The sequence below is a fragment of the Heterodontus francisci genome, chromosome 22 (genome assembly GCF_036365525.1).
Source record: "Heterodontus francisci isolate sHetFra1 chromosome 22, sHetFra1.hap1, whole genome shotgun sequence".
Taxonomy (NCBI): domain Eukaryota; kingdom Metazoa; phylum Chordata; class Chondrichthyes; order Heterodontiformes; family Heterodontidae; genus Heterodontus; species Heterodontus francisci.
Window position 1 is genome coordinate 55,504,986 of NC_090392.1, and position 72,089 is coordinate 55,577,074.

At 43.5% G+C, this 72,089-nt stretch overlaps 1 long non-coding RNA gene across 1 annotated transcript; it reads left to right on the forward strand.

Annotated features, from left to right (window-relative positions):
- The first annotated feature begins 10,746 nt into the window (after positions 1–10,746).
- On the forward strand, positions 10,747–33,526 carry LOC137381618 (uncharacterized). The gene is made up of 3 exons (XR_010977197.1): positions 10,747–10,827; positions 30,734–31,003; positions 33,161–33,526. It is a non-coding gene; the product is annotated as an uncharacterized lncRNA (long non-coding RNA).
- The last annotated feature ends 38,563 nt before the right edge of the window (positions 33,527–72,089 follow it).

A 72,089-nucleotide genomic window follows, 5' to 3' on the forward strand; every position in this document is an offset into this window, starting at 1 on the left:
CTGTCTGTCTGTCTGAAATATTGTGTACCCTGGAATATTTATTTTCAACCTCGATCTCCTTGTGACCATGTCTCGGTAATGGCAGTTAAATCAAGATCGTTTACCTCTATGTGTGCCACTAGTTGACCTATCTTATTACAGATGCAGAATTGGACAGTTATCTGAAGAGAGAAAATTCACAGGGCTATGGGGAAAAGGTGGGGGAATGGGATTAGGTAAGTTGCTCTTGCAGAGAGCTGGCATGGACAGGATGGGGTGAATGGCCTCCTTCTGTGCTGTAAGCATTCTATGATCCCAGATAGGTTTTAAAGAGTGCCTTAAAGGAGGAAAGTAAGATTAGAGAGGTGTAGAGTTGTAGGGAAGAATTCACAGAATCACAGGATTGTTAGAGCGCAGAAGGAGGCCATTGGGCCCATTGTGTCTGCACCGGCTCTCCGACTGAATATTTTGTCCAGTGTCACTCCCCTGCCTTCTCCCCGTAACCATGCACACTCTTCCTTTTCATATAACTGTCTAATTCCCTTTTGAGTGCCTTGATTGAACCTGCCTTCACCACACTCCCAGAGCTTAGGACCAAGGCAACTGAAGGCATGGCCACCAATAGTGGAGTGATTAAAATTGGGGATGCTCAAGAGGTCAGAATTAGATGACCGCAGATATCTCAGAGGGATGTGTGGCTGGTGGAGATTGCAGAGATAGGAAGGGGTGAGGCCATACAAGGATTTGAAAATAATAAATCCAGATGTTGCTTGACCAGGAGCCAAGATAGGTAAGTGAGCACAGGGATGTCAGGTGAATGGTACTTTTATGAGGCCTCTGGCATTGGGGAGGGTGGGGGGTTGCGGAAAATTCTTCTGGGAGAGGCCAGCCATGACCCCCAACTTCGGGAAAGCCCCGCCAGATTTTACTGGCGGTGGCGAGACCTCAGTGCGGCCACCCACCCCCACCCCTCCCCTCTCCGCTCAGCTGTAAGGCCCTTATTTTCATATGCAAATAATAGTAAAATTAAAGAATAATTACTTACCTGGTAGTGACTGAGTTCTGAGGCGTGACAGTGGTGGGAGATGGGAGGAGTGAAATTATCAGAGGGGGAGGGGGGAGCGGGGAAAATACTTTTCATTGGCTGTGGGGATGGTGGGAAGGGGTTGAAGGGCAAATGTTACAAGGTTGGGCAGGAAAGTTTGGGTTGGGAATAAAGTTCATTTTGGTGATACAGGCCCAAAAACAAACACTGCGTTGGGGGGTGAGGGGGGGGTGGGGTGGAGGGGTGGGAGTTGGTGGGAAAGGGCCTCCAGCTTTCATTTATTTTTTTAACAATTCACGATAATATTACTTTAAAAGTTCAGATTTATTCTAAGGGCTTGAAGCCCTTTAAAAATGGTGCCGGATGCCGTTGCCGGGGACGGAGCGACTGCCCCCTCTACGTCATCGGGGTCAGTGCTCCGCCCCCCCCTCTTCCATTCCAATGATCCCCCGCGCAAAATATCACGGGGACTCAACGACGGTGCATCTGCGCGGGAAGACCGCCAAGATCAGAGCGTGCCACTGCGATTTGCAGCGTGCTCATAAAAATTCAGCCCTTGGTGCGAGTTGAGACACGGGCAGCAGAGTTTAGGATTTACAGAGGGTAGAATGTGGGAGACCAGCCAGGAGTGCATTGGAATGATCAAATCTGGTGGTAACAAAGGCATGAATGAGGGTTTTAGCAGCAGATGAGCTGAGACAGGGGTCAAGATGGGTAATGTTACGGAGGTGGTGTAAATAGACGGTCTTAGTGAATACTAAAGAAAACATTGGCACATGTATTCCACATTAAAAATTCTGATACCCTTAAATGGAGTCGAAGTGCTTCCTTGGTATATCTTCAGGACAAGTGACAATAATGTGGCTGAGTTGATGCTTCAGTAAACTTTTGATCCTAAGTTAATTTAATTATTCTTTGAGGGACGGGGGGTATTTTATGCACTTACAAGCATGTGATTGAAACTTATTTTCCACCTGCTGCTCCATGTCTAAAAACAAACTGCTCATAAACTCTGTTAACAATATTTATGTAACTTCTTTTTCAAAAAGACTAATAAGAAGTTGTTTCTTTAAACAATTGCTGCTCTATATGTGAGGAGTTAATTCCCAGTAAGCTACCAGAAAAGACTGTATGTTCAGAAACCAACTGGAATAAACTAAGGATTTTGGACTGGTCTGATGATTTAAAATCACAATTTTTTTGTATAAGGGGTGGAAGCTCCACAAGGATTCTTTTGAACGGATGCGATCATGAAACCCTAAGAGAAATAACTTAAACACTCTTCTCTGGGGTTTCCACAGATCTTCTGCCAGAGCCTAGTAGAAATTAATGCTGTTATTTGTTTATTCTGCTCCTGTGCATCTGGCTTTGTCTCTGCATCTTTCTCTCTTTCCATTTTCTTTCCCATCACCCTCTCTGCTTCTGCATATTACTTTATCTGTAAATACATTTCTGTGATTCCGTGAAATTTGACCCCGTGGTTTCGCTTGTGCATGTTTGTCTGGCCTTGGGTGCCTTGAGAAAATTGTAGTCACTCCATTTACTCTTAATAGGGACCTTGCCATGGCTAGAAGTTAATGATTGATTACTTGGATCCTGCTATGTTAACTTGTACAAATCCTAAGGGACGCAGTCTGCTCATGGAAATTGTAGTCTTGCTGGAAGCATGGAATGAGGCAAAAGGACAAATGGGCTGGACTGGAATACAATGTGACATCGGCTGGAATTTTACTTGCTCAAATTGGGTGTCCTCCGATGAGGCCGAACCAAAAGTTGGCAGGCATTGATGTCGGGTTGGGTCCCCGACGTCATTATGCCCAATCCCAGTCTTATGCAGGGTGGGCGAGAGAGAGGTGCCGCTTGCCATTTGATTTACATCAATTAAGGGCCAATTGAAGTAGTTGAAAAGGCAATTGCCAGCCATTTTACATCGGTCATTAAATTTTACATTTGGAAAACGGGTCATGGGGCGGGGGCGGGGGTGGGGGGGGGGTGGGGTGGGGGTCGGGGGGGGTGTCGGGGGACGGGAACCCGGCAGCTTTAAAAGAGCAGCAACGAGTGTGACTGTGAAGGAGTTGGTGGTACTGGAGTTTTCATTTCTTTCCGTTTGATTTCTGAGTTGATTGCAAGGTCGGGACTGATATTGTTGGCTCTCCAGGGTTCACCTGAGTGAGTTAAACTCCTGGTAGGGGCCCAGCATCAGTGATTAATTCTGTGCAGGGGAAGGGGTTGCAGGTGCCTGTCCTTGCAGTAGGCAGCAAATAGCTGTTCTCTTTACATCTTTGGGACACTGCAGCCAGGGGCATTGTCCACTCTGGAGGCGGCTCCTCTAGCAAGTAAGCGAACGCCACAAGGAGGGACAGGAGGACAATTGGCCAGGGAAATCAGTGACCTGCTGGACAAATGCAGCCTGGTAATGCGGGAGGGGCAGAAGGTCACAGAGTGCATTGGGAGCAACCATCTGTGAGGAGACTAGTCTACCCAGTAGGCAGGGTGTACCGCCCGCGGTTGAGCTTTCTGCAGATGTCAGAGCGCCAGTGCCGAAGAAGACTGTGCCTGTCCTGAGAGACTGTCACATCTCTGTGAGATGATGGCAGTGGTGGTCGCTTCCAACTGCGTGGGTGGCCATTCAATGCCGGTCACACTAAAGCTCAGTCGCTCTGAGCTTCTACGCGTCAGGCTTCTAGGCTTCGGCAGGAGACGTGCAGAATTGCCCAGTCATCAGTGCAACACTGCATCAAGGTGGTAACTGATGCCATATTCAGGTGTGCCAACCAGTTCATCAAGTTCCAAACAGAGTCTGCCATTCAGGCTGAGAGAGCCAGAGGCTTTCGTGCCATCGCAGGGTTCCCTGTGGTCCACGGCGTGATTGACTGTACACAAGTGGTCATAGAGCACCTGCAGGTCTGTTAGGGGCCTTCATTAATCGAAAGGGGTTTCACTCAATGAATGTGCAACTTGTCTGTGACCACCGTAAGACTATATTGCAGGTGTATGCTCATTATCCAGGAAGCAGTCACGACACATGCATTCTCCAGAACTCCCAGATGCCAGCACTATTCAGCGCCCCCCGCCCGAGTGCCTGCAGGGATGGATACTTGGTAACAGGGGTTACCTGCTGAAGACATGGCTGATGACACCATTGAGGAACCCATGGAATGAGGCAGAGGAACGGTACAATGTGAGCCATGTGAACACCAGAGTCACCATTGAGCAGATCATAGGTCTTCTGAAGATGAGATTTAGGTGCCTGGATCGCTCAAGTGGTGCCCTTCAGTATTCGCCAGCTAGGGTATCTCGCATTGCTGTTGCCTGCTCTACCTTATATAACCTGGTGCTGCAGATGGGGGAGAACATTGTTCAGCCTGAGGCATCCTCAGACGAAGAGGGTGAAAGGGTTAAGGAGAAGGAGGAGGGGCACAGCCACCTGAAAGTCGGGGGGAAGGAGTTGGAGGTTTGCAGGAGTTGAGTGCGAGGGAGGCTCGGGAGGCTCTAATACTCAGGCATTTCTCCTGATTGGAGGCTCCTGACCCATGTAGTGTGCCAGTGACTGACGTGCCAATCTGAATTCAAGCATTCACATCAGCTTGAAGCACAAAAACACTCACCTGATGTTAATCTCAGCTGCAATCATCCACCTTTCCCTCAAACACAACATGGCCCAATGTGGCACCTCCCCCAAGTCTCCATCTCATGCAGAACAAAAAGACTGCCTAATACATCATTGAATTGAAACAGATGAAAAAAGCCAAATGAGAAATTTAATAAGTTTTGTCGAACAACAAATAAATAATTCAAAATGGCACCAGTGATCCGAAATACAGTTAATATGATTTCTTCAAAAGTTTGTGAGTGCTCACGTCTGTTGACAACCCCTTGCTGTCAGCCACAGCAGAGGCAGGTGGCTGTTCAGGATGCCCTGTGGCTTGGGATGACCTTGGCAAGCGTCCTCTGACTGCTCCAGGCCGTGAGGGCCCCGGCATGTTGTGACCCTGAGCAGTCTCAGGACCACCCTCTGTCACTCTGGGATTCTGAGGTGTTAATGTCACTGGCAAAGGGGGCAGGGAGCCACTGTACGCATCAGATGCATGCAGCTGTTGATCCTGTGCCCTCATGAGGTTCAATTGGGCCTCCCTGCTGACCTTAGAGGGTTGAGCAGCTGTTGGATGTTGTAGGAGCTTCGTCGACAGCTCATGCGGCACTGCTGCATGGAGCTCACTTTCTCCGTGAAGGTTTGCAGGGCCTGCAGGATTGGGCCCCCCACTGCAGCCACTAATCTTTCAATGGAGGAAGCCAGTTGCACAGATGACAGAGACTGTGCGGAACTCATGGAGATCTCCAAAGTCCAGAACACACATCGTCTCTGTAACTCTACCAGATCTCCACACACCTCACACTGAACCTGCAGCATCTCCCACCGAATGGATGCCCTCAGAGGCTCATCAACAGCAAGGGGCTCAGCACTGGCCTGGCCTCCCACAGTCCTCTGAGTGTCAGAGGCTTCAGCCGATACTGCCTCTGGCAGCTGGTCTTGCACTTGTGCGGTGCTGGCACCAGGTTGTGGCCACAAATCCGAAGATGCAACCAGCCTAACTGAGGTGACTGTTTCTGAGCTGGTGCTTGGTGCAGGGAAAGGACGTGATGCTGCACCCTCTGAGGTCCCATCCACCTCCTCAGAGGTGGACAGATGTGCCCCGGAGAAGTTGCCTAGCCACTTCTGTGTTTCACCTGAGGGGAAACCAGAATGATCAGGTGTGAGCGACACTCCGGACTGAAGGACATGTCAATGACTGCAGAGTGGCCGTATATGTATGACTTGGAACTTGCAAGCAACCTTCATTGCTTGAGCCAAACTGCACCCCCCTCCCCACCCCGCCGGCACTCTGGGGAGCTCAACCTCCTGGCCAGATACTCCAGCCTCACCATCTGCAACTGAGCGTCCTCCGTCCTGCCCAGCAAGCAGCAATGCCTCCTCCTCCACACTTGTGAGAATTGCAATATTGGCAACACTGCCACTGGTCTGTGCTCTCTCTCTGGCATTCTGGGCTGTCTTCTCCTGTGGAAACACATGGCAGTCAGTTCAGTTACTTGACTTGAAGGAGCACCCACTCATCCCTTCTGCTGCTGCTGCCTCTGGGACAATTGCCATTGAAGTGCACGGTTGGCTTACTTCTGGACCATTGTGCATCTCAGTTGTGCCCAGCATCTGGCTCATGACAGGGCTGCAGCCGTTTACTCCAAATGGATGGCTTTGACTTTGCAGTATCAACACCTGGTAACCCTCCCGTATAAGTACAAAGCAATGATGACTGAGACATGCCCCTTACCCTGGCAGAGCAGGGAAGGTTGTTGACCTGCTTGCGGCACTGGAGTCATGTCCTCCTCACAATCCCGCGGCTGCTGACCTCCACTGCAACCTCTAACCATGTCTTCTTGGTGACCAGGGGAGGCCTCCTCCTCCTGTCTGGTGGGAAGAGGACCTCCCACCTTCCCTCAGTCGCCTGGAAGAGGTCATGCAGGGAGTGTTCTGTGAACCTTGGGGCCATGCAGTTGGCTCTCTCTGACATTGCCGCAAGTGGGTTCTGGTAGATTTCTGGAAATTGACTGGGTCGCCCGTTTAATTGCAATGACCCTCCTTTCCCCTTCAGCCAGGTATATGCCTAGTGTTAAGCTCTTGCTCCTACAACTATCCTCCATGATGAAAGCAGGCCTCTGAGAGCCACTGATGGTCCAGAAGGCCCTTTTAAATGGCTTTCAGCACCTTCTTCAGACTCTAGCCCCGCCCTGTCGACGCTCCCCTTTCTGCCCGTGCGCACCTATTTCAAACAGTTATGTGCCGCAGAGACTCTAATTGGACAGTTAACACTCGATTGGGGTGGCAGCTAAGCGCGGGAGCAACTTCGGCACCCGCTTCCGCCTCCTGGACTGCAGACCTGCCAGAACAGGTAAAATTCCAGCCATAATTTCTAAATCATCAAATTTATCACAACAAAATAAGTGTTGATATTCTAGAAGAGTATAGATTTACTATTAGTGATCAGACTTTTTCATTCGACAGTATATTTGAGCTCGGAGGTAATTGAAGAAATACAGTGCTATTTGTTTCATTTCCCTTGTTAACCTGGGCAGAGCTTTGTGACCTTCACAATGCTTACCTACAATGGACTGTGCGAGAACTGGATCCCAGTAGTCAGTGAGAGCCACCCTTGGTACTGTGTAGTGCTCGTCCTTGGTGTTCCAGACAGCACCACTCAAATATTTGAAGAGATTATGCTGTGTTTATCCAGGGTTTCACACCATCCAAACCCTTATCTCAAGGTTACTTGCAGGCTTAGAGTTTAACTTGCACTTGCTAAAATTGCAGTATTGTACTTGTTGTAAGGACTCTGTGTAATTTCATTCTTGTCTAATTAAGGCACTTTATGCTTGATTAATTATTCCTACAGTTAATTTGATGGTGACTGCAGAATTTGAACAGCCATGTTTTCGGCTGTTGCAGGATAATGAAGCCTTTCCATGTGACCTTTAAGCAGGTTGTCGAACCTTAAGAAGTTTCACCAGCTTTGCTTTTGAAATAATTCAACTTTAATGGATCAGTGTTTGAAGATATCTATTGTACAAAAATTGCTGAAGCAAAGTGTTACTTTAAAATCGTGCTACAGAATTAAAACTTGTGGTGTGATGTATTCCTTAAAATTTGGATATTCTGCAGTCATAAATGACAATTGAAGTGCATGCACAAGCAAAGAGGCAGAAGAAATAGTTTAAAAACTTCGATGAAAAAGTGATTGTAGAAACCATTCCATTGTGGATTAATTTAGAAATTAGGGGTCGAACAGCTTTATGTAAAGGAGTTGGTCAACATATTCAACCTGTTTAACGGAAGTTGAGCAGTGGTGTGACTAGGAATTGCTGAGTGAGTCACTATCGTTGAAATTGTTTTGTGCTGCATTAAATATGTAATTGCTCGGTAAGTATTTTCACCATGGGTTTGAAACAGGATGCAAGGATCAGGATGAGAATTATCTGCAGCGGCATTGAAATTGCTGCATCTGTCTTCGTCTCACTCTTACAATTAGATAAAAGGAGGAATTTAAAATGGGATGAATAAAATAAGCTGAATTGTTGCAGTGTCAGGAACAGAGAGGTTGCTGTGACAATTGAGAAGATTTTTTGCTCTGCATTTTAACTTTGTTCCCCCAACAGATATTTGACAAAATGTTGGCTATAAAAAAAGATGCCCCGCCACTTGAAGCTAAAGTGGATTGGTACGAAGCTCGTTATTGGAGAAGTACATGCTATGTCAAAGACATGACTCCATATTTCATCATCCCAGAAGCTCATTATATTAGTTAGACATTTTGAAATTAAAAACTGAAGTATGTTGAAGTATTAAAGGATTTTTAAGATGGTGAACTGGATACCCATTGATCTGAACACTGTCTCAATAAGGCACTGATTAAAGTTAGAGAGTTTGAGCAGACAGGTGACCATTCATGTCAAAACACTTCCTTCAGTCAATGTTCTTATGTATGCATTAGATGTGAAGTCAGACCCAGTCTGCTCGCTCACACTTGCTATAATCTTGTTTCATATTATATTTTCATAAAAAATTATGTTTTCTTGGCCTTTTATCCACATACCTGATCTTCATGAGTGCGTGTGAGGTGGCTCACTTAAAGCTGACGAGCTAGCTGAATTCTATTTATCGACAACTCGTTTTGATTGTTTGTGAAGATATGGATCGATAGCAACATGAGCTCTTGTGGGGAAAAAGAATGGTTATGATAGGAATGCAGATTTTAAAGGAAAAAAAACCTGAAAAACCAAGGAATACGCTGGTTAATAAACAGATAATGCGCAACAGCAAAATACAGCATGAGTTAAAAGAAAAACAGCAAGACTTGTATTTATATAGCGCCATTCATGACCTTAGGACATCGCAAAGTGCTTTACAGCCAATGAAATGTATTTAAATTGTGGTCACTGTTATGTTGGAAATGTGGCAGCCAATGTGCGCACAGCAAGCTCCCACAAATTGCAAGATAATATGTCTTTTAGTGATGTAAATTGAGGGAAAAGTATTGGTCAGGACACTCATGAGTGCTTCCCTGCTCTTCTTGGAAATAATGCCATGGGATCTTTTACAGCCACCTGAGAGAGAGTTGGGGTATTGCTTTAACATTTCATTAAGAGGCAGCATTTCAAACATGCAGCACACTCTCAGTACTGCACAGAGTGTCAGTTTTGATTTTTGTGCTGAAGTCTCTGGAGAATGACTTGAACCCACAACCTTCGGACTCGGAGGTGACAGTGCTACCCACTGAACCATAATGGAGTTGGAGGAAGGAAGTGAGATGAAAGGTTAAGAACGGCAGTAGAGCAAAAACAGCAGAGTAAAACATAAATCATCATTGAACCAATAAAAGTGAATGAGAATTGATGTGGGATTCAGTGAACTACCAGTAGGAAGCAGAGCGAGGGATGCAATTATCTTTGACTTCCAATTTGTACGTGGCATTTCAATACCATTTTTGGCTTTGCTTTCAGGTTTTAATGCTGCTTAATTTGCATTTATACGACAGTGAGACCTGTCCAGAATGATTTTCTCCAAAAGCTGCCCTCAGGTTGGATTTAATGGAATAATAGTTCAATAAAACCCAAGTCTCAGCAAAATGTTAGATGACACTAAAAGACAGCATCCAGTCCATATATCATTAGTGTTTCTCTTGGGCTGTTATGATTCACATATACAACAAAAATATTATTTCACATGTGACGTACTAGAAATTAAAAGGTTTACCATACAAATCAAAAATGTATGTGCAGTTGCAGAGCTCATGTCCTGAGTGCAGAGCTGAAAGGTTGAAAGCAAGTGATGTGTAAAGGTATGGCAGCTGGAATGGGGGGCAAATATGGCTGCTGATTATTTTCCTCAAGCATGAAGAACTGCTGTCTTTCATAATATCACAGATCCAATCTCCAAAACATTGGAAGACCTGAGTTGAACTGCTAGCTCTGTATCCTGTGCCTTTGCGAGTCCTTCGCATACAGCTCACTTCTATTCAAACTGTGATTGCATGTTAATATTTGTAGTGATGTGGAAGTGGAGTGATGCTTGAACACATTGATGTGTTCTATGGACTAAAAAGTGAATATATTTATAGCTTCCAGTCATCAAAGACAGGTACAAGATCAACATCTCCACAGCCTTCTATTGGGAAGATGTCAAATATGGTACATTAATTTCACTTCTTGTGGAATCTGACCATACATCTAATGCAATGACTGTATATCTGGTCCATTAAAGATGCTTGCAGCCTGAAGCTGGTGTCATGTGCTGAATAGATGAGCTGAAACAGCTGCACAATGATGCTGAACTCACTAAGTGTGTGGGCAGGATAGGTCACATTATTTTTGAATATATTGGCCATTAGAAATTTTAGTTAATTTACCATCACAGCCACTTTTGAATTAGATATGTGGTGCAGCCAAATCTGCTTGGCTAATTAACTGTTTGCACTATAGTTCTTTTTATGTGGAGTGGAGGGCAGGGGAGAGAGGTTCTACAAATATTATTGTGAAAGTGGAAAGCTCCATCAGGGTCATGGTTCTTGATATGTTTCAACAACAAAACAGAAGTTGTTATTCAATAACTTTTTTGATAGTTATTTGCTTCCAACTTACTGGATAACGTCAGAGACAGAAATGAAAAGGAGCAGAAGTGCAGCGCACACTTCAGTAGAAATACTAGGATGTAATATTGGAGCACCTTTTTCCCCTGTAATTGTGGTTCCTTTAAGGTGAGAGCCTGTAATTGTCACCTTTCTCTTCTGATGGAGGAAAATGTTCCTATATGGGCTGAAATTTTACTGTGGGCAGACAGGAGCCAGCCTCCGACGTAAAGGTCAGTGGCGAACCCACTTCACCTCGCCTGGGGATCCGTTCCGGAATTCGCGGGTTCCCAGGCTTTAATTGTTTCAAGGCGGGACTTCCGCCCGCTTGAGGGAGGAAGTCCCACCTCATTGAGCTACCAGCCAATCACCGGGCCGGCAGCTCTTAGTCCCAGCAGCGCCACTGGGAGCGGTGGCCACTGCTGGGACTACAGCCCAGCATGAAGACAAGATGCCTGGGAGCCGGGAAATAAGGTACGTTTTGGTTGCCTCGCCGGGGGTAATCGGTCGGACCCCGGCAAAGCAAGGGTGGTTGTTTGCGGGGGGGAGGGGTCGTGTTGGGTCTTCGGGGTAGTTGGGATAGTGGGGGCAGCTCTCCATCGGGCATCATAAAATCCGTGTGGAGACGGGCGAAGGCCGTTAAGTGGTCACTTAAGGGCCTTGATTGGCCTGGGGCAGGCAGGCCGATTTTTGCTCCCCCGACGCCGCCCTACGTAAAGGTGGGGGGGTGGGGGGTGGAGGCGGGAGTGGGTCGGGACAGCCTCCCGCTCCATTTTACATCACACCCCCTGCCACCATCCGGCTCGGAGTGACGTAAAATTCCAGCCATGGAGTCATGATTGCACCTGTGGTGACACATTCCTGTATTGATAAACCAAGTAACAATATATTAAACAAAGAATAGTGCAATTCTAATACCCTTAACTAATTCAGAAACTTGGATGATTAAGTCATAAAATGCATCGCTCTTGGGAAGAAAAACTTGTTTTGTCTCAGGTTTCGGCTGATTACGCTCCCGTGAAGCACCTTGGGATATTCCACTAAGTGTAAGGTGCAATAAACATGCAAATTAATTGTTCTGCTGTATCCTCCTTCCATCCCTTGAGACCGGGTACAGAAGACAGACAAGTGAACTACCTGAAAACCTCTACTTAAGTTTAATAAGTGCACCTATGGAGATGCAAGACCAGTGTGTAAACCTGAATCAGTAGGTAGTGCTGTTCCTGCTGAGGCATTGTTGGCGTCAGCATCCTTCAAATAACACATGAAACCTTGGCCTCTGCCCACTGCTTGGGCAATTCAGGTGAAAATTAAACAATGTATTGCATTATTCAAAGAAAGTCAGGGTTACTTGGCCAACCTTCCTCTTCGAATCAACACCACTGGAAAAACCCTACCTGGTCATTCATTTCCATTGCTGGTGATGGATGTGATTAGCACAGGAAGCCTGTCACACAAGAAAGAAAGGGCATGCACTGATACAGTGCCTTTCCTGACCTCAGAACATCCCAGAACACATTACAGACAAAAAATTGCTTTTGAAGTGGAGTCACTGTTATATTGGAGGGAAATGTGACAGCCATTATGCATACCGTAAGATCCCACAAACAGCAATGACATAATGACCAGATAATCATTTTAATGCTGTTGGTTCAGGGATTATTGTCCAGGACTCCCCTGCTCTTTGAATGCTGCCATGGGATCTTTTACATCTACTTGAGAGGAGTTGTGTTTAATGTTTCATCCAAAAGTCGGCATTTCCAACTGTGCAGCACTCCCTCAATACTGCACTGGAATGCCAGCCTACATTATGTGCCGCAGTCACCGCAGTGGGATTTAAACCCAGGACATTCTACCTCAAAGGTGAGAGTGATAACACTGAGCTATGGCTAACATTTTTTGAGTACTGTATGCCATACTGTCCTGAAGAGTTGCGAGCAGACAAAATACCTCCAACCACCTATGCAGAGCCAATAGGTGATAAAGGGTTGAGAGTGACTGCATCAATAATGTATTAACATCATGTTTTGGTACCAATGTAGACTTTGTGGATCAGAACTGAGAGTCCTACCACTGTGACAACTTGTAAAGCTATTATTTGATATTTGTGCTTCAAAAGCAATTCATCATGTCTGAACATCTCAAAGTGCTTAACCATAAATAAGATACCATTGCATGTGTGTATCACTTTACACACCAGTGTTTTGTTTTTAAATTCAATATTCAATATTTTCCAGACTACTGAGCAGATTCAATATAAAAATATTTTTCACTGTGACCAGATCAATTTTCAAGCTGTACTGGTAACTGATTTTAAAATTCAAGGTGATCTGATGAAGGCCCATCTGTCATTACTTATTGCTTAAACGTGTTCAGACTTGGACTGAGCTGCTTAATATCTGTAGCTGATGTAGGGCCTCTCCTATTGCCACAGGGGTGGGGGAAAGTAAATGAATGAGTAAGCTCCACCTTCAAACACACCTTCATAGACAGGCAGAAGGAATGGGTGGCCATGTGGCAGATGAAATTTAATGCAGAGAAGTGTAAAATGGTACATTTTGGTAGGAAGAACAAGGAGAAACAATATAAAATGAAGGGTACAATTCTAAAGAGAGTGCAACAACAGAGAGCTGAGGGTATATGTGCACAAATCATTGAAGGTAGCAGGGCAGGTTGAGAAAGTGGTTAAAAAGGCATACGGGAGCAGGGATTGATATCTGATATCATGAATTGCTTAAAAACTTACAGCATTGACTGTATAAATAAAGGCAGTGCAAACAAAAGTGAGGAGGTTATGATGAACCTTTATAAAGCAATCGTTCAGTCTCAACTTGAATACTGTGCCAAATTCTGGGCACCGCACTTTAGATGGATGTGAAGGCATTAGAGATGGTGCAGAAAAGATTTACAAGAATTGTTCTGGGGATGAGGGACTTCAGTTATGTGCATAAATTGGAGAAGCTTGATTTGCTCCTTGGAGAAGAGAAGGTTCAGAAGAGATTTGACAGAAGTGTTCAAAATCATGAGGTGCCAAGACAGAGTAGATGGCAAGAAACTGTCCCCATTGGTGGACAGGTCAAGAACTAGAGGACATGATTTAAGGTGATTGGCAAAAGAACCAATGGTGAGATGAGGAAAAACTTTTTTTATGCAGCAAGTGGTTTAGATCTGGATCGCGGTAGCTGACAGTGTGTTGGAGGCGGATTCAATCAGGGCTTTCAAAAAGAAATTGGATAAGTCCCTAAAAAGAAAGCAAAATACAGGGCTATGGGGAAATGGCAGGTAGAGCATGGCTACCTGACCCGGACCCGACGACGTGTCGGATTCGGGTCGGCTCACTCTTCCAGGTCCGACATTCGGGCTCGGGTCAGGTCGGACACACTTTATCACCACCTCCGGTACGTAGCTCCAATGTTAATGTACTTTTTGGACTTGAAAGGTTGTTTAGTTACAGTTTTTGTAAGCTTGTGCAGATAAGCAACAAAGTGAAAAACGGAAGATAGGTTAACTGATGGTTGGGTCGCGCATGGGAAAAAGTGAAAGGACTCGGGCTGAGTCGTGCTCGGATCGGATGTGGTTCTGTCGGTCTCGGGTTGGGTTTCATTTGCAGACCCATTAAAGCTGATCTTTAATAGCAGGGGAGTAGAACTAGCTAGATTGCTCTTGCAGACAACTGGCAGGGACTCGATGGGCCGAATGGCCTGCATCTGTAAGTATTCTGATTGTGCACAGCAGCACTGCTTAGAGAGGTGGTGGGGAAGAGTCAGTGGCAGAGGATAATCCCAGCAAAGTGCATGGTGGAGGAAAATGGAGTGAGTGACAGAGAAACTGATGAAAAATATTTGAGACGGTGGTGAAAGATATTTGAGGGTAAGAGAAAATTTAATACAGGAAATAGAACCAAAGATAATTCCAACGTCTTTATATACATGACAATCAGGAATTGATTAAAACCTGACAGCATTGGTTGCATATGAGCTAATATTCATTCCTGTTGGATGTTACTTAGTTATGGAAAAATAACAAGTGGTCCAAATGGATTTGTATTCTATAGTACAAAAGCAAACTTGTGCAGATGTTGGAAATCAAATACAGTCAGAAAATGCTGGAAATACTTAGCAGATCAGACAGCATCTGTGGAGAGAGAAGCAGAGTTAACGTTTCAGGTTGATGACCTTTCATTAGAAAGTTTAGAAATGTTAATTCTGTTCACCCACAAATGCTGCTAGACCTGCTGAGTATTTCCAGCATTTTCTGCTTTTATTTTTATTTCATAGTGTTTAGTAGTGTCAGTTGCAGAATCTGCAGAATCTTGTCTCTGTGTTGGTTCACAGTTCAGCCGTAAATGAGTCTGACGTTGATGAAGAGGGAAACATCGAATAGAAGATTGTACAAAACACAAAGTTTATAGGTGCCTGACATTGAGGAAGATGAGTAAGGATGTACTGTGTGGATTTAATCCACGCTGTCATCTGGCATGTAAATTGGAGTTGTAAAGTCCAGCTGTTTAAGCGTTGAAATTGTACCATGGTATAATTTCCAGAATCATCTGATCATCAGGTTTTGCTGAACCTAGTTGTAATTTTTATTCCTTTTTACCATAACTTTGTTCGGCTGTTTTGAGATTTTTCATTAAATCACTGAATATAAAGCAACAGATAATGGAAATGGGCTGTCAGATTACATCTTTTGTAAAGGTGTTTTCTGTGTCAATTGGAAAACCAAACTTGGACCTGGTTACAGAAGGTGTTTCTTGAATAGGGGCAGACCATAACTGCAGCTGAGCCGTTGTACCTTTTCCACCATACTGCCAAGCCGATCTGGTATATACTCCTCGTCCCTCCCCGGTGACCTTGTCAATCCATCAGCAAGAAATAATGCATACTCAAAAATACACCTTGGAGAAAGGAAGAGCATGTACCTCTTGAAGGAATTGTTTCATCTCAACAGTTGCTGCCCATTTTTAAGGAACATCTTGCGCAAAAAGGAGGACAAATTGCCACTCAAGCATGAAAGACATTTTTTCCTTGTTCCATTTGGAGGACACAACCAGGCATCTGAATTCAAACTGAACTGACTTAATATTTTTCTCAATTGAAATCTGAAATTGACCTGAACTATGCTCTCCTTGGAGCTGGCTCTGATCTCAACATCCAAAAACAATGTCCATAAGAGTGAAGCGGAAGTAACGTAACTTGTGTTATGAAAATGTGTTGAAGTATATTAAGAGCTGAGGTACTGTAGTTAATAATTTTGCGTGTACTGGAAGCTACATATATTAGTACACAGGACCCTGTTCTTTGCAGACAGAAAGAACATGTACACACATTGTGCATGTTTCAGCTGAACAAAATAAGTGACAGCCATTCACTGGTTCATTTCTCAGGGCAATGCCTTGACCAATCAGAGTCAAGCTGCCTGGTTTAAATTTAAAACAAAGCTTGGCAGTTAACTGTCAGTTGCCATAAACTGGTACATTCTCCATGGCAATGCCTCTACCAATCAGAGTCCACTTGCCAACTGATCAGCACTCTCTTCTCATACAGTATAACTTTGTTGCTTTCCCTTGCATTGGTATTCTTGCGATTTGTCCTGATGAGTGCAAGACGAAAAGCTTTGACAAAATGTCTCTATTTTCAGCGATAGCCTATTGATACTTGTATGAAGAATGAATAATCTGGCCTTCTCATGAAGGTAACCATTGTCCTCCAGCACGAGTCAGCATTTTCAGAACATTGGGCATAATTCAAGAGCAAGGGAATAAACATAAATCATGTCCAACGTCCTCATCATTGTAAAATACTCTTCCATGTTACATTCTTTCATGTAGAAGGTGTGCACAACAGATCTTAATGATGGCAATAAGTAGCTGATGGTGCAAGTGGAGATGTAACCTCCAATGGAGGAGGCAAAGCACTGAAATAACCAAACTATCCTAAAGGCTGTAATCTTCCATGGTGGTTTGGCTCACTGATTAAATGTTGAAGCTTTATTCTTGCAATTGTTTGACGCTCTTATTTGTTCACAGCCATTGTTGCCAACTGTATATTAGTGGAAGGAGGATTAATTTTGGTCAGTGCTTTTCAAATTTTTAAATGATCTATTGGATAGAGCAGCTTTTATTGCTGGTTCTAGGATGAGGTTGATTCCCCAAATTCTGTTTGCTTCTCCATCCCAGTTTTCACTTGACTGCTTCCAGAGATCAAGGAGCTGTCTATCTTTTCAGAGCTACTGGGACGAAGAGCAGCATCACCAATGCTTGTGCCAGCCCTGCTGATAAGTTTGTAAATTTGTGTCGTGCTTTCTTACAGCCACCTGTTAATATACAGGATAATGGTGATGATGCGTGAGGTGAGTATAGCTTTGTTTTGTTTCACCCCCAGTTATTGCTCAATCTTCAGAAAATACTGATTCATACTGGGGTGCAATGGCAGCCTTCAGTATATACCACATCCTTCATACAAGTATCACTCGGCTACTTTACTACAGTGCGTCTGTTAGCTGGGTTCAAGTCCTTGTCCAGTGATTTGAGCAAAAGATCTCGGCTGACATTGCAATGCAGTACTGAGTAAGTGCTGCATTGACAGAGATGCCATCTTTCAGACATTGATCCGAGGCCGCATCTATAATCTCGGGTGGATGAGAAAGATCCCATTTCCAGGCCAATATTCATCCCTCAATGGAGCACCATTAAACCAGATTATCTGATCATTATTACAGGACTGTTCGTGGGATCTTGCTGTGCACAAGTTGACTGCTGCGTTGCAGAAATTACAACAGAGACGACACTTCTAAAGAACTTAATTGGCTGTACATTACTGAAGGAAATCCTGTGGTCATGAAATGTGCTGTATAAATACAACTTCTTTTGTTTCTTTATACCTGGAGTGAATCCTGGCATCACCAACTGCTCGTGTATAAACGTTTTCCAGCACAGATCACTGAATGCAATTGACAGATGGGAACCTTAATTTACATTGCTCCTCCTGTACCTCAAGTTTCAGGTTCATGTTATACTATCTCTACAGCCATGCTGGGTGAAGATAGGGGTTTTTAAATGGATGTGAACATTTTGTTTTATGGCATTGCACCTTTTGCACACCAGTGATATTTATTTTGGTCTCAAGTTGCGTGGGGATGCTCCATAGAGGTGAACACGGCATTTTGTTTGGATGCACATTCAGGATGGAGTGAGATAACTAGACCCAGGATCAGGAACACTGTCATTAGTGCAGATAATTCTGTATTAATTAGTCCACACAAGAAAAACCTTGTCTGGCTACAGGTCTGATTGCATTGGACTTGCCTACTGGACTTAGGCTTCCAAAAGATCTCATTCTAATCTGCAAAAGTGGTCAAGCATCACATTGGACCTTATTTTTAAAAAAAACAACTTGAATAAATTTTGAACAAGCACATCAACAGACGTTAGGCCGGACTTTTATGCACCCCCTTCCACCTGGGAACAGGCTAGAGGCAGGGAGTGGGTGGGCTTAAACTTGAGAGTGAGGGGGGTGCTGTTCCTGTCTCTTTCCTGCCCCCTTGCAATTTTACGAGCAGTGGTGGAGGTGACAAATGGCCTGTCTACCCCAGGCCAATTAAGGCCCTTCAGTGGCCAATTAATTACCACTTAAGAGCCTCCTCCCACTGCCGCTGGGATGTGACCAGAGGCAGACAGGCACTTGGCCAGCTGAGAAGGCCACCCAGTTAAACCCGGTGGCCTCCTTGCTCGCTGGGATGAGGGGCTTCCTGATCGAAGGCACCCCCACAGCACAAGCTGTCACCACTGGAGCACCTCACCTCCCGCCCCCCCAAAAAACCAACCACCCCACACCTCCAACAGCACTGCTAGGACTGAAGAGCTCCCAGCCCATTGAATGACTGGCAGCTATTGGAGGTGGGACCTCCTGCCTCAGAGGGCAGAAGTCCTGTCCGAGGCCAATTTAGCGGCCAGTGTAAGTAGGCTTACCTCTGACATTTTGCCAGTGGGCGGGGCTCCCACTTCGACATAAAATTTTGGCTATAATATAAACTAAATATTCACAGGAGACCCATCATTCCACTATCTCACCAAGTGGACAGAATAATAAGATTATAATTCCAAAAAATAAGCTAACGCTTCATAAATAGCTTGTAAATAATGAACGATGTTTCCTTGTGTTTCGAATTACTTCAGGGGCCAAGTTCATCTGACCATATTTCTTGGAAATTGCAATTAATTTTCTTAAGATATTCAAACCAGCTGACTGATAACAGTCAGACAGACTATCTGAGGAATAAGATCAAAATACTGCTGGAACTCTGAAATGAGAACAGAAAGTGCTGGAAATATTCAGGCATGACAGCTTCTGTGTGGAGAGAAACAGAGTTAACAGCCAGAATTTTACGGTCCGCAAATGAGTGGGCTGGTGGCTGGTGGGGGGGGGGCGGGGAGTGTAAAATTGAGTGGGAGGCGGGGAGGGGGACCGTTCACCATCCCCTCCCGCCCCCGCTAAAATGGTACGCATGGCGGCGGCAAGGAAATGGCCCACCCGCTCAATTAACTGGCACTTAAGGGCCTCCTCCTGCTGCCGAGGGTATTTTACCCTCGGCAGCAGGATGGCAGAAGCCTCAAGAACCCCATCTGGTAAAACCAGGTGGCCTTCTTGCAGGCTTGGTGGGGAGGGGGGGAGCCTCCTGACCGGTCGCCCTGCCCCCCCAACCGAGCGTCCTTGCATCACTGGGACCCAGCCGATTGTCCCCGGCGAGGCCTAAAAATTTACCTGTCTTCCGGGGCCGTCCTTCACCTTCCTTGCAATGGCTGGGGGTTGTTCCAGCAGTGGCTACCGCTCCCAGTGGTGCTGCTTGGACATTGAGCTGCCAGCCTGCTCATTGACCGGCAACTCCATTAGGTTCGGACCTCCTGTCTCAATGCGGTGTCGTTCACACCCAAGACCAATTCAGGGCCTGAGGAGTGAAAAGTCCCGGCATGGCTCTGAATGTTTCTGATGAAAGGTCACAGATCTAAAACATTAACACGATCAGAGGAGTTGTTTTGAAAGGAACCAAACACAGGTTTGCCAGGGACACCTAGGGTTTGTTATTCTCTTCGCATCCTTTTTTATATGGAATGATCTAGCACTTGGTTAATCTTTATGGGTGACTGTTACGACCAGGTAAGAAAGAGATCTAGTGTACCCTTTCAGCCTTCACTTGGTCTTACCATAACGGTTTAATTTTAAACACAGTTTTTTTTAGCTCACCCTTAGTGAATCCTTGTTCACTAACTTCCAATTATAAGGCAAACAAACTACCAAACAGCTTTTCTTAGATTTAAAGAAAAAAGGTTGAACTTTATTAAACTTAAACTCTAATTCGCTAAATCCCTACGGATACTTGGCTCGCCCACGCTAGCAGGCATAGGCGATACATGCAGATAGAGACAGAAAAGAGCAGAAATAAAGTGGAAAAGTTTGAGGCAATATCTGAAGATGGTTTTAGTTATTGTTCTTCGAGCTCGATGTAAAGTACTTGACTGGTGAGTAGGTCTTGATTTCCGTTGGGACCCAATATTCTTCTTAAACCTTGTTCCATGTAGGAGACTTTTCCCTCTTGGGGTTCATGTGTCCTCAGTGGGTCCAGAGGCTTGTGAGAAAGAGATGGGAGCAGACAGAAGAGGTCTTCTCACTCCAGGAGCAAAACAGTCTTCAGTTCAAACTGTTTGTACAATTCAGTAAAACCTAGGTTGCCAAGCAGGTTAGTCATGTGACTAACTGGTGTGACCATGTCTGTTTGTGGATTCTCTTGTCTTAGTCAACCCTGGAATGTCTTTTCTTACACACAATACCTGGTGCTCAATGTCCATTGTGGGTTAAATTGGAGCAGGGAATAGCCCCTTTGTCCCTCCAAGCACTGTCTGTTAGTATGCATATGTTTTTTCCAGTCACGGCTGATCTGTTTAACAAGTCATTTCCTTGCTCCAGCAACAGTTTGCAGATCAGCCACAATTTCATTGAATGCTGGAACAGGCTCAGAGCTAAATAGCCTATTCCTCTTCCTATGTTGCGATGATTTGGAGTGCATTAGGCTGAATGACGATGCTGTAGGATTGGGCGGTGTAGGCTACGCACAGTCTGAAGAAAGTTCATTGGCTGTCTTTGTGCTTCTTTCGACAGAGAACTTGCAAATGGCTCTGCCTGGCTAATTCCCTGGCATCAATATGATGAAAGTTTATATTCAAAACTTGCACTCTGTTAATGAGTATATCTGGTTTGGACAAACAATTGTGGGAAAAGAGTTACTGAGATGACTTGATTCTGAATATCCCACCAATCATATTTAAAAATATGTACTGCCAAGCACAGGCAAACGGAACCAAACATGCAGCTTGTTTAAATTTGAATGAGTTTTTTCTCCAGCCTAAAATCGAAAGCAGCAGCATTGTATTGATGTGGGTACAGGAGTCTAAATTGTAGTTGGTTTATAAATTGTTTATGTACTTGAGACAGTCAATAAATCAAAACTAGTGCTTCATTTTTGTCATGAGCTTACAACTTATTCTCATTTTAAACAGTGCATCATAAACTGTTCATGCTGCCATCTCGCCTGAAAATTATTTACTTTTTTCCCTTCTCACCAGTTTCTCTTCTCAAGAAAACATTGACTCATAGCACAGGTATGGATGTGTCTATGGATACTCGTCGCTCTCTGATATCTCACAGGAATAGCCATTCTTTATGCAGAAGCTTCAGCATTGTTAATTGACTTATTTTTGTTAACATGGAAGAATAGGTCAGAAAACCATCAGAACAGGAATATGCCACTTATCCTCTTGGACCTGTTCTGCCACTCAATGACCGACTACCAGAAAGGCAGAGGAAACGCTATAAGGATGTCCTTAAAGCTTCCCTGAAAAAATGTGACATCTCCACTGACTCGTGGGAATCTCTTGCCCGAGACTGCCCAAAATAGAGAAGAAGCATCCGCGAAGGTGCCAGCCAGTTCGAACAATGTCGACGTGCCCAGGCAGCGACCAAGTGCAAACAACGGAAGCAGCGTTCAGAAATTCGAGCATCCCATTTACTTGCCTCACCAAACACCATCTGCCCCACCTGTGGCAATGTGTGCGGATCTAGAATTGGACTATTGATTCACCTCAGGACCCACAACCTTGGATTGGAAGAAAGTCATCCTTGTTCCCAAAGGATTGTCTCAGAAGAGGAGCAAGTTGAGATCGATCCTGTTCTTATTAGGTATTCACAAAAAGTCCATTTGTATTTCTTTTTCTCTGCTCCTTCAGTTTAGGGAACTGAGGCAGCTTCAAACACTCCACCTGTCATCCAGGCTCAGATTGAGTAACACAGCACAGTCTGGAGAATCAATTGTGGAGATTTTTTGGCCTTTCTAATTCAGTTACCCTCAGAGTAAACTTCCTGAACTTTTTGAGCAACTGGGAAGTCTAATAGTTAATAGTCAAAATGATTAGATTTATTTTTTTTGTCTTTTTCGTGAGAGTTGGTTGGCTGAAAATCTCTCAAAGCACTGGCCCTTAGGTGGTACATATTCAGATTAACTCCCGCATGACCACCCTATCCTCAGGGCATCATTTCTCTGTTACTACTGTGTTAAATGTTCTGTACTAGATGTGATTAGAATGAGATAAAATGCAGCTGCCTCACATTTTAATGCACATTATTATTCTACCACAGCAATGTGCCTAGTTAAACATGAGTATTTGGTTTGTTAAATCTGCTGCGAAATTGAGTTACACAGTAGGTCTCCGGGATTTAGATTCAGGCTGATGAGGTGAGAACATTCTTCTACCCCATTTAGACAATACTTCTTTCCAGCAGTATGTGGCCTACTTATTCTTCCCACCAAGATGTACCACCTCACTATTTTATCTAATCATAAAGTTCATTTGGTGATTTACATGCCGTTCTGCATGTTCATTAATATCTTCCTATAGTTTTTCACAGTACTCCTTGTAATAAATATAATCCCCAATTTGATGCCATCTGCAAATTTTGAAATTGCACTTCCGATTCCCGAAACCAATTGTTTGTGGAAATGGTGATCAATGGTGGTCCAATCACTGATCGTTGCAGAACACCACTTCCCACCATTTGCCAATCTGAGTGACTACCTTTAATCTCTAGTCTCTGCTTTCTGTTTTATAGCCAGCTTGCTATCCATTCTGTTATGTGTTCCCCTGACTCCACATATTTTGACTTTAGTCATAAGTCTACCTTATCAAAGGCTTTTTGGAAATCCAAATATACTGTGTGTACTGCGTAATTCATAACTATTATTTCAGTTGCTTCAATGAATTCAATAAGGCTGGTCAAGGAAATGGTGGGTTAACACTTTGATCTGTCATTGTATGAAGTACATCTCCACTCTCAATGTTTCAGAGTCAAACTTATGAAGTATAGTAATGTTGGCAGCAGAGTGTCTTTGAATAATGTTCGAAACTTAATTTAACATGTTCTACTGATTTATTACTCAATGGGATGACAGTGACAGTATCACTGCAGCTGTAATTGACCAACATATTTGAGAACATCCTGTTTGTACATTTACCATACATTTGCATGATAATGAGCTAGCATCTGTCATTCAACTGACCATATAACTAAGTTACTTCCCTCAAAAGGGAAATAAATTCAAGTGGTGTAGTTATTCCTTTCATTTCATTACTGTTTGTTTTTCTTTTCCTCTTTCTCTGCCTGCTGTTACCCCCTTTTCTCTATTTCTAATTTATTTGTCATCTGAGTCCACTGGGCGATAACTGCTTCCACCATCCCAGTCCACCAAGTAATTGGTTGACACAGTGAAAGCTGAACTGAAGTAATTTTGTAGTTTTACCACATGATCATAGTATATTCTGCCGACTCATTGAAGTTCTTGGATTGCTGTGACTTACTATAAAGGGAGAATAATCTCAGACAAATCTGTTTTTGCCCCAACCTTTTACAGTAAGAATCTTTCTGCTGAGATTATTTCGCAAAATAAAATACAAAGAATTCAATTTTAACATTGTATTTTTGTGTGAATCTTAGTTAAGCATTGCTAAGCTGTGGTTTTCAAACTCTCATACATGGTGCTTCCCTTCAAGTACTGATGCACACTCAAGGATCCTCTCTTCTAACTTCCAAATATCTGTTATTTACCAAAAGGGAAAAGACACGATTGTTGGAAACCTGTTTTATGAGTGTGAACACTAACAGGAATAACAATCAAATGAGTCTAAAACTAGGGAAGCATTCTGAAATCTGATGACAGATGGGCAGAAATATGGTAGCTTTGTGATTCCTCGTTGGTTCAATCAACTCCATGGAACTTTGAGCAAATCAGCCCTTGCTGTGAGACTCAACCAACGCATGAAATAAATAGCATAAATATACGCACGTGACAATTGCCCCATGCTTAAAACAGAACGGAAACTGTGTCAAATTGGAATCTGCATATTCTCATTCATATTTTAATTTTTTCATGCATTTTTCATTTTGATGAAATTTCTTTTAAATTTAATGGAGAAGTTAAATGCAGACATAAATACATATTTCCCTTAAACAATGAACTTGAAAATGGGGAAAGGAAAAGCTTTAGTTCTCAGCTGTGGTTTATATATCAAATATTGCTATTGCTATGGACAGCTGGATTCATAAAATATCAGTGAGATCTATTATACCACTTACATTGATATTTTCTATCTACCCCTACTCCACCCTAACCCCAGCCCCAGGAATAACAATCAATTTGTTTGGCTGAGCAGTCATTATTTTTGGGTGTTCAGTGAATGTGTTATAAATTCTTACATGCAGTATATGAATGAATAGAATATTATTCTCCAAGCTTGCAGCCCATGAACTCACTGGTATTAACCTTCCTCTTAGATATGTATTTATATTTCAGCCAGGAAACTCAACCTCACTATGACTAATTAGAAAGCAAAACATTGTTTTTTTTTCCCCTCCTTTTTTTGGCCTTGTGGGTCTATCTCAGTGCTTAAGGTTCCTGCTTCTGACCACCTTGGGGCGCTATAGTAACTACAATGACTATTTAGCTAGTCCACCATTGGCTATTCAGCTAGTCCACCTACTGAACAACGTTGAATGAAGCCATTCCAACAGTAAAGTGGTCAAAACATTCTTAAGATGTACTCAATGACTCTCTGTTGTCTCTAACTGATATGGTACACGGGGATTCATAATTTGGAAGTGACCTATTTGTCTGGTATTTTAACTAATTATTTTGTCCCAAATATTCCACATAACCAGCAGGATTTTATTTGGCGGCGGGCGAAAAAATGGCGGCCCGCATTTGCGGGCCGTGTGCTGCCACCATCTTGAGCGCAGTAGCTCATTTAAATATGCGGGTTGGCCACGCCCCCCAATCATGTGGGGGGGGGGGGGCGGCCTTGGCGATGCCGTAAACAGCGTTAGCTGTCTCTGAGCAGGTGTTGGTGCATTTTTCAAGTGCTGCCAGCCTTGCTCAGAGAATGCAGAGTTGCCCCTGTTTCCACCCCCTGCTACGTTAAAAATAAATGTTTGGCCCATTTCCCCCTCCCCCACCAATAGACTGAAATTGTGGGGTTGACCCCCCCTCTCCCGCACCAACTGCTCAAAGTGCAGAGGTCACATTTCCCCCGGCAGACTAAAAATGCAGAGTTGACTCCATCCCCCTTCCCCCACTACACAAAATTGCTTTTATCCCCCCTTCCCCACTTTGGTGGTGCCAGCGTTCCCTGGACGAGAAAGTGAAGGCGCATGAGTACCGCCCGTCACATTGAAGATCTGGATCTGACGGTAAGATCGTGGGGAGTTGGATTTAGATGTATGCATAAAGTTAATTCAATATTTAAAGTCAGGTCCTGGCACTAAGCGACGGGTGGCCGCCACGGAGCCTTGGCGTCGCCAGGAAGATCGGGCCCAGCAATCCCGACGTCAGGATCCATGGTGGGCCGCTGCCGCAGCGATCTTCCATGTCCCCCCACCACGGAGCCCGACATCGGGAGCTGAACAAAATTCAGCCCAACGTGTGTATCTTGGTAAACTTGATTGAATTTATAGTAACCGCACAAGCTGAATTTAACTAAAAACCCTTTCATTCCAAATTGGTATAAGTCTCAAAATGCTACAGGTAAGTTGACTGTTTTCAGGATGCCAGAAAACTTAAACATAGCCTGGGACTGTTCCAGTTACACAGGACTGAGTTTTTGCTTCAGTCAAAATATAATTTCATGGTAGATTTTATAATACGGTTCAGCATATTTTTTTTCATTCATGGGATGTGAGCATCACTGGCGAGCCGAGAATTTATTGCCCATCCTGAATTGTCCTTCAGAAAGTGGTGAACTGCCTTCTTGAACAGCTGCAGTCCATGTGGTATAGGTACACCCACAGTACTGTTAGGGAGTGGAATATTATTTGTTCCTTTGGTATGTGAACTATTGTAAGACTCACAGGACTACAAGAAATAGTCATAAAGTCACAGAAGGAAGCTATTAGATTTTTAATTATAACTTAATTAGAACACACACACAAATATATAAAACACATACTGAAGGAGCTCACTACTACACATCTCACTCTTTTGGGCTACACCCGCAACTACCTGGTCATGTGTGTCGCGAGATTACTTCCTGTGGTGGTCTTCACTTACAGCTTCTTCAGGTGGTCCTCTTAAGATCAGCCCACAACAGGGAGGACATTGCAGAATTTTGACCTAGTGATAGTGAAGGAACATCGATATCGTTCCAGATCAGGATGATGTGTGACTTGGAGGGGAAAGTGTTCCTATGTACTTGCTGGTCTAGTTCTAGGTGGTAGAGGTGACAGGTTTTGAAGGTGCTGTCGAAGGAAGTGAGTAACTCACCACAGAATTCCCAGCCTCTGACCTGCTTTTATATCTACAGTATTTAGTTTCTACCTGGTTTTAATGAATTCCTATAAATAATAATTAGTCTGAAATGTTTTGATTTGACTTCAGTACAGCAGCATGGTATTACTGCTCACTTCTAATTAAGAGATGACCTAGCTGCAGTTTTTTACGCAATTGGAATTGTGCACTCTTCATAACGGACTGGAGCGTCATTCCATTATCTGTCGACGACTACCTTCATCTACTGACAGGAGCTCGTGCTGCATCATTCAAAACGGAGTCATGCTCCAAAATCAAGTCCTAGTCTTAGCTCTGCAACACAAATGCATTCCATATTTATCTAAACTGCATTCTAAGGGCAGTGAATAGGGGCAAATGACAGAGGACTGGAAATCTGCTCCTTCACAAATAACTCCTCAGACAATGAAGCAGTACGTGCTCGCATGCAGAAAGACCACGACAACATTCAGGCTTGGGCTGATGACTGATGAGTAACATTCATGCCACCATTTCCAACCAGGGAAAATCTAACCATCTCCCCTTGACATTCAATGGCATTACCGTTTCTAAATCCCTCACCATCAACATTCTGGAGTCACCTTTGAGGTGCCCCTATTCACTGCCCTTGGAATGCAGTTTAGATAAATATGGAATGCATTTGTTTTGCCTGTTAAACTCTCTTTATTTAGTGCAGAGCTAAAAATAGGACTTGATTTTGGAGCATGACTCCGTTTTGAATGATGCAGCACGAGCTCCTGTCAGTAGATGAAGGTAGTCGTCGACAGATAATGGAATGACGCTCCAGTCCGTTATGAAGAGTGCACAATTCCAATTGCGTAAAAAAACTACAGATAGGTCATCTCTTAATTAGAAGTGAGCAGTAATACCATGCTGCTGTACTGAAGTCAAATCAAAACATTTCAGACTAATTATTATTCATAGGAATTCATTAAAACCAGGTAGAAACTAAATGGGGACATCTGTAAAGAAGGAAGAAAGAACTTGCGTTTGTATTGCGCCTTTCACAACCTTGAGATATTCCGATCCACTTTGCAGCCAATTAAGTCCTTTTGAAGAGGAGTCACTGTTGCTATGTAGGAAACATGGTAGCCAGTTTGCACACAGCAAGGTTCTGCAAACAACCATGTAATAATGACCCAGTAATCTGTGTTTTTTTTAAGTAATGTTGGTTGCGGGATAGATATTGGTAAGGACACTGGACAAACCTCCTCTGCTCTTCTTCAAAATATTCCCCCGGGATCTTTTACACACACCTGAGAGGGCTGATGCGGCCTTAGTTTAATGCCTCAACCAAGAGACGGGACCTCCGACGGTGCAGCACTCCCTCACTGTCGTACTGGGGTTCAGCCTAAATTTTGTTCTCAAATCTCTGGAATGGAACTTGACAACAACCTTTTGACCAAGAAGGGAGAGTACGACCAACTCAGCTGCAGCTGCCACTGTATCATATGGGTGTCTTCACAAAGTGGGAGGGGAGAGTGCTGCCCGTATCTGCAGTCCCTTCAATGATCTGGATGCTGATAATTTTATTATACTGGTGAAATCGATGGATGAACAGATTGATGCAAAATTAACCTGTTGAGTGTTGAACACAGCAGTACTGCAGGCACAGATATTTCCCATGCTGGCTATAAATGGAAAGAAATGCTGACCTTTGCTGCATTTAATGATACTGGTGTAAATTGTTCCTGGATTTCTCTACGGTTGAATTTGAGAATTGCTCAGTTCGGGAAGATTGTCTTCTGTGGAATTGAACATAAGTAATGGAATGGGACCTTGTGCAATTGCTATTGTTCATTAAGTTTTCTATTTTTGTTGGGGAGTGAAAAGAGCAAGAGGGGATAAAAACATATAAGAAAAAAACTGCTGACATAAATTAATCATATGCTGACATATTGGAGAATTGAATTAGCTTGTGATTTATTACTTGAAATGGCTACTCCTTCATGCTCATCTTTCTTGCTCTGATTTATAGAGCGGTATTGTAGGCGTATTAATGTTTCAGTTTTCAGAACAAGGCTGTTGGGAATACATTACACCTATCAGATTTTAAAAGAAAATTGTTCAAAAAATAACCAAGGAAAAAACATCAAGTAATGTAATGTACAATCAGTTCGGGCAGTTATTCAATATACTTCCTTTCTTCGTAAGAAAATTTAAAAGCGAACCATTTTTATTCATCTCTACCTCTATAAGTTATGTCAATGACAGCTGGATCTTTTTATTAAAGAATGGAAATTTGCAGGTCACTTTTTATTTCCCCAAATATCCTGCATCAGCGTCTCTGTGCCATTGCATTCAGAAAGCAATTCCCTCAGCTGCAGCTGCTTCAAGTTGCAATTGGACAGAAAAGAGTTCTCCACCACTAGCTCAGTTAAGCTCCTGGTGAAACCTTCATCCATGCCTCTGTTACCTCCATACCATTCCAACGTTTTACCAGCCAGCCTCCCACCTTGCACCCTCCATAAACTTGAGCTCATCCAGAACTCTGATGTCCATATCCTAACTCACACCATGTTCCGTTCATCCATTGCTCCTATGCTTACTGACTTGGCAATGCTTCAGTTTTTAAAAATTTCATCCCTATTTTCATGTCCCTCCATGGCCTCACACCTCCCTATCTCTGTAACCTCCGGCAGCCTTACAACCCTTCAAGATCTTTACGCTCCTTCAATTCTGCCTTTTTGTGCATTTTCAAATTACATCACTGCACCATTGGCAGCTGTGCCTTCAGCTGCCTGGAACCTAAGCTCTGCTATACCCTCCCTAAACCTCACTGCTTCTCACTCTTCCTTTTAAGATGCTCCTTAAAACATATCTTTGTGATCAAGCTTTTGGTTACCTGTCTAATATCTCCTTATATGCCTTTGTTTCAAATTTTGTTTAATAATGCTCTTGTGAAGTGCCTTGGGACATGTCTCAACACTAAATGTGCTATATAAATACATGTTCTTGATGTTGAGGCAGCATTCACTTCATCTGAAAGTTACTGGTCAGTTCTAAGTGTTCTAATTTCAATCATTCTCAAGTTAGAAATGACAGGCTCCCCCAATACTTTAATGTGTTTATTCTGTGTGCAGCTTACCTAAATAGACCAAGGAGGTCTTGGGTTCAATCTCTGGTTTGTGAAACTCAGCTGAGGTCAATGTGATACAATTACGTTACTAGGAGTTGAAAATTGACTGGAGATTCTGGACCTGATCTTGTGCAGAGAACTCTGTTGGATGTCCGCATTTGTCAATGTTGGTTGATGATACAGTCAATCTCGGTGGCCTGTTGTCAACTAATTTATCATGTCTTAATGTTGAGGCTCGTGTTGGAATAATCACTTTCACAAGGCAGTATAGGATGACTGGCACCTTAGAACAGTATCACAGCTGTTACGACCAGGCTAGAAAGGTGTCTAGGGGTCTGTTACTGTCATCACCTGGTCTTATTGTAACAGGGTTTAATTTTAAACACATTGTGTTTTGAGCTCCCCTTTTGTGAATCCTTGTTCAGTTTTCCAATTATAAGGCAAAGACATGAGCACAAACAGGCTTTCTTTGACTTAAAGAAGAAAAGTGAAATTTATTAAACATACTCAAACTCTAATACGGTTCACGCCTACGGATATATGACATGTCCACGCTAGCATGTACACATGATATACACATGCAGATAGGGACAGAAAAGGGAAGAAGAAAAGATAAAGTAGAACAGTTTGAGGCAATATCTTGTTACTGTGCTTTGATCTCATTGTAGTCCTTGATCGAATATATGGTCTTGCGTTTCGTTGGGACCCAGTGTTCCTCTTAATCCTTGTTCGCGTAGGAGACTTTTTCTCTCTTTGAGGTTCACGTGCTTTCCCAAGATTCAGTTCTGTGGGAAAGAGATGGAGGAAGGCAGAACTGGAGAGGAGGTAATTCTTGCTTCAGTTCCAGGAGCACACGGCTTTGTATTCAAATTCTGATTTTCCAGCTTAAAACTCCCCTAGTTGGCCAGCAGGTGGACACGTGACCGACCGGTTTGACCAGGTCTCTTCTGTGTATTGGGGTGGGGACTGGTTCCTTTGTTTCAAAATTGTCTGGTAATATGCAAATATCCTTCCAGCCAGGGTCTTGCAATTTTAAGTTTTAATGTTCATGTGGTGAAATCATGTGTGCTTCAGTCTTGGCAGGTGGAGGGTTTGCCTGACACAGCAAACAGTCAATGTGAGCAATGTGAGAAAAAATGGCAAGGGAAAAAATAATGGATACACCCAGGCTCCTTATTCCTTAAGGCCATCCCGTTGACATCCGCCGTGGCCTCAGTTATCACCTGGAGCAACAGAACAATGAAAAATCAGATAGTCAGAAAAGAAGTGTATAATTTCACAACGTCATATCCCTGCATTTGAAAGAATGCCTAATCTGTGTACTGAGCTTTCAAAGAAACTTTTGTAAGTAACATTCAGAAATGCTTTTGCATAAAGTTGCTGGTTTAAAATATGTTCATGGTCCATTTTTTTCCCACAATCTTGAAACTGAAGTGGTAAAAAAAATATTGATACATAAAGGAAAATTGTTACTTTTCTGCAAAGCTTGGATGAATGTATTTATTAAATTAATGGGATTAAACTATTGATAAAGCAAAAAAATGCCATTGCTTTCTAGGTTCCTGATCGAAGCAATGGTAGAAATCGCAGAGACATTGGTCATAATCTTCTAATCCTCATTGCATACGTGAGTTGTGCCAGAGATGAGAGGGTTGCTAATGTTGTACCACTATTCCAGAAAGAAGAGAAGGATAAACCAATAAACTATAGGCCACTCAGCCTAAAATCGGTGGTGGGAAATCTATTGGAAACCATTCTCAGGGGCAAAATAAACTTCCATTTGGAATCAAGAAGAGATGGCATGGATTTATTTAAGGCAAATCGTGTCTGACTAAGTTGATTGAATACATTGACGTACAGAGAAGGTTGATCAATGGCGTGCAGTAGAAGTTGTAGATATGGTCTTTTGGAAGATGTTTAACAAAGTGCCACATGGGAGGCTTATTAAGAAGATGCCAGAGCATGCAATTATGGGCAAAGGGTGGTAGTGGAGTGATAATTTTCAGACTAGCTGGTGTTTGCAGTGGTGTTCCCCAAGGGTCAGTTTTATTTTTATTTTTTTTTATTATTTATTATTTAGAGATTCAGCACTGAAACAGGCCCTTCGGCCCACCGAGTCTGTGCCGACCAACAACCACCCATTTATACTAACCCTACAGTAATCCCATATTCCCTACCACCTACCTACACTAGGGGCAATTTACAATGGCCAATTTACCTATCACCTGCAGGTCTTTGGCTGTGGGAGGAAACCGGAGCACCCGGTGAAAACCCACGCGGTTACAGGGATAACTTGCAACCTCCGCACAGGCAGTTTTGAACCTGGGTCCTTGGAGCTGTGAGGCTGCAGTGCTAACCACTGCGCCACTGTGCCGCCCGTTTTAGATTAGATTAGAGATACAGCACTGAAACAGGCCCTTCGGCCCACGAGTCTGTGCCGACCATCAACCACCCATTTATACTAATCCTACACTAATCCCATATTCCTACCAAACATCCCCACCTGTCCCTATATTTCCCTACCACCTACCTATACTAGTGACAATTTATAATGGTCAATTTACCTACCAACCTGCAAGTCTTTTGGCTTGTGGGAGGAAACCGGAGCACCCGGAGAAAACCCACGCAGACACAGGGAGAACTTGCAAACTCCACACAGGCAGTACCCAGAATCGAACCCGGGTCCCTGGAGCTGTGAGGCTGCAGTGCTAACCACTGCGCCACTGTGCCGCCGTTATTCTTTTCAATTTTTATAAATGCCATAAGCTTGGGTGTAGGGAGCAGCATTATAAAGTTTGCGGAGAATACATAACTTGGCAATGCAGTAGATAGTGACAAGAATAATTATAGGCTTCAGGATGACCCACAGGATCTATCCATGCAATTACGTATGACGAGGACTGGGATTGTACTGCACATCAACAGCATTAAGAAGGGATAAGTGAACTGAAAAGTGCATTGGTGTGGGGGGAAATGAGGATAGTAATGGGATCGAGTGGAAAATAGGTGTCACATGATGTGTGGAATGTGAGCCCAGAGATGTAGGCCTTAGACAAAGTTGCACCCAAAAAGCTGTGGGATTCACAGTAATAAATTGACACAGGATAAGAAACAGAGAGGATTGTTTTGCCAAAGTGGGCCTGGGAGCAGTAGATCAACCACGGAGTGGGGTAACTCAAGTTCAATGCTGGAATCACTGGTGATTCTAATTTACAAAACTGATATAGATTCAGACGCAAGATACAGTAGTCAAATTTTCAGATGATGGCCAATTAGGAGGTGCAGTGGGAATCAAAAAGGGTCAGATCATGAATTGAGAAATGAGTTCAACAAGATAAGTGGGTTGAACAACGGCGGTTGAAATAAATGCAGCCAAGTGTAAAAAGTTGAGCAGAGGAAGGGGACATGGTGAATGGGTCATACTCCATGAGTGGTATTGAACTAATGATGGATAATGCTGAAAGAGATCTATTAATTTTTCATAAATTCATTGGTAAACAGGTCCAATCAAAGCACAGCAATAATCAACAAAACCAACGGAATGTGAACAACAAAGCCAAAACACGCAAATCTGAACTGGAGATGGTAATGAACACATTTCATCACATTCTGATCAGATAGGTCCTTGAGTGTTGCATCCAGTTCTGGTTGCCAAGAAACAAGAGAGACATGCAAGTGCTGGAGATATTGCAGTCTATTGCCACAAGATTGATCCCCATTGGCGGACGTCAGAGTTATGAAACTTGGGCTTTTCAGCCTGGAAAGGATTCTTTTGAGTGATGATCTCAGAAGTATACAAGATTGATTGTCAGACAATGTCCACTTGTGCTGGAAAAATTGAAGGCACAATTCGATCCTACAGCAGTAAATGAGGAGTGTTGTGGGGTGGGGCGGGGGCAGGTGTTGGTGGCAATAATTAACTAAGATAGGCTAAATTATCTTGAGTTTTGATGAATGGAAACACTTCAATATTATCAAAGTTCACTTAAAAGCTATTGGAGAATCCAATATTATGATTGGAATAATTAGTCCACAATAATTGAGATAATTTGTGAAATGTAACACAACCGATTCTTCAATTCATATCGTTCTCTAGTAAGGAGATATCTCCATTAAATTTTGTATGAGCTAATGAAAATGTTTAATAAAACTTGTAATGTCTTCCTTATTGCACCATATTGCTTTAAAATTGCATGTTGGGTCCATCTTCAGGGGAAAAAATAAGTTACTTAGCATCAATCGCACTTATTAATGTAAATATTCTGAAGGATGAGCAAAGGAACAAAACATTCCTTAATTGAATTTATGATGGCCTCTAGTTCAGGTTATCATCCCTGAAGGCATCAGTCTTTTATGTAAATTGTGAACCATGAACTCTCAACAAATTTCCCTGCTGAAGTCAACTTAATGAAGTTTAGCGAGAATTTAATTAAAGCTGCGCATCGGTTTGCGGACACGGGGATTTTTTTTGAGTAAGTTAATATTGAATAAATAATGGACTTGATTAAATCTGCCTTTCTTTACGATCTGCGCCATGCTGAGAATGTTCAAGGCTGCTGCATTTAAATGTTTTTTCTCCAGTAATAGAATCTTTCACTAAAGACAATGCTCAATGTAGATTGGGAATTTCAATGAATTAGTTGTTATTGTTTTGAAGAATATATATTAGCTTCCTTGATTTGGCTGCTTCTCCAAAAAGAAAAATCAAAACCTTTGGTGTTGTTAGTACGTATAACTTGAAAAGTGAGCTCTTGATCTTTGTTTTCCACGTGAGGATTAGCAACTTTGCAAATATAGGGGGCTAAGTTTGATAGCCCCTGAAAATGGGCACAGGGATTGTCTTGCATGATTGTGATGCCCATTGATTTTGCCTGCTCATGCTGCCTGCTCATTTCAGTGATTCAGAGATCCGGTCAGTGCTAACCATACTGTTCACTGGCTGAATAGCAATATCATGAATTTCTGGCACCACTTGAAGCTAGTCTGCACTGAGTAAAGTTAGCCTGCACCTTTGTAAAGGGGGACGTGCTGTCCACCATGCAGGAAATGACTCTATCCTGGAAAATGTTGAAGAATGGCACACTTGGTAAAGACGTGTACAAGATTATGACAGGTTTAGATAAGTTAGACAAAGAAAAGCTGTTCCCATTAACTAATGGTACAAGGACTAAGGGACACAGATTGCAAGTTTTGGGCAAAAGATGCAGGGGAAAGATGAGGAAGCCCTTTTTTTACGCAGTGAGTATAATGACTGGAACTCGCTGCCCTCGAGTGGTGGAAGCAGAGGCGATCAATGACTTCAAGAGGAAGTTGGATGGCCACTTGAGAGAAATAGTCTTGCAGGGCTATGGGATCGAGCCTTGGAGAGCTGACATGGATTCAATGGGCTGAATGGCCTCCTGTGCTGCAAGTGACTTTGACTCAATAAGAACAGGTTCCAAGGTTTTTGGATGCTGCTTTGGAGGCCTTGTTGGAGGAATGGCAAGGAGGAGAGATGCAGGGGGCAGAAGGCCCTCCAGGTACACATTCAGCGCTGAATTTTATGATTACACCACCAAGGGTGGCGGAGGTGTGCAAAATGGCAGCACTCCTGCTTGTCGTGAGATTGGCTACATCACCGCAATTATACAGCGGGTGGCCATTTTGCATAATGGATGTGGCTGTGTCTCCCCCCAGTCACCTGATGGGCGGAAATGGAGACGGCATTCATAGCGTGACCTGATGTAGGTCCAGGTGCTGGTGCAATCTTTAAAAGCCTGCCAGCCCTGCACTTTATAGAAGCTCGCTAAAGCAACACTTCTGTGCTGTTCTAAAAAAAAAAATCAGCAAGCCGCCTCACAGGGCATCCTTCTGATCATGTCAAAGGTCTGAGCAAGATTGACCCATGTTTCAGTGAGGCTTCCCTGCTTATTCTCGTCCAGGCTGCAAGGGAAAGACAGAAGGTCCTTTTCCCCAATGATGGCAGGAAGAGGTCCTCCTGCCTGACCAAGCAAGCCTGGATGGAGATCGCGGCGGGTGGGGGAAGGGGGAGGGGGTTAGTAGCCGTAGGGTAGTCCGATTAAATTGGCTCCAGGTTAGGAAATGGGTCAATGACCCCCTGTTTTCAGCAACGGTAAATGACACACTCCAAAATTGCTTGGTGTGATTTGGTTGTCGCTACATGGTATGCCACATGGGTGCCACTGCCATTTCAAAAACAGGGAGGTCATAGCAGATTGATGGCAGGTGACTGGTTGCATATGTGAATCAAGTCTCCCTCGATAGTACCTCAGACCCATGACAGGTTGAGTCAGCATGCCAGACAAAGCATCCCCAGGAGTTGATGAAGTGCGCATATTAGTAGAACTGTGATTTGACGTTTGGCAATATTCAATATCCTTGCTATTTAAGGAGAAGAGGGCCCATAACAGGAGGGAGACGGCTGGGACCAGTGGTGGAGTGCCCAACCTGTGTCCTTTCAGTCAAGCCAAAGAGAAGGCACTGGAATTAGCTGGGAGCCAGAGAGGATGCGCCATCTCAGACATGGAGCTCATGGTCCCAGCGCAAGAGAGTGCTTATTGCCGATCAGATAAAAATGCATGGTGAATTATCTCTGGCATGCTGTCCTTAATGGGATAAAAGTGTAGCCTAACCCACACATGTTGTTTTCATTGCAATTTTCAGTTCACAGCAGACCACAGACCCCGAGAGACTGACAATAGCCTCTGGGGATGAGGAGCACTCAGAGGATACATCATCCCAGGACTCTCCTGCACCTTCCAACAGCACAGGTACTTTCACCTCACTGGAAATCTGCTCGGCTTTACAATCAGGGTCACAATCTGATGTGAGCACAACACGCGCCCGAGCAGCTGGCTGAGACTGAGACAGCCAAGACCTCTGACAGTCAGAGGACTGTGGGTGGTCAGACCCAAGTTGAGCTCCAGGCTGATGACAAGCCTCTGGTTTCGGGAGCACAGGGCATGCTGGAGTTGCAGGGAGAGGTTAAACAGCGTCTGGCAGAGATGCCACAGCCCATGCGGAGCCTTGAGCGGATAGTAGGGGAGTCTATCCATGCCATGACTGCTGCTATGTCCCAGGCATATGACCACATGGCTTCATCCATCGAGAGGTTGGTAACCCTCTTGGAGAGCCACATTCTACAGCTGTGCAATGACCTGAAAACGCTCGCCTTGGTCATGAGTTCCACTCAGCAGTGGCAGGGCGAGAGAAGGACCAGGAGGCCGGAGAATGTTTCAGCTCCCAGTACTTCTCCGGTGAGTAGGGAAGCCCCAAGCAGCCTTGAGAGGGAGGGGGAGAGGATGTGCTCCATATCTCTGGTCTCCGCTCAGGGCGATTCAAGTATGTACACCAGTTCCTCATCCCCTCCACCAGTGAGCTAATCTCTGGCAGCCGCGACACCTGAACGCAATCCTGCAACAGTGCAGGAAGTCTTTAGGCAACCAGGGCCCTCCAGGCCTCAGGCATCCAGAGTCATTCGCTGAAGTCATTCCAACTGAGGGGCATCATGATCAGCAGCCTGCCTCCAGTTCAGCTGCTTTTGCAGGGGATGTACCATGCAGAAGCGCGCACAAACATATAAAAAAGACACCCTGACACACACGGGTATTCTTGGGTAAGATAGATAGCTCATGTTTAATGTAATTAAATGTTCATTGGTGCAAATCCTCAGCCTTCATTGGATAACCACATTCCAACATGGCATGAGTGTAACTACTGCAATCCTCTCCAACACCTTACGACATTGGCAAAGTGACCACTGAATCATTAACATGCCAATGAGGATGATTGTTTCATCACTCGAATGATGTCATATGGACACTGGCTGAATTGGATGATGCCATTCATGCTGGAGGGCAAGATAGGACGGAGGCAGACAACTTGACACGACGTGTGAGGGTGAGTTTTTTTTTTCAGAAGTATATTTATTGCAAGTCATGGATTTTGGAAACATGCCATTATAAGGCTCTGCCTTGCTTCCCATCTGCACTGCTCAAGATGTTGGCCCTCCATCACTCTGCTCGGATCTTCCATGACTGCTTGGCCTTGTGTGCCCTCTGTGTCCTCTTCGTCACAGGAAGTCTCATACTCCCACATGTCTTCCTCTGGCAATACCTCCCCCCTCTGTAGTGCTATGTTATGTAGAATGCAGCAGACCACAACGATGTGCCCAACTTTCTGTGGGGCATGCTGAAGGGCTCCACGAGATCTATCGAGGCAGCGGAACTGTACCTTCAGCATACCAATGGCCTGCTCAATGTTCGCTCTGGGGTAGACATTGTAACGCTCTTCTGCATCATTGCTGCCATTTCTTACAGGTGTCAGAAGCCATGTCCTCAATGGGTAGCCCTTATCCCCAAGAATCCACCCTTGAAGGCAAGTGGGGCGAGTAAAAAGATGTAACACCTGGGACTATGAGTATGACTGAGTCATGGCAGCTTCCTGGGAAACAGGCACACATTTGGAGGAAGCGCTTTCTGTGGCTGCATACAAGTTGCACATTAATGGAATGAAAACCCTTCCTATTGATGAAGGCAGCTGGTTGGTCCGTGGGATCACATCTTGCACCTGTGTTGAATCCCGCAATGGCCTCAATCCAATGGTTGTCTCTCATTGATTTTATTGACATTATTGATTTTGAATTTATTATTATTAATTATTATTAAACTCATTGATTCAACGGCTTGACTCTCAGGGTCTATCCTAAAGCAGTCCTAGTCAACAGCCCTCCTGAACATAGCATTGTCACCTCTTTGATGCAGCGGTGCGCTGTGGATTGAGAGACCCCACACCTGTCCCAGGTGGATTCCTGGAATGATCCAGAGGCATAAAACTTTAGATCCACAGTGATCTTCAGGGCCATAGGCATAGGGTGACCACCAAAACCCATTGGTCAAAAATCGTCATTTAGCAGTGCCAAGAGGTCTGTGACGGTCTCTCTGTACAGCTGCAGTCTTCTCCGGCAGTTTCACTCAGACATCTGCAGGTATGTCAGGTGAGTTCTGTGTACTCGCTGCTGTATCTGTGCTCTTCATTGCATTCTCGGCTGCTGCTGCTCATGTCTGGGAGACTCCTCTTGTGCCACAGCTGCCTCTCCACCTCCGGCAGATTTGCCTCAACACAGCACGGGGATCCAAGAAAACAGGGTGAATCAAACCCATCTCTACCCTCCTTGGACCTTCAGCTTCCTTCAAAGGTTAAGTTTACCTATCTGTACAAAAGAGATGTTGGAATTTTGGTTACGGGAAACCTACATTAGCTCTATGATATGGATTGATGTTGGACCTGCAACATTTCCAAAAGTGCGAGCCATCATGAGCAAACCAACAACATTTCAGTGCCCTGCACTGGCCTTCGAAAAGGAAACCTACTCTACACTTGCCAAGTTCTCCCAACCACCACCACCAGCCCCCCACAACATCAGAGATACACCACTTGCAGAGTTCTACCAACTACCCCCCCCCCCCCACCTTCACAGACACATCATTTGCAGAGTTGTCCCAACATCCCCTTTCCCAGACAATTCAGTTGCCGAGTTCTGCCAAACACCACCCCGCCCCCACCGCATCACAGACAATGCAGTTGCCAAGTTCTTCCAACCAACTACTTCCCATAGATAACAGCAGTAAAGTAAATTACCCTTTCGAGTCACCTGTTGCCTCAGTGCCTCCAGCTTTTTAAAGACAAGAAACAGAATCTGCACACCCAACACAAGATTACAAAAGCCTGGTAAGATCATGATTAATTACTTCGCGGCCTCTGACAATCGGAATGCAGCATTACGGCATCAGGTTCCATGACTGATGAATCCATGCTGATTCTCCGTGTCCCCCCTACCTAAAAACCCGCCTTACAGAGGAGCATGAAGTTCAGCCCTCAGAAGAGAGATAACCATGGAGATCAATGCCAAGCCCTGGGCACCTGGATACAGTGCTTCCAGAAGTTCAATGATGTCACATGCAACGTTCCAGCTAAGCTATGGAAGTGTGTGGCCACACATGAGGAAGCACTGAGGGTGGCAAGGGCACAAATGTACTCTGAGTGGGGGGTTTCAATGTCTATCACCAAGAGTGGCTCGGGAGCACCACTACTGACCAAGCTGGCCGAGTACGAAAGGAAATAGCTGCTAGACTGGGTCTGCGGCAGGTGGTGGGGGAACAAACACGAGGAAAAAACATACTTGACCTTGTCCTCACCAATCTGCCTGCTGCAGATGCTTCTGTCCATGACTGTATTGGTAGGAGTGACCACCACACAGTCCTTGTGGAGACGAAGACCTGCCTTCACATTGAAGATACCGTCCATCGTGTTGTGTGGCACTATCACTGTGCTAAATGGGATAGATTTCGAACAGATCTAGCAATGTAAAACTGGGCATCCGTGAGGCGCTGTGGGCCATCAGCAGCAGCAGAATTGTACTCAACCACAATCTGTAACGTCATGGCCCGGTATATCCCCCACTCTACTGTTACCATCAAGCCAGGAGACCAACTCTGGTTCAATAATGCAAAACTGGGCATCCATGAGGCACTGTGGGTCATCATCAGCAGCAGAATTGTACTCGACCACAATCTGTAACCTCATGGCCCGGCATATCCCCCACTCTACCATTACCATCAAGCCAGGAGACCAACCCTGGTTCAATGAAGAGTGCAGGAGGGCATGCCAGGAGCAGCACCAGGCATACATAAAAATGAGGTGTCAACCTGGTGAAGCTACAACCCAGGGCTACTTGCATGCCAAACTGCATAAGCAGCATGCAATAGACAGAGCTAAGCGATCCCATAACCAATGGATCAGATCTAAGCTCTGCAGTCCTGCCACATCCAGTCGTGAATGGTGGTGGAGAATTAAACAACTAACTGGAGGAGGTGGCTCCACAAATATCCTCATCCTCAATGATGGGGGAGCCCAGCACATCAGTGCGAAAGATAAGGCTGAAGCATTTGCAACAATCTTCAGCCAGAAGTGCCGAGTTGATGATCCATCTCGGCCCCCTCCTGAGGTCCCCAGCATCACAGATGCCAGACTTCAGCCAATTCGATTGACTTCAGCCAATTCGATTCACTTCGCGTGATTTCAAGAAACGACTGAAGGCACTGGATACTGCAAAGGCTATGGGTCCTGATAATATTCCGGCAATAGTACTGAAGACCTGTGCTCCAACCTTGCCGCACCCCTAGCCAAGCTGTTCCAATATAACTACAATACTGACATCTACCCGGCAATGTGGAAAATTGCCCAGGTATGTCCTGTACACAAAAAGCAGGATGGTCCAACCCAGTCAATTACCGCCCCATCAGTCTACTCTCAATCATCAGTAAAGTGATGGAAGGTGTCATCAACAGTGCCATCAAGCAGCACTTGCTGAGCAATAACCTGCTCAGTGATGCTCAGTTTGGGTTCCGACAAGGCCACTCAGTTCCTGACCTCATTACAGTCTTGGTTCAAACATGGACAAAAGAGCTGATCTCGAGAGGTGAGGGCAGCATTTGACCGAGTATGGCAACAAGGAGCCCTAGCAAAACTGGAGTCAATGGGAATCAGGGGAAAATCTCTCTGCTGGTTGGAGTCATACCTCGCGCAAAGGAAGATGGCTGTGGTTGTTGGAGGTCAATCATCTGAGCTCCAGGACATCACTGCGGGAGTTCCTCAGGATAGTGTCCTAGGCCCAACCATCTTCAGCTGCTTCATCAATGACCTTCCTTCAATCATAAGGTTAGAAGTGGGGATGTTCACTGATGATTGCACAATGTTCAGCACCATTTGCAACTCCTCAAATACTGAAGCAGTCCATGTAGAAATGCAGCAAGACCTGGACAAAATCCAGGAATGGGCTGATAAGTGGCAAGTAACATTCGCGCCACACAAGTGCCAGGCATGACCATCTCCAACAAGAGAGAATCTAACCATCTCCCCTTGACATTCAATGGCATTACCATCGCTGAATCCCCCACTATCAACATCCTAGGGGCTACCATTAACCAGAGACTGAACTGGAGTAGCCATATAAATACCGTGGCTACAAGAGCAGGTCAGAGGCTAGGAATCCTGCGGCGAGTAACTCACCTCTTGACTTCCCAAAGCCTGTCCACCATCTACAAGGCACAAGTCAGGAGTGTGATGGAATACTCTCCACTTGCCTGGATGGGTGTAGCTCCAACAACACTCAAGAAGCTCGACACCATCCAGGACAAAGCAGCCCGCTTGATTGGCACACCATGCACAAACATTCACTTCCTCCACCACCGACGCACAGTGGCAGCAGCGTGTGTGCCATCTACAAGATGCACTGCAGCAACACACCAAGGCTCCTTTGTCAGCACCTTTCAAACCCACGACCTCTACCACCTCGAAGGACAAGAGCAGCAGATGCATGGGAACATCACCACCTGCAAGTTCCCCTCCAAGTAACACACCATCCTGACTTGGAACTATATCACCGTTCCTTCACTGTCGCTGGGTCAAAATCCTGGAACTCCCTTCCTAACAGCACTGTGGGTGTACCTACCCCACATGGACTGCAGCGGTTCAAGAAGGCAGCTCACCACCACCTTCTCAAGGGCAATTAGGGATGGGTAATAAATACTGGCATAGCCAGTGATGCCCACATCCCATGAATGAATAAAAAAAAAATCTAGCAGCCTTAAAGGTACCACGCAGGCCTTGCCTTGGGAGAAATAATGCTTGTGCGTGGCCGAACAGAATATTTAAGGGAACCGTGTGCAGCAACTAAATTTTAAATGGAATATTGTTCACATTAGTGGTCAAGGTCAGGGAATGCATCTTCACATGCCATGTCCTCCCAGCAACAATACTAACCTCAGACACTGCTCAATTCACCACATCTCCATCACTCACCTACCTGCAATCTCTATCAATCAGGACTCATGCTTGACATTCCTATTCTCCTCCAGACCATCGCACATTCAGCACTGCTGCCAACCTTACACCAACATGTTGCTCACAATGACAGCTATTCAAGCTTGACAGCCACATCATCTAAGCAGATTGCATGACACTGTCCGACGGTTTTCCTCTCTTTTGCCGGACAAGCTGTTACACGACCAGAAGCCGAAACGGATAACCAGGAGGGGAAAGGCATGTCTGCATGTCCTACCCACATGGAGGAGATGGCCCTGGTCATTATTGGGATGGCCATTGCAGAGGGCATGGCCAGCGGCAGGCTTAAATCATCAAAGATGATGGAATCATCATACTTCCTTCTCAAGTTCCACCTCTCCCTCGTCCCCCACACTCTTCTGATTTACCAGCTGCAGATGGTGTAAGCAATCACCTTTTAATTCCCCTGATCTCTGCACCATAACCTTACCCTTGTACTTTTCACCTTTCAAGTACCCAAGATTTGCAGTCTGGCCAGGCAATGGAAGAACAGCAAGAGGACCATGATGAAGACGCACATTTACTCAATTTCACACACTCAGCCACCAGCTCAGATACCGGCACTGTGCGTAATTTAGAGAACAGCATAGAGGCAGGATCTGCATATGGTGAGACACCAGGCACAAGTCGGCTAGAGCCAGAGTTGGGCAAAGATGGGTCAGGTGCCACTTCATCAGAGGGCAAAGTCGCACACAAGTTCTGCTGCAGAGGACTCAGATAAGCACTTAGATGGTGCAGCCTACAGAAGAAGGCTAATGGGTATGCCCAGCAAGAAGCTTGATGCAGTGGTAAGCCTACCAGAAAGTTTGCGTTCAATGTCAACTTGACACTGGGCTTGGAGTCCATTCTTTCCACCACGTAAGTGTTGGCCAAATCGTTCACACACTTGTGGACCCAACCATGGTACAGCATCTGATAGGCGATGTTGCATCTTCATCCTCCTGCCCTTGCTATTGCCTAGCCCAGACTGCTGCCACCCATTCGGTCATGATGCATTCTGTAGCCAGAAGTCTTGGGCTCCAAACTACTCAAGGTCATCCTCCAAGGCCATCTGCAGTCTCCTCTACTGCAACTCAGCAGTCTTCCAGCAGCCTTGCTGCAGGTCTATGTGTAGGTCTGTATAGGAGCACTTGAACAGGCAAAAACACTTGGAAGATAGGCACTAAAGGAACACACAAGGGTGATAAGTTGACTTTTATATGTTACTATGGCATAATTTAATTGAAAATGAGGATTGAAATGGAGAAATGCAAATGTTACACTCTTGTTCCGAAAAGGATGTGAAGATAAGCCCAGCACTTACAGGCCGGTCAGTTTAACTTCAGTGGTGGGGAAACTTCTAGAAAGAATTATTGAAGACAAAATTAATAGTCACATAATAACCAATGCAAGTTAATTAAAGAAAGCCAGCATGGATTTCTTAAGGGAAAATCATGTTTAACTAACTTGCTGGAGATTTTTGGAGTAACAGAGAGGGTTGATGAGGGCAATGCTGTTGATGTGGTGTCCATGGACTTTCAAAAGGCATTTGATACAGTGCCACACAACAGACTTGTGAGCAAGGTTATAGCTCATGGAATAAAAGGGACGGTAGCAATATGGATACAAAATCGTCTGAGTGACAGGAAACAAAGAGTAGTAATTAATGGATGTTTGGTCGGAGGAAATTTTGTAGTGGAGTTCCCCAGGGGTCAGTGTTGGCGACCATTACTTTTCCTGATATATATTAATGACCTAGGCGTTGGTGTACAGGACATAATTTCAAAGTTTGCAGATGATATAAAACTTGGAAGTGTTGTGAACTGTGAGGAGGATAGTGTAGAACTTCAAAAGGACATAGACAAGTTGATGGAATGGCAGACAAGTGGCAGATGAAGTTCAATGAAGAATTGTTTCAACATGCCAATGGTCTGCTCTGTCACTTTTTGTATGGCAGCATGGCTTTTATTGTATGCAGGCTGTGCATGTGTGGGTAGGTTGCACACAGGAGTCATCAACCAGCTTCCAGCAGGTCTTGGCCAATCCAGTCCCACAGAGCTGTATACAACTCAACCGGTAAGCTGGTGTTTTCGGGAGTTTTATTCGTCTCGAAGGACCTGACGGCCTTTGTCAACTCGCCCAGAGTTTGCGGTTTGTCCAGACTTTCCCTCATGCTGTCACCTAAGACCTCCGTGATAGAGGACAGGAAGGACTGGGAGGCCATGTTGTCCGTGGGCTTCACGTCGTACAGCTCAGCATAAAAGGGTTTGCTGGTCCTGAGTATGTCAGACTGTGATGATGTCACCGGGCCATCCTCTTCCTTTAGGCTGCTGATCACAGAGCTCTTTGTGTGTACCTTTTGAAAGAAGAAGCGCAAGCACATCTCATCCTGCTCAACGGAGCGAACTGTGGACTGGAAGATGATCTTGGAGGACTCCGTGGCAAGGAGTGAGGCCTGCTGGCTCTTCAGCTCTTGGAGATCCTCCTTGACCTCGACCCGCATCGACTGTAGCCGGAGCAGATTCTACATTCTTTTCTCGAGTTGGGACATTTCCTTCAGTCTCACTTTCACCCTCTGAGCACCTTTGAGGATAAAGAACCTCTTGATGTTCGCCTTGATCGCTTCCCACCAGTGCATCAGAGACTCAAAGAGAAGTTTTACAGTTCCAACCTTTGTAATCCCTTTTGAGTTCCTAAAAGTTCTCTGGAGTCAGCAGTGTTATGTTTAGCTTCCCTGTCCCTCTGCCAACCTGCTGGTCGTCCTGTAGGTGACGGTCGGCCAGTAGGAAGCAGTGATCAGAGAAAAACAACGGTTTGGTGTCAGTGGATTTGACCGTGAAAGCAGGGGATGCAAACAGGAAGTCAGTCCTGGAATGGGCAGACCCGTCCGGTCTTGACCAGGTGTATCTACGCTGCGCTCCATCTGCAGGGTTGTTGAAGACTCGTGCAGCTTGGCATCTTTTACTGTTTCCATTAGGAATCTGGATGTAGCGTCCAGTTTGCTATCATCACTGCTGGATCATCCAGCTGCATTAATGACACTGCCTAGAATGACCGGCCTGGACATCGCCAGAAGCATTGGGAGCTGCTGGAGGATGGTCGGCCGCTCGCTGTATTGGATCGGGGCGTACATGTTGATTAACTGGAGTGGAGCATTGTAGTACATTACGTCTGCTATGAGGAGGTGACCACCCACCACCTCCTTAACTTTGGAAATGCTGAAGTTGCCTCTCCGCAGCAGAATACCCAGGCCAGAGGAACGGGAATCATTTCCCCTTGACCAGATCGATGGCCCATGGGATCATTATCATGACCATTGCCTGTAAGTGCTGAGGTGCAGTATCCCACACTTCCGCAGAAACAGTAGGTCGGCATTGACCTTGGCGAGGTAGCCCAAGTTCAAAACACATCGCGTAGTGGATTTAACACTACACACATTAATAGAAGCAATCTTTATACCCATTTAAAACTGGATGTTGCTCACCACTCCAGATGTCCTTACAAGTCACAGTCCTTGGGTATTTTCCTGCACAGTGTGCACAAGCTGTTGCACATGCGTGGGCTCAGAAAACCCTCTGGGCACACATGAGGGGTTTGTTCTGCTGGGGGGTCTTGTAGGCAGCAAGATTTGGACTGTCCTCTGCAGGTGGTGTCTTTCCCCTCTGTTCCCTCGAGGACCTTTCTGCTCCCAGCTTCCCGGAGCTGGAGTGCGTTGGACGCTTCCCTGCTCTTGGTCTCCCTGAGCTGGGGTGTGCTGGGCATCTCGCTGCGTCCAGTGCCATGGAGCTGGGGGGCTTTCGCTTGCAGCTCCTTTGCATTCTGCTGCTTCTTTTACATGTGCCGTCTTTCCGGCCCTTCCTCATCCGATGAGGAACAGCTGCCGTAGTCTGTCTCAGACGGTAGCCTCCTCTTGCCACTGATTTGGGTGGTGACCTGTTCCGTTTTTTGGGGCTTCTTTGTGGTTTTCCGTTTGACTACTTGCCACTCATCCGATTGTCCCACTGCTGCCTCCTCCTGCATGGATTCTGTGTGTTGAGGAGTTTCCGGGCACGGGGTAGGTGTTGGGTCATTGGTTGCAGCTGCCTTTCCTTTTCTCTCCTCAGACAGATTTTTCTCGCAGTGGGGAGGGTTGCTGGTCTCCTTTGCAGCACGAGGTGTGTTCACTGTTCCTTCCCCCAGCCTTTCCTGTGGTCTTGCCGCCTGTGCGTAACTAAGGCAGAGCTTGGGGCAGGTCCAGTAGAGGTGGCTGGGCCCATCTCACAGGTTGCAGCACTTACTCTGCTTACAGTCCTTTGTGTGATAGCCTTCCTTCTTGCAGTTCTTACAGAAAACTGTGCTGCAGTTGGCTGCCACATGACTAGATTTGCCACAGGTACGACAAAGTCTGGGCTGCCTCGCATAGACCAAGAAGCCTCGACTTCCCCCGATAACAAAGCTGGAGGGAGCATGGATGATGAATGATGGCTCCATTGATGGTAACCTTCAAGGTGACCTTGACCTGCCGCTTGCTGGTCCAAATCTCAAAGGGGTCTTTGACCTCGGTGCTGCTGCCGGCCACCTTGACATACCTGGCGAGGAAGGTGAGCACATCGACAACAGGGACATGGGGGTTGTAAAGCTGGATTGTCACCACCCGGTTCCGTTGCAACGGCAGCGTGAAGAGTGGCTCTGCCATGAGGATGGATAGTGACACCTGGTTTCCTCTGTCCTTGAACACCTTCAGGAACTTGATGCATCCTGCCACATTCTTGAAAGGTAGGCCGAAATATCCACTGCTGGCGACATCCTACAGGCAGAAGATGTCCACAGCTAGGAATCTACAGCATTCGATCAGGATTTTCTTAATGAAGAAGGCGCGGTCGATGGATACACCTCCTTCACTATCTTTCACCGCTGCCCTAATAGTGTTATGCACCCCCTGGCCTGGAGTTTTGATGTTGGTTGCAGCCATTTTTTTGCTTGAAGCTTTCCTGGAACAGGTACTAAAACCCTAATCAACAGGAAAACAACAACCACGGCAGTTCTCCAATCCCAAAGGGTGAAATGCTGTCAATTCGGAGATGAAACCTCCACCCCCCCCAAATAAAAACCCAAAAAAGCGCAAAATCAGTGCTGGTGATAAATCAGTGTGACATCATCATTTACCTGCTCAGCATACTTCTGACAGACATTCAGTGTACGTGTGTGCTAACACCCTCACCAATATGGCGTCTGACACGCTTTGCCTCACAAGTGTGCATGTGCACTGCAGATGCCATTTTGGCGCTCTAAGGGTACTCGTAGCACCCAATTTCTCACCCACAATATCTACAGAAATTAATTTTATTGATTGCCATTTCACAAATCCCTCTCCCCACCTTCTCCCCTCCCCCCCCACCACCCTTAATTTGCTTACTAATGATAGAAAGCAACCAATGTTAATACTCACAGCTCTTTGGTACTTGATCATTTATTTCAAAGCCAAGAGCAACTATAAAAGAGCTTAATGGCTGAAAAGTTTACAACAAACAACATAACTGGTAGGGTGTATATGCAATGCAAGCTCGCCACTCGCATGGGGTTCTATTATAAACTGGATATGTTGTATGTTGTTTGCAACAGAAAAGGATTTTTACAAGGAGTGAGCCATAAGCCTGATGAGTGTTCTTCAAGCTGTTGTAAGAAATGCTCATTCAGTTGTCCAGCTAGTGACCAAGTCCAAATCGGTCGACAAAGGACTTGGACATTACTGCAAAAGCAAGCTTTAGATGGGTTGTAGAGGAATTGTATGTCACTTGGTCGTATTTATTTTTAATTACTGTAAACATTCATGTTGCTTGCTTTGGAAACTTCTGCAATGCAGCTGGTAGTACCAAGCTTGGGGTCCAAAACCTTTTGCATTCCAGGCACGTACAATTCCGCATACTGTGCCAGCACAGATTTGGAATATTAACAGTGACAGCCAGTTCAAAAAGAATAGTGAAAGGCTATTTGCTCCAATTCCCTAGGCATCTTAATTCATTGCCCAATACCAGTTTAATACAGGGTCTGTTTAAATCTATTTAGATCTCATCATAACTGTTCTCACACAGCACAGTTAATTTGGTACTTCTCCTGGAAACTGAATATTAATCATGTTAAATTTCCCCAATTATTTATTGCTTTAACTCATTGCCTGTAATTCAGAGTATGCAGTCCCAACTTATCACGCCTTGACTCGACTTGCATTCACTCTGATTCAATCTTCAGCTGTGTTTAAATTGACTTGCCATAAAGTAACTTGACTGTTTGTAGCCACTGGCAATGTTCGCATTGATGTGATTTCTGCGGAATTTGATATAACCTAGGATAGCTGCAGAAGATGTATGCTGCCCATATTTGGAAAGTTTATCTCATTGGAAGTAGCAGTTGTACCTGTCAATTACTTGACGAATATTGGCTCCTGTGTTGCCAACACACTTGTCTTACTATTACATACTGCTTACTTGGCAATTGTCAGATTACATTTACCCCCCAAAAAAGTGTTCTTGGGATCTGGGTAATGCTGGCAAGGCTACATATATTGTCCGTGCCTAGTTTTCCCAAGGAAATGGTAGTGGGCTTTCTACTTGCTATTGTGGCAATCTTTGTGTGTTGATGCTCCCACGATATGGTAAGAAATTCCAGGATTCTGGCCCAGTGATGACGATGGCATGGTAATATATGTCCAAGTCAGTATGGTATATGATTTGGAGGGAAAATTCGAGGCAATAGTTTTCCCACAACTTTGCTGCTCTCTCTTTGGTTGATGGTGGAGGTCGCAGTCTAGGTAGGTGCTAATAAAGTGACCTTGACAAGTTGCTGCAGTACATCTGTAGATTGGTGCCACTGCAGCCACAGTGCGTTGGTGTTGGAGGGAGTAACTATTGAGCCCAGTGGAAAGGTCACCAGTAAAACTCCACAGTCCTGGATGCTGTTAAGCTCTTTGAGTGATGAATATTCCATCATATTCTCAACCTGAGCCTTGTGCACGGTTGAGATGCTTTGAGAGATCAAGAGTTCACTCATCGTAAATTACCCAGCTTCAGTCTAATTAAGCCTTTGGTGAATGGTGACCTTCAGAATGTTAATGTTGAGGGAATCAACAATGGTGATGCCATTGAAGATCAAAGGGAGGCTTTCTCCTGTTCAAGATGGGCAGTACTACTAGGTAGTTACTGTGAAAGTTACCTGCTGCTTCTCAAGCCCCAGTCTGGATATTATTTAAGTCCTGTTGGAGGCTGGCACAGGTTGATTAATTATTAGAGTAATTGTGAATGGAGCTAAGTACTGTGGAATTGTCAGCAAACATCCTTATTCCCGAGGACTGATTATTAATGAAGCAGCTGACAATGATTAGGCTGCAGACTCTTCAAAGGAACTCCTGTGGTCATATCCATGCTCTGTGGTGACTGGACTCCAACATCCACAACCTTCTTCCTTTGCATCAGTTGTGATTCCATCCATTGACGGGTTGACCCCGATCAATTTGAATTTAGCAGGGCACCCCTAATGCAGGGCAGGCATTTGATTAGTTAGGCTGCAGCATGGTACAAAAGTCAGTGAAAAGTTTTTTCAAAAAACAATCCATTTGATGACTTGTGCCTGCTCAACATTCTGAGTACTGCATCTATCCAGCTTCCCAAGCATGAACATTTCAGAAAATGATCATGCCACCATAATCCCACCATAATCCCCAAATTCAATCATGCAAGAGCTCTAGAATGGCAATCTAAAATTGTCTATGAATTATTCAGCCCTCATTGATTCTGTTCTACAGATGACCTGTTTCCACCACAGCTGAAGCCAAAGTGTGACAGAGTAATTGACCTTTGCTGTCTATGTTTACCCCTGTGATCCATTTTTAAATATACTTTGACACAGCATTAACTTGTTGCTTTAATGGGAGGTTTTTTTCCAAAATATTTATTACTGTTGAACTCTTCAAAGTTTGCAAACTTCTTCAGCAGTTCTGCTTGTGCTCATAATTTAAAGGCATGGACTATGTCCTCTAAGAATCATGCTCCAAAGGGAATTCATTGGATGTGAGGTTATCATAATGTTTCATCCCTGATCTTTGCTGTGAACGTTCTCTGTTGCTAGACCATTACATGCTAAACATTATAGACAATATTCCAAATGTGATGTAATGAATGAGTTTTCTTAATTTTCAAAGAATCGTGCTTTACCTTAAAATGAAGTCCTCTCAAGACACATCTTAACACTTGATTTAAGCTTCAAAACAACCTTAAAATACATGGATATCTTGACTGATCACATTTTAAATCTCACTCTCCACTTGGTCTCCTTTGAGTTCAGAGGTTGTGTAATACTGCTGCAACCCATGTTTTGGTGGGTGGGTAATCATGATGGTCTTGTGGGGTGGGTAATCATGATGTTGCTATTCTTTCATACCAGTATGGCTTTGATATTGCGAAGTCGTTTATTCTAAAATGAACCACTGCTCATCCAATTGTCTTGTGTATATTTATCTGCTATATGTTCTTATATGTCATATGTTAGTCCAAAAAGGATAATTACACTTATTTTTGTGACTAGGGATAACTGCATAGCTCACTTAAATTGAAGCTGTCTGAATTCTGAAGGTCTTCCTTTCAAATATAATAAACTCTGCAGTCATTAGAGAGTTGGAATGTATTTTTTCTCTTGTAAATCATAATTGCAACCAATGTAGTAGATGCAGAGTGTTCTGTGAATGTGGCCAACTGACAGTGCTGCTGCTAAAACAAATACTTATCACCTTCTCGCAGCTATTAGCACTCTGTGATTCTCATGCAAGAAACGAATGTGAGCCACCATTTATTTCCATTAATTACATCCTGGTTGCAGGCAAAATAACAGTTTGAGTCCTTCAAGATCTGGAAAATGCTCTCAATCTTTAAATGTCTGCTGACAAATTCCAAAATACTGTGTGCTTCACTTACTTCCCAGTCAAAAAATGCTACTAATTACCAGTGCTGTACATAATGCAGCAAATTTGCTTTCACATCCACGAGTTTCATTCCTAATGGCTACTGTAAAATTTAAGTAGGCTTCGTTGGATATCAAAACAATTACTGCCCTAAATATTAAAAAACAGAACTATTGATAATATTCAGGTAATGTGGGCCATCAATTTCATCAGTCTATTCTGACTGGAATGATATTTAGACACTGTAATTCTCTCAATGGTGATTTTCCTCCTGATCAATGTGTACCCGATTCATTTATGGAGTGAATAATTTCATAGCCCATACTACACAGCTCCACAACTTTGAGTTTCTTCATTTTGTCGTTGTCTTCATGGTTACTCCATTCAACCATTTTTTAATTGGACTCCCAATCACTTGGCAGCTCCGAAAGCAGATATTGTGTGTTGTGATGACTATGTCAAAAAGCAATGCCAACTCTCGATACTGAGCACATTTGGAAATTGCAGGCATAACTGATGAGGTGTAATCAGCTTCAGGGCAAAACGCACAGGCACTGGCTCAGTTCACATGTGCCCAGGATGATTGGTCACAACTGCATGAAAGGTCACAGACCTGAAACGTTAACTCTGCTTCTCTCTCCGTAGATGCTGCCTGACCTGCTGAGTATTTCCAGCACTTTGTTTTTATTTCAGATTTCCAGCATCTGCAGTATTTTGCTTTTATTATTACGCCCAGGATGATTGATTGAGTATGACCTTGAAATTGCCCTTTGGTTTCCTATAGTTGCGGAATCATTAATCACTAAACAGAAACTGTACTGCTGTAAATTGCTTACAGATTCGTACAATTTCTTTGCCTGCTTAACTGCTTTGGTGTGAAAATATTATTGTCCCTTCAGAAAGCCTTTATTGAAGTTCCTCAGTATTATTTCCTCAGCCTTCTTGGTAATTTGCTCTCTTAATATTAACAAATCCTTTTGGAATCTTGGAATCTTCTTCCTACCTACAACGTTGAATGGTGTATTGAATTCTGTACATCCTCAGACAGAATTATTAATAGAAGGATTTCAAGTTTGAACTAATAACAGTTTATTCAAACACTTATATGTTCATTAGCATTATTGAGGGTTTTGTCAGTGACACCTGAAGACTGTTTCCAGTTTCTGACGACCATTCCATCTGCCCAATCGTGGACTCCAGTTGCTATTTAATCTGCTGAGGTACTATTCTGCACAATTTTTTGTTCTCATCCTTTTGATTAAGAAAACAAAATTCTGGATATCTATCCACCCGAACATCTCCGTTATTCAATCCTGATGGACTGTGTAGCACTTTCTACTACAATTTCTTGCTTGCACTCTGCTTTTGAAATGATATATATTTAAAATAGAGGTCCATGTCCCGAGCCAAACCTGAAATAACTATTCAGGCCAGTCACTCAACCTATAATCTGAATCCAAGCCTCCAGGAACTAAACATTAAGAAAGGAAAACCCATCTCCAATTTGGTCACTAATCTCCTGAGCAGAAATTTATTCACAGTTTCTTCTCTGATCCCATTATCGAGAATATTTATCTACTCTAATACTCTTTCTTAGCTGGCATTTCTCAATTAACATTTCTGTGGTCTATGTAACACAGGATCTATTGTGATCCATGGAATGTTTGAATATTTTAGTCTATACATTAGGAAGCAGTTACATGAAGTTACAAGAATGGTAATTGAAAACTTTAGGACTAATGTGATAAAAGTAATACTGAAAGAATAAAATGTTTTGTTGTACTGGGAATACATCTGCAAGTGGAGTATTTGCAATTTTATACATATATATCTGGAATAAATAGCGTGGATGATGTTTTTGGCTTAGCTGAAACTGTAATGACAACATTTAAACATTGAACTCTGAAATCAATAAACTACATCATATTTCCAAGTATCTTTGTGGGGCGTTCGCACCTAGTTTTGTTTCATTAGCAAATTTGGAAATATTGCATTCGGTCCCCGCATCCAAATCATTTATATAGATTGTGAACAGCTGTGGCCCCAGCACTGATCCTTGTGGTACCCAACTAGTAACAGCCTGCCATCGTGAGAATGACCTATTTATTCCTACTCTCTGTTTTCTGTCTGTTAACCAATTCTCAATCCATACTAGTATACTACCTCCAATCCCATGTGCTCTAATTTTGTTTACCAACCTCCTGTGTGGGACCTTATCAAAAGCCTTCTGAAAATCCAAATACACTACTTCCACTGGTTCACCTTTATCTATGCTACAAGTAACATCCTCAAAAAACTCCAACAGATTTTTCAAACATGATTCCCTTTCATAAATCCATGTTGACTCTGCCCAGTCATATCATTATTTTCTAACTGTCTAGTTATGATATCCTTTATAATAGATTCTAACATTTTTCCTACTACTGACATCAAACTAACAGGTCTCTGGTTCCCTGTTTTCTCTCTTCCTCCTTTCTTAAATAGTGGGGTTACATTTGTTATATTCCAGTCCAAAGAAATTTTTCCAGAATCAATAGAATTTTGAAAGATAACCACCAATGCATCCACTACCTCGATAGCCAGCTCGCTCAACACTCTGGGATGTAGGTTATCTGGTCCAGGGGATTTATCAACCTTCAATCCAGTTGATTTTTCGAGTACTACCTTTTAATTAATACTAATTTCTTTCAATTTCTTATTTTCACAAGTCCCTTGGCTCCATAGTATTTCTGGGAGATTTTCTGTATCTTCCTTTGAAAAGACAGACACAAAGGCTAGGATTTAACCCTGGGAGGATGGGAGCTGGTGGTTGGTGAACCCGTTTCCGCGGATCGCCAGGCTTTAATTGGTGTGAGGCGGGACTTCCACCCGCTTGAGGTAGGCAGTCCTGCCTGATAGAGCTGTCGGCCAATCAGCGGGCCGGCAGCTCTCTGTCCCAGCAGCGCCACTGGGAGCAGTGTCCACTGCTGGGACTACAGCCCAGCATGAAGAAGATGATGTCGGGAAGCACGGAACAAAGGTAAGCTTTGGTTGCCTCGCCGGGGGTGGTTGGTCAGGCCCCTATGCCCTTGCTAATCTATTCCTTTTCACATACCTAAATACGATTTTACAGTCTGCCTTTATGTTTCTTGCTAGCTTGCATTCATATTCACTTTTCCCTTTCTTTATCAGTTTCTTGGGCATCCTTTGCTAGATTTTGAATTGCTTTCAATCCTCGGGCTTACTGCTTTTTCTGGCAACCTTATGAACCACTGACTTTGAGCAAATGCAATCTTTAACTTTTGTTAGCCATGGTTGATTCATCTTTCCTGTTGGGTTTTTGTGTCTGAGAGGAATGTGTATTTGTTGTGGACCATGTGATACTTTTTTAAATACTCGCCATTGTCCGTCTACTGTAAAATCTTTCAGTGTATTTTCCCAATCCACCATAGCCAACTTACCCGTCATACATTCATAATTTCCTTTGTTCAGATTTGAGACCCTAGTTTCAGAATGAACTATATCACTGTCAAACTTCATGTAAAATTCTGTCATATTATGGTCACTATTTCCCAAAGGCTCCTGTATAACAAGGTTATTAATTAGCCCTTTCTCATGACGTAACCTTAAATCTAAAATAGCCCGATCACGATTTGGTTCTTCAACGTACTGCTGCAGACACCCATCTCATACGCACTCCAGGAATTCATCCTTCACAGCATTAGTGCTAATTAGGTTTACCCAGTCTACATTTAAATTGAATTTGCCCATTGTTACTGTATTATGCATGTTGCATGCACCTCTAATTTCCTGATTTATACCATGCCCAACATTACCACTACTGTTTGGTGGCCTGTAATCAGCTCCCACCAATGTTTGCTGCCCCTTGCTGTTTCATAGCTCCACCCAAACTGATTCTATGGCCTGCATTCCATGACGTAAAAAAATGCGGCCCGTGGCACGGGGCCCACGTTATGGAGCCACCAGATTTCAAACGCGGTGGCTCATTTGCATGGCTGTGGCACCCACCCCCCCACGATGATGTGGAGGGGGCAGGTGAGCCGTCGCCGGCAATGGTGTCCAGCGCCAATGCAGAGCTGCTGGCACCATTTTTAAAGGGCTTACAGCCCTCATTGTAGATTTAAAATTACCTGTGCTGTTGATGTTGCATTTGGTTAGTGTACAAAAGGCACAAACCTTTATTTTGTATCTTGTCATTTGTCTGGCCAGCATTTGATGTCCTATTCAAGATCAGGAGTTACTCTTGTACGAGCAAATCACCTTCATAGAGGTCACAGGTTTGGGAGGTGATACTGAAGAAGCCTTGGTGAGTTGTTGCAGTGCATCATGTATAGATTGTACATTCTGCAGCCACAGTGAGTCAGTGGTGGAGCGAATGAATGTTTAATGTAGTGAATGCGGTTACAATGAAGTGGGATGTTTTGTCCTGGTGTTGTTGGAGCTGTATTTAGCCAGGCAAGTGGAGAATATTCCATTATACTCCTAACGTGTGCCTTGTAGATAGTAGGCAGGCTTTGTGGAGTTAGGAGATATCTCATTTCCTGCAGAATACTCAGCCTCTTACTTGCTCTTGTAACCATTGTATTTATGTGGCTTCTCCAGTTAAGTTTCACTTGGTGACCCGGGGATGTTGAATGTCAAGGGGAGCTGATTAGACCCTCTTGTTGGATATGGTCATTGTCTGGCACTTGTGGGGTTGAATGTAACATGCCACTTATTTCTCCAAGCCTGAATGTTGTCCAGATCTTGCTGCACGCGACCTTGGCTTACTTTGTTATCTGAGGATTTACAAATGGAATTGAACAACTGCGGCCATTAGTATACATCCGCAATTCTGACCTTGTGTTGGAGGGAATGCCATTGGGGAAGCAGATTAAGATGGTTGCACCTAGGTCACTGCTCTGAGGAATTCCTGGGTCTGAGATGATTGGCCTCCAACAACCACAACCATCTTCCTTTGTGCTAGGTATGACTCCAGTCAGTGGAGTGTTTTCCCCCGATTCCCACTAACTTCAATTTTATTGGGGTTCTTTCATGCCACACTCAGTCAAATGCTGCCTTGATGTCACGGGCAGTGATTCTCACTTCACCTCTGGAATTGAGCCCTTTTGTCCATGTTTGGGCTAAGGCCGTAATGAGATCTGGAGCTGAGTGGCTCTTGTGGAACCCAAACTGAGTATTTGTGAGCAGGGTATTGGTGAGTAAGTACTGCTTGATAACTCCTTCCATCATTTGGCTGATGATTCAGAGTAGACTGATGGGGTAGTAATTGACTGGATTGGATTTGTCCTGCTTTATGTGGATGGGACATACCAAGCAATCTTCCACTTTGTCAGTTAGATGCCAGTGTTGTAACTGTACTTTACTTGTGCTTGGCTAGCGGTATAACTAGTTTTGGATGAACAAGTCTTCAGCACTATAGCCATGATGTTGTCAAGACCCGCGGCCTTTGCTGTATTAAGTAGGCTCAGCCATTTCTCGCATAAAGTGGAGCAAATCGAATTGGTTAGAAATTGCCTTCTGTAATGGTGGGGACTTCAGCAGCATTTCGTTGCTATTTCCTTCCTAAAACAGTTTTCTGTCCTTGTGTTTTTTTCATAGTTTTCATGTAAAGTGTTCAAACCCTCTAACTCTTTCAAAGTTTATAAACGCCTTTATCCAACTATTAACAGAATTAAGTGAATTTTCCTTCTGAAGAAAACAGAATTACAGCTCAATACAATAAATGTAGTCCTCCTAAGATGAATGAAGGAACCCTTTAATGCCTCATTTATCAGTTACTGATTTATCACTTACTGATCAGGATTCCCCATTTTGTCAGAAATTTCATCTCGCAGGTTTCAGAGTTCACTCAATGCAGTTAAATCTTTCTAAAATGTTGGTCAGTCATCAGATTTGCTGGGTAAAGTCCATGGTATCCTGTAAAATTAATGTGCTTTTGGAATTGGTTTCTTAACGAAAGTGAAAGGGCGGCGCAGTGGTAAGCGCCGCAGCCTCACAGCTCCAGCAACCCGGGTTCGGTTCTGGGTACTGCCTGTGCAGAGTTTGCAAGTTCTTCCTGTGACCGCATGGGTTTCCTCTGGGTGCTCTGATTTCCTCCCACATGCCAAAGACTTGCGGGTTGATAGGTAAATTGGCTATTGTAAAAATTGCCCCTAGTGTAGGTAGGTGATCGGAGAATTGAGGGAAGGTGGGGATGTGAGAGGGAAAATGGGATTAATGTAGGATTAGTATAAATGGGTGGTTGCTGGTCGGCGTGGACTCGTTGAGCCAAAGGGTCTGTTTCGGTGCTGTATCTCTCTGTGACTCTATGGAAAAAAAACAAGTCTGATCTGAATGTTGTAAATTATCTTTGCTTCTCAATCACCAAAAAGAGAGGAGTCCAGCAATACCAGGCTAAATTCCAAAACTCTCTATAGTATTCATGCCTCACTTAATTCCAACAGCCAACACTGTGATCCATTTTCTCAAGGCATAACTATTGAGCTATAAAATCTAGTATGTGTAAGCATAAACAGTATTAATGATGATTAGTACCATCGTTCAGCTTCCTTCAGCCTTAAGACCTTTCAAAAATTCTTCATTCCTCCAACTTTGGCCTCCTGTGTATCCTTCACTTCCTTAACCCTACTATTTGGCAGTTGTGCCTTCATCCATCTAAGTGCTAAGCTTTGGAATTCCCTCCCCATATTTTTCTGCCTTTCAAACTCACTGTCCTCCTTTAAGATGCTTCTTAAAACTTACCTCTTTGACCAGGTATTTGGTCAATTGTTTGATTATCTCATGTTGTTTGGGCTATTGGCTAGCAGTTGGAGGTTTGGCATGGACAGTAAGTCACACATAACTAGACAAAAGAAAGTCTGTTGCTAATTTCCATCTGACAGTCCATTTCTGTAGATGTGAACCGAAGCACTAGTGGCCAAGAAATCGTAACCTTAGCTTTGCTTGAAAGATAAGCAATATTTAAGTGCCCAGCCTTTCATTATATAGCCAGTGGACATCAGCTTAAAACTGCATAGCTTCAAGCTGCAAATTCTCAATTCCAGAACTCCAAGCACAGTAGAATGCCCCAAAACAAATTCTAATCCTTTTTCATCCAAGCCTCCTTCAATTGACTGATTTCTCTCTTGTCATAGAGTCATTACGGCACAGAAGGAAGCCATTTAGCTCATCAAGTCCATGTCAGCTCTCCGTAGAGCAATCCAGTCAATCCCATTCCCCCACTCCATCCCCTAAGCCCTGTAAGCTTATTTTCCTCAAGTACCTATCCAATTTCCTTTTCAAATCATCGATCATTTCCATTTCCACCGCCCTCGTAGGCAGCGTCATTACCACTCACTCTGTAAAAAAAGATCTTCCTCACATCCCTCCTATATCTTTTGCCCAAACCCAAATCTGCGCCCCCTAGTCCTTGTACCATCAGCTAATGGGAACAGCTTTTCTTTGTCTACCTTATTTAAACATGTCAAAATCTGCTACACCTCTATTAGATCTCCCTTCAACCTCCTTTGCTCAAGCAGAACAACCCCAGCTTCTCCAACCTAGCCTTGTCGGTAAATTACCTAATATCTGGAACCATTCTGGTAAATCTCCTTTGCACCCTGTCAAGGACCTTCACATCCTTTCTAAAGCATGGTGACCAGAACTGGAGGCAATACTATAGTTGTGGTCTAACCAGAGCTATATAAAGGTTCAGCATAACTTCCCTACTTTTGTTGTCAATAGCTCTATTTATGAAGTGCAAGAACTCATATGATTTGCTAACTGCTCTCTCAATATGTTCTGTCACCTTCAAAGATCTATGCACATGAACCCCCAGGTCCTTCTGTCCCTGCACGGTCTTTAGAACTCAGCTATGAAGCATATATTGTTACTCCCTATCCCGTCTGCTAAAATGCATCACCTCACACTTGTCTGTATGAAATTCCATCTGCCACTTGTCCACCCATTCTGTTGCAGTGGATTGGTATTATTCTCACTGTTGGCCACACCCCTAAGTTTTGTATCATTGGCAAATATTGAAATAATACTCTGTATTCCAATATCCAAATGTTATGGATAGATGGGTGATGGCATGGCTGGTTTCCACTGTTCACCTACCGACTGACTGCAGACATTGTTTTTGTGTTACCAGTGTTTCAACCCCTGTGTTTTACTTACCAAATAAATAGACAGTGACAGGTTTTCTTGTAGCTTTAAAACAGAAGATTAACTATTTATTAAACAATATTCATTCCCCGCATGCATTCACTCTCACATGCACTCTCGAGAAGGTAGATCGAAGGTAAAGGCTGTGAGTTCAAGGTGTAAAATTCTGTTGTTCCAGGGAAAACGTGAGATCCTCTCCGAAGGTGAATTTTACAGTTGCAGGCCTGGTTTCTGGTTGTCTTGTAATTTATGTGCTGTCGCAGCCTTCTATCAGTTCACTTCGGCTTGAAGATGGTACTGGTGACTCAGTTCAGTTCTCACACGTGGAAGAGTCGATTTTACAAAGGCACCCTCTTCTCTCTGCTGTAGCTGGTGTCTAACTTGTCTCAGCAGCGTTCGACTGTGTTGGTTGGAACTGATCTCTCTCTTTCTCTCTCGCAGCCTTGCTGGAATTCAAAAAGCTTTCGAAGATGTTTTCTGTGTGGCTGACGAGCGACTAGCCTGATCTTGATGTCTGAAGTCCTGTACTACTGTGTACCATCCTCCAGTGTGAAAACAACCATTTATCAAAACTCGCTGTTTTCTGACCTTAAGCCATTTTTTTTTAATCTAATTGGACACACACACCATTTTGCCTCTTATTTACTGATAGAATCAATTCTTGTTTAAGTGACATAAAAACAAGAAATGCTGGAATCACTCAGCAGGTCTGGCAGCATCTGTGGAAAGAGAAGCAGAGTTAACGTTTCGGGTCAGTGACCCTTCATCGGAACCCTTGTTTAAGTGACACCTGACACCTCCCAAAAGCCAGTCTGATAGGGAATACACAATGAAGCTTAATTCCCTCTGTACTATTCTTAGTGCACTGGTTAATGGGCTTGCGTCTAGCTTGCTGCCTGTTGTTTTGACAGGTTTGCCGCTCCTTTCAAATTTGAGTGGCATGATATAATTTTAATGGAGTTGCAGGAGCGGTGATATCTGAAGATGCACATGCACAAGTCTTTGAAGGTGTCAGGACAAGTTGAGAAGGCTGTTAAAAAGATATACAAGATCCTTGGCTTTATAATTGAGGCATAGAGTACAAAAGAAAGGAAGGTATGATGAAGCTTTACAAATCACTGGTTAGGCTCCAGCTGGAGTATTGTGGCCCATTCCAGCCATCATACCGTAGGAAGGATGTCGAGGCCTTGGAGAGGGTGCGGAGATTTACTAGACTAATCCCAGGGATGCAGCACTTCAGTTATGTGGAGAGACGAGAGAAGCTGGAATTGTTTTCCTTAGAGCAGAGAAAATTAAGGGGAGATTTGATAGGGATGTTTAAAATCATGAATGGTTTAGATAAAATGAGGAGTTAAAAAAGGAGAAACTATTTCCAGTGGCAAAAGGTTCAGTAAATGGAGGACACACATTTAAGGGAATTACCAAAAGAACCGGAGGGGAGATGGGATTTTGTTTTTTACATCGCAAGTTGTTCTAATCTGGAATAAACTGCTGAAAAAGGTGGTGGAAGCAGATTCTGTAGTAGCATTCAAAAGGGAATTGGATAAATACTTGAAGGGAAAAAAATGCAGGGTTATGAGAATGAGCAGCAAAGTGGGACTGACTGGCTAACTCTTTCAAAGAGCCAACATGAGCACGATGGGACGAATGGCCTCCTTCACTGTATCATCCTGTGATTATAGGATAGGAAGCCAATGCCAATGCATTAGCTCGTCTAGAAATAGTGCAGACTGAATTAAAATCATAATACAGTGGATGCTGGAAATCTGAAATAAAAATGAAGTGCGAGAAAAACTCAGCAGGTCTTGCAACATCTGTGGAGAGAGAAACAGTTGACGTTATGGGTCGGGCATGACTCTTCTTCAGAATTAACCCTTCCTGTGGAAACGATGCACCTGGTGCACCTGCATCTGATGCCATAAGGATTACGCATGGAAGATGCATTAATAAATTTTACAATATCTTGAGTGTTCATTTGACAAACTAACATTGATACCTTGGTCATCCCCAAAACTTAAGCAAAGCTGTAAACAAAGCAATTGCAAAACTGATGTTATTAACAAGGCAAAGGTGAAGTGGGACTAAAGAAATACAGTTCCTTGTGTGCATTCTTACAATAGAGTATTTCATTAAACTAATATGATGTATTAATGGAACACAATATTAAAATTGGTACTGGGCCATTCAGGATTGGAATGTGGAAGTACCTTTTCTCACAAATCATAGTGGAAATGTCAAATGCTGTCCTGGATCAATTGATGTTGGATCAATTGCAATTTTCAAGATTGAGTGACATTTTTATTAGGTAAAGTTATCAATGGATGTAGATTAAAGCTGGGCAAATGGAGATGAGGTACAGATCAGCCATAATCTAATTAAATGGTGTAACAGCCTCAAGGGGATGAATTGCTTACATTTGTACCTCAGAGCTTCTTTGTAATTTGTCAACAGAATCTAAATGAAAACTACAGGTTTCTAGCTGGTTGTCTATAATACCTTGCATCTTAATACCTTGCAGACCTTCTATGATTAATCCATGGTGTGTCCCAAAGCATTGAATGGTTCTTTCTCTTCAAAGCCTGCTGGGCCATACAGTGCCTTACAGTACAACAATTAGATACTTATGTACAGGAGTACCAGTTCGCTGCTGCCAATCTAAGAAAGAAATGGAAAACACATTTTGGGCACTAAAAAGGTGAAATATTTACACTTTGATTAAATTTCGAGTGACATCATGTGCTAGTAGGTTACAAGAATGTGTATGCATTTTCTCTGTGTAATGTTTTAGTTTGAGCTGTGCAATAACCTATTAAGTTGATCATTTATAGATTTAATTGAGATTAACCAGTTGCAACTGGACTGAACTAGCTCAGTCTACAATATGAGGGTTGTAAACTGAAGTTGACATGAATGCTATCCTGAAGTTAAAGTTGTACGAAATCCGATTGTTCCTTTATTGTTGAATCCTGAGTTATGAGGAATCCTATGTCATAGAAACAAAAGGGCACAGGTTACTGAAACAACAGGAACTATTGAGCAGATAGATGCTTCCTCACAAGTCAGGTTTCAATCCAGACTGTGCTCATAGACATATTCATGGAATCTACCTGTCCTCTGAGTCTGAATACCACATGCTGATACGAGCAGTCAAGAAAGAAAAAATATTGAGATGGGGAAGTTGAGAAATCGAAATAACAGTATTTTTTAGTTTAGGAATTGCAATTATTCAGTTTAATTGGACAAGATAGCTTATATGCTTCCTTGCTAAATAAAAACTGTTTATCTGCAAATTCTTTGATTGCACAGATTTGGCACTTTGGTCACATGCACTGCAAAACAGCAGACCAAACAAGGCCTTGAGGATTGTGGATTGTTACTGGCTGAAGCTAAGCTTTGCAATTTTGAATTTCCTTTTGGAACTGATTGGATAAGTTGTCATATTTGCAGCAAAACCACATTTTTAATTGAAAGTATATCCTCTTTTCGTGGTATCAAAGGCTTTCTTCCTTACTTTTTTCCAGCTTTAAATAACCCATTTTACTTATTTGCACAATCAGCTGAATAGTCCAGGCAGCTACATTTGGGTATATTTACAGTGTTCTTCAATGATGTGACATTTTTCCATTTGCATGCTCATTAATCAGTGTCAGCGTTGATTTATTCTGTTTTTGAGCCACGTATTGCTTAGACCTCAAAGGCAAAATTAGCCAGTGTCCATTCAGCTGTGACATGCAGTAGCATCTTCCTACAAAAAAGTGATCAACCTCTTTCTATCAAACCAGAGGCAGTGCTCCACTGGTGAGATTGTCATCAATCCACTGGAGAACAACTTTTTGATTAGATTTATTCAAAATAATGAATTGTTCCCTCCTATCCTGAAATACTTCCTGTTTCTATGTCAGTTTGTGTATTTGCTTTCAAGTTTTCTCTTTTTCCTATTCCTCCTTCAGGTCCCAGCAGATCTGATGAACACCTTTAGCATCTGAGTGTTCTCTTGGCCATTACCTTTACCTTTGGGTTGTCACCTTTTAACTAAGTTCAAGCCTGGATAGAGAACAGTTTTAGAAAATTAAGGCAAATCAGTTCAACTAAGATAGCTTCAACAGTTACTTGATATCGGGGGTACCTGTATTTAAATCCTTTTTTTTTTCATTTTATTTCTCCTCCTCCCCCTCCTCTTTTTCATTCTCTCTCTCTATTTTTTTCCATACCCCTCTCCTCTATTTCCCTGCCCTCTCCTTGTTACAGGATTTCCTGGTTCCCGTTTGTCCAATTCATTTAATATATTTACATTGTATTTTGTACCCAGCTTTTATATTAATTTAAGCATAAACATCAGCAGACCTGTTAGGCTAAATGGCCTGTTTCAGTGCTATACATGCTATGTCATTCTAGGTAAATACCTCTAATATAACTGGAAATCAGATGTGTAAAAGCATTCTCCTGATTTCCAGCTATCGTCTAAAATATTTCTATGGACTCGAATTTACTTTTCTGGAAAGGCTCTGATTTTTAATGGTTAATATCTGTAGTTTATTTTGATATGGTTGCTTTTGATTCTGATCATATTCATGTTGTTATACTTTGTATTTAGTTTGATGCTATCTCTCTCGCAGGTCCCAGTTGTTAGTAGCTGACCAGCAGAGTTAAATTAATTCTCTTCAACTGCAGAATTAGACGCTTGGTCTGAGATGGGAGCTGGGCTACACCAGCCACATGTGCTGGATCTTACTGTGCCAGTGACCAGCTAGCTACTGGCAGTTTCACTGTCTTTCTCCTTGAAGTGGCCCAGCAGGTGTTCAAGTACCTCTGGTGAAGGGTGCTGCATCCACTTGATGCTGAACTTCATTGAAGACAGTTTACAAAGTCAGCTGCAAAGGTCTTGCCATTAACTCCTAAACCCAGATGATCGCTTGCTGGTGGTATTGAACTTCATTCCAAGGCTCAGGTGACTTTGCAGCCAATTTCAACATAGTCAGATCCTAATCTTTCACTGGAAACTCTGTGATCTCAATCTAAAAAATAATCCATTGTAAGATGGTTTACGAAGAGCCCTTTATTAACTCCAGACCAGCTTATGGCAGATGAGGAGTGGTGAGAGTTAAAAGCTCAGCCACTGTCGAGAAATAATTTCTAGGTTTTTCATAACTCCCCAGTCTTACATAAATTCTACTGGCAGACTTACCACATGTTCTGGAAAATCATGCAACCCAAAAACCATCTGCCAAGATCTGGTCAATGGTGAGATTAGCTGCTGGCTTCATCACCGAGCATCCAATGATTGGAAGGGTGCGAGTCTGCAGCAAGTAAGGCCTAAGTTTCCTGGTGGGGCTGCTTTCGGCCCCAAGAGGAAAATCTGAAAAAAATTGAAAACATTCCTTCTTGGACCTCTTCTGACCCCAATTAGTTGGCAAGAATGTTGGACTAAAAATGTAAGCGTCCCTGAGCCTTGGCATCTGACTCCCATCCTCTTAACTCTTGATTTGGCCTGGGAGGACACTCACTGCTACTTCCCACTGAAGCCACATGATTAAAATTGCTGTTGGGTCCCAATGATGTCATCAGGAGTCAATATGCATGCATTACAAAACACCTTGCCAGATTTGAGCTGGCCTTCTTGTCGCCTGTTCAATGTTGCAAGTTAGAATAGGTTTCAGAAGCTGGAGAGCGTGTACATCACCTGCGGGACTTGAACTGCCCACCTACCTGACTTCTGTTGGGCAGGGAGGGTTAGATTGCCCCCAATATTTTCTTAAGCCTTCTTTCAAAAGGGATCTTTCCAGCAGAGAATGAATTGGTTGGCAAACTTATTCTTCTCGTTGGCGTTGTTTTGCCACTGCAGTAGCATAAAATCATGCTTACCAATGTGTGCAATTATATCCTTCCTATTAACTCTACCTATCTGCAAGGAAATGTTAACCAGTACAATCACCCAGTTCTTGGCCAATAATTGCTAGATTTATACACGTGATCAAATGGACTCACTTAAAAGTGTCAAAAGCATTAGCTTGAGTCATGGAAAGCACACTTGCCTCTGACTCTTAAATTGTAGGTTTAAGAAACACTCCAGGGTCTTGCCATCTAGGCTGATAACTCATTGCAGTACTGTGGCAGTGCTACATGGTCTGAGGTGTCATCTTTTAGATGAACTATCCACTCTGCCTATTTGGATCAACACAAAAAATCCAATGATATTTTATGATGGAAATGAAAACCTCTCCCAGTGTCCTGGCTAACATTTATCCCTCAACCACCATCACCCCCAACAAAACATCCATTGGTAATTTATCTCATTGAGAATTGGCTTGGCTGTGCTGAAGTTGGCTTTTGTGTTTGTCTCCAGAACAACAGCGATTATATTGAGCGTGAAGTAACTTTAGATTTCCTAAGAATATGAAAAGTATAACATAAATGGAAGTTCCTACTTTCCTCCATGTGGGTGTAACTGATATTTACCAAAGGTCCACAGTCCATGTTTAACTGGCAGTCAAGGGAGATATTTTACCAAAAAGGTGAAAACATGCTAAAATGGATGCTGTAGCTAATGAGAGACACCTGCCTGAAAGTCTAGTTTTAGCGGATACTTTTGGTCCTCCTTGCTGATTATCATAATTTGAACACCTAAAGGTACTAAAACAGACACTTGCAGATTTAGCACTCAAGCATTGATCGAAGAAATTTTCACAGAGCTGTTTACGTCGGCTCCTTCCACTCACTTCCTTTGAAGATGTGGAGTGCGTTGGCTGACGCACAACAGTAGATTTGAAGGTAGCTCAGGGATTGAGGGAGAGGACTGACAGATTCTTGGACATGGCACTGGAGGTTCTGCTGGAGAAGGTTCAAAGGAGGACTGATGTCCTCTACCTGGAGGGCGGAAGTAGTCCGCCTCACCCCATTTTTCCATCTCTCCTGCAACAGCTGGTGCTGCTGTGTCTGGCCTCATTTCCTCCTCCCATTCCTTCTGCAGACCAAGGGGGACCACAAGCAAGATGCCCATGATACCCTTCTGGTGACTCCTAATAAGATGGAATACCACAGCATGTACAGCTTTTAGGCGACGTCCTCAGAGAATTTAGAAGTATATGTTGATAGGGTGTCGATGAAGTCTTGACAAGATGACCCAGAAAGCCATCTGTAAAAGATGATTTACCTTTTAAGTAGCGCTCAACATCCTCAGCAATGACTTATTTACTCCCAATCAGCACGATGCTGTTGGAAGGCATCAGGTGAAATGCTATCTGGCAAAATGCCATATAGCCTCATTCATGAGCACTAGCAGGCATTTAACTGGTAATCATCACCTTAATTATCCTCTGAGCAGCTGTTCCTAGTGCAAGCTACGACTCCTTTACCAAGATGGCACCTTGCGCTAAACATGGGCTAAGCTGGCATTTCAGCACAAAACCTTATCTTGGCTGTCTCCAAGTTTCTTTAGCACCCCAAAGAGACTACATCTGATACCTTAGATAGGCTGATTATACTAAATAGTTCTATTTTTGTTGAGCTGGAATTAATTATCTTTCTCCCATGTTTCCATCTGTGTACTGGACATCCTGGACTGCAAACTTGTGTCAGTGTCTGATGATGTTTTCAGTGACATTCCCAGGAATGATTGGCCACATATTGCAGCCTGATTGAACTTTAGGGTTGCATTTCCAGAGAGAGGTGTCTAAAGAAAGAAATTGGACACTGTGAATTCCACAGGAAAGCCTTCTGAAAGAACAGAGCTTTGTAAACCCGCACATTAGTTCAAAAGGACAATATGGATGTGCTCAGTTACACACAGAACAGGAAGGCAAAGTGAAATGTGAACTAAATTATAGAATGAACAAGGGAAATGAAATGGAGTTGACGTCAGCTGGGAAGACATGCAAGTAAAAGAGAAGGAAAGAGTTTGAAAGCAAAGATGTTAAGCAGCAGAGTCTAGTTAAGAAATATTAATATACAGACATTCTTCATTTAATGGAGTAGATGCATTCTTGAAAAGTGAAAATGTGTTCAGTGAGTAGTATTCACCTGTTCCTCAGTTCGATTACCTCACAATAAAGGATGGTGGGACTGCCACCTCGACAGTTCTAGGAACTTTCTCCGGTAATGATGTGCCTTCGCAACTGACCAGTAACAGGCACATCACCCACCTAGAATTCTAATCACAATTCCAAGACAGGTCAGGGCTTTAACGTCAGCCGTGCAGCAATGTACCTGTACTGTAGTTCATCGTTGACTGACCGCTCAAAGCCATGTTATAGCAGGTGCGAAAAGTATTCCCTAATGGACAAAACCATGTTATAGCGAAAAACGCATTTTGCAAAACTGCATTAATGGAGGTATTTCTGTATGCATATCAACTTTGGCCAGGTTGTCGCTTTAGAAACACTGACTTGGAAATCATACACATGTACTAGTTAATGTAAATCAGATGCCAATTGAAAACTTCCTATGTTCAACTTAGTCCAAGGTTGGACACAAACTCAGTGTTTTTCAGGACAATCTGGGCAGTTAAATAATATGCAGCACAAGTGAGCTATGCAAATTAAGGATTTAATTATGTTGATAATTATTTCACTGCTAGTACAAAAACCCAGCAGGAACTCAATGCCTTTGGCTGGGGTTTCTTTTGGTTTAAACTGCCAGCTAATATATGTATATCTATTTTGGTAAAATCAAGTTGGCCACAGCAAAGAAATTACATCCCTTGAAAGTGATTATTGATTTGCTGGAGTTTCTTTCCTACCAATTGTGTGTTCATTGCAAATGGCTATCTTGGAAATTCCTGACAACTTGTGATGTGACCTCATAGGAACTGGTTTAGAACATTTCCCATCGCGTCTGAATTATCAAACAATGAGACAAAAATTCATCCCCCTCCTTTGTTTGCCTTCCAAAAGTCTTGAGTGCAACTCCACCAATAGAGCTGCAAAGATCAACAGTGCTAAATTCTATGAGGCTTCCATCTGGTTCTTTGTGGTGACATGCTAGGAAATGATGTCCTCTAGCAGCTGGAAATTACCATAATTATTCATTAATATGTAAATGTGGACAGATGTTTATTTCTGCAACAGGTGACTGAAGCTACAGTATTTGCTAGAGGTGGAAGGAATTTAATGTAGAGTGACAAAGATTCCTTGGCATGTCCAGAGTGAAGAATCTATCCAGAGATTCATATTTCAATGCATTAATGAAGAAGAAACAATACTTGAACAATTGTGGTTTCTAGAATGTTTGATGTTTCTAACTATATTTAAATAGCTGCATTCATTTGACTCTGTGTGAAGTTATGTATAAAGTGGAGCATTATTGCACAGCAGATCTAAATTACATCATTTCAAAACTGTATATTAAAGATTCAAATTAACTATATTCACCCTACAACAGTATATGGCAAACTCTTTTTTTGTGCACTTGAATAAATTACAGTTTATTTCTCCTTTTTCTCCCTTCTCCCTTCTCCTGCTTGCCTGAATCTTCTAATTATTGGTGAGGTGATGTCCACAACCTTCTGTTACTTCAATCAAGTGGCCATTCTCCATGCAGAAGCCTAGATCGTGAGTGCCAACACCATATTCGACGGGAAGGGAGTAACCCCAGCAAACATACATTGACCTATCTGATATTTAGGCATGCAGATTTAGCAGGGGGAGCAGGACTCACTGAATATTGGCTAGTAATTGGTGCCTAGAATGCTTTTTTCCCCCCCCCTTTTTCCCTCCTTACTATGAACTTTCATTATAATCTGACATAATCTTGACTTGGAACAACAAAACTACTTCTTGAACATCGCTGAGTTAAATTCCTGGAACTCCCTCCCTAACAGTACTATGGGTGTCCCTACACCACATGGACAACAGTGGTTTAAGAAGGCAACTCACTGCCACCTTCTTGAGGGTGTTATGCCCAGGTAAGAAAGAGGTCCAGGGTTCCCTTTCAGCCTTCACCTGGTCTTATTGTAACAGGGTTTTATTTTTAAACACTGTGTTTTAGCTCCCCCTTGATGCATCCTTGTTCACCGCTTTCAAATTGTAAGGCAAACAAATGTGCACAGACAGGCTTTCTTAGATTTAAAGAAGAAAGGTCAGTGGCGCAGTGGTTAGCACCGCAGCCTCACAGCTCCAGCGACCCGGGTTCAATTCTGGGTACTGCCTGTGTGGAGTTTGCAAGTTCTCCCTGTGTCTGCGTGGGTTTCTTCCGGGTGCTCCGGTTTCCTCCCACATGCCAAAGACTTGCAGGTTGATAGGTAAATTGGCCATTAGCAATTGCCCCTAGTATAGGTAGGTGGTAGGGAAATATAGGGACAGGTGGGGATGTGGTAGGAATATGGAATTAGTGTAGGATTAGTATAAATGGGTGGTTGATGGTCAGCACAGACTCGGTGGGCCGAAGGGCCTGTTTCAGTGCTGTATCTCCAAAAACTGAACTCTAATTCGGTTAACGCCTAAAGATGTATAACACACCCACACTAGCATGCATATGCGATGCACACATGCAGATAGGGACAGAAAGAGCAGAAGAAAAATAAAGTGGAAAAGTTTGAGGCAATCTCTGAAGAGAGTTTTTTTCTGTTACTGTGCTTCAAGATCGCTGTAGTCCTTGATTGTCGGTAGATATTTCTTTTCGTTGGAGCCCAGTATTCTCCTTAAACCTTGTTAGTTGTAGGAGACTTTTCTCTCTTGGGGTTCATGTGTCTTCAGTGGGTTTTGTAGTTCTGAGAGAAAGAGATGGAGCAGGGAGGCAGACAGGCAGTCTTCTTCAGTCCAGGAGCATTCTGCTTTCTGCCAGTTCAAACACTGTCTCTACAATTTAAAACTCTCCAAGTTGGCCAGCAGGGTAGTCACGTGTCTGGTATAACCACTTCTATCTTGGTGTATTGGGTGGGTCAGGGAATGGCCCTTTGTCTACAAATACTGTCTATTAATATGCAAAAATGTTTTTCCAGCCAGAGGCTTGGCAACCCTTTGTAACAGGCCTCTTCTTCCCAGCAACAATTTGAAATTTACTGCCCATGTGGCAAAATTAATGTGCCTCATTCTTGGCAGGTGGAGGCCTGCATGACGAGGGCAATCTGGGATGGGCAATAAATGTCGGCCTTGCCAAAGCTGCTCACATCCCAAGAACAATTTTTTTTTAAACTGCCTTGCTTGATGTCTGCAACTAGCAATTTCCCCTCCAGCAGCTTAATATTAAAACATTGTTCCTTCTAATCCACTTGCTGTCATCCCACCAGGTGTGGATCAAAGCAATGCCTCACATAGTCATGAAAAGTGCAGCACTTTCTATTTTATTTCAATGCAGTTGTAGCAAATAAGTGGCCAGAGGAAGCTATTTGGTCCTTTGTATCTGTGCCAGCTTTTGAGTGCAAAACTAAATCCACTGCTCCACATTAGCTAAATAACTTCACTGGGAAAGACCTAAAATACCTTTCGTGTCTTATGTTCACCCTCCTCCCTGTTCCATCAGCCAAAATGATTAACATCTTGGAATAGCTCTTCAGGTGCTTTTTGATAACTCTCCAAAATGTCTGTCTTCTCTTTCATCGGTATTACTTGGAGTTTAAAATGGTCCATTACTCGGTGCTAACATTCACTTCACAAAGGGTTTCCAAATAGTATTTGAGAAAAATAAGAACAGAAAATGCTGATCTTTCCGCATTTGTGGAGAGAGAAACAGAATTAATGTTTCAGGTTAATGATATTTTGGTTTTTATTTTGGATTTCCAACATCCACAGAGTTTTGTCTTTGATTTTGTATTTTCGAAAAGCTTGGCAAATCCATCTCTCCATATTTTAAAGGCACTGAGGCCAATTGTAATGCCCCAACCAATGCTGCCACTTCCTCATTTGTGGGGCTTTTGATAATCACCTTAATTAGTTTAGCGATCCGGAGTTTCTTTTTACGTCAACTAGACACTGATTAAATGAGTTCCTTTCTTTTCCAACCATTTCCGACCATCTCCCCAAAGGGCCTTATTTTTAGACAATTCTGTAACAGATGGAGTTATGTGGCCTTCAGAGTTAGTCCTCCAGCATTGGAAACACTCCTGGCAAAAGCTCGCATTGTGCTGCTTAGTTATGGTATGCATAGTGAATGCAATCCTGAAGCTTCCAACATTTAGTGCAGACTGTTAATGAGCTGAGATCCAAACCTTGAGGCAATCTTAGGCTCATTCCATCTCCCACTTTTCCTGTCTCTGTTCCACTATTTCTCCATCATAGATGGCTGTTGGTGCGTGTTTTGATTCAAATATTCATCCAATTTCCTCTTCAAGGATGAAGTGGTTTCGGCTTCAACCATTCCCTTTGACACAGCACTTCATGCTGTCACAACTCCCTGTGTAAAGAAACTTCTCCAAACCTCTCTCCTCTGATGGAATTGGATGTAGATCTTGCTCCAGAAATGGGAGCTGCATTTGCTACAGCAGGATTAGTTTGGTAAAGGTAGCTATGAAGATTTGTCAGTTATGCAGGAGGGTTTTAC